This window comes from Phocoena phocoena, chromosome X, assembly GCF_963924675.1.
Source record: "Phocoena phocoena chromosome X, mPhoPho1.1, whole genome shotgun sequence".
Lineage (NCBI taxonomy): Eukaryota > Metazoa > Chordata > Mammalia > Artiodactyla > Phocoenidae > Phocoena > Phocoena phocoena.
Genome location: NC_089240.1, coordinates 41,102,659 through 41,174,747, shown reverse-complemented (window position 1 = coordinate 41,174,747; position 72,089 = coordinate 41,102,659). Strand labels below are relative to the sequence as shown.

At 38.1% G+C, this 72,089-nt stretch overlaps 1 protein-coding gene across 1 annotated transcript; it reads right to left on the bottom strand.

Annotated features, from left to right (window-relative positions):
• Positions 1-13,684: 13,684 nt before the first annotated feature.
• On the bottom strand, positions 13,685-60,033 carry RP2 (RP2 activator of ARL3 GTPase). Its single transcript, XM_065900965.1, has 5 exons — positions 59,757-60,033; positions 37,281-37,946; positions 32,438-32,552; positions 15,269-15,354; positions 13,685-13,892 (listed from the first exon to the last, which is right to left on the bottom strand). The coding sequence occupies exons 1-5, from the start codon at positions 59,856-59,858 to the stop codon at positions 13,809-13,811; spliced, it is 1,053 nt and encodes a 350-aa protein (XP_065757037.1). The 5' UTR covers positions 59,859-60,033; the 3' UTR covers positions 13,685-13,808.
• Between the last annotated feature and the right edge of the window lie 12,056 nt (positions 60,034-72,089).

Genomic DNA, 72,089 nt, shown 5'->3' with positions numbered 1-72,089 from the left:
AGAGCAGGAAGATAGAAAGAGCCTAGGACCTTAAAGACATTTCGGAGTTGTTGGGTGGCCTAGCTGCCTACCTCAAGACTTTGTTACATATGACCCATCACCTCAGCTCATATAAGTTCAATACTCATAGTTGTTCAGTCAGAGTTACTAATTAAGTGGCATTAGAGTACTAGAGCCCCCTACACATGTTTATATTTGTATTCATCCAACCAGTATTCATTTGCCTTAGGCAGTATTTGGCTGCCTGAGGCCAACAGGGGGCAGGTACAGAAGTCTTGGTGGCTGTCCACAGTGAGTTTTGTGTCATGTTAGAAAAATAAGACACAAGAAAAGTGATACTTCAGAGTTTTGTGTGATTAAGGTGAAGACCTAACACTGAGGCTAGAACTTTTACTTACTTTATTTCACTGAATACTCAAAATAACTACAAAACAGTCATACTTCTCATTTTACAGAGCACAGAAGTAAAGACATAACTTACAGAGATCTACACAGGTAGTACGTAGGAGAATGTAAGTCAAACCCAGGTCTGGGTTTTTCTCAAACCCATACTTGTTGTTCTTTGCAACTTTGACATGACTGGTTCAAATGATCAAGGGTCAGTGGCTTATTGGAGGAGATGGAAATTAGGCCAGTCCAGAAGGAAGGGCAGAATTTGAAGCTTTGGGGTAAGGGGGTGGGAAAAGTGGAAGAGTGATCAAAGGATTCCAGGCATGGAGAGGAACATAAGCAAAGACAAGTTTCCAAACGGCTAAAGTGGAGGACTGAGTTCTTCAAACAAGTAACTGTGATAGCTGCTGTGGGCTATACCAAAGTTAATTTTAGGAAAGTACATGGCATGTGTTGCCACTCAGTTTTTTTTAAAAAGTGATCACTGAAGAAATCAAAGAGGAAATAAAAAAATACCTAGAAACAAATGACAATGGAGACACGACGACCCAAAACCTATGGGATGCAGCAAAAGCAGTTCTAACAGGGAAGTTTACAGCAATAAAATCCTACCTTAAGAAACAGGAAACATCTCGACTAAACAACCTAACCTTGCACCTAAAGCAATTAGAGAAAGAAGAACAAAAGAACCCCAAAGTTAGCAGAAGGAAAGAAATCACAAAAATCAGATCAGAAATAAATGAAAAAGAAATGAAGGAAACAATAGCAAAGATCAATAAAACTAAAAGCTGGTTCTTTTAGAAGATAAACAAAATAGATAAACCATTAGCCAGACTCATCAAGAAAAAAAGGGAGAAGACTCAAATCAATAGAATTAGACATGGAAAAGGAGAAGTAACAACTGACACTGCAGAAATACAAAAGATCATGAGAGATTACTACAAGCAACTCTATGCCAATAAAATGGACAACCTGGAAGAAATGGACAAATTCGTAGAAATGCACAACCTGCCAAGACTGAATCAGGAAGAAATAGAAAATATGAACAGACCAATCACAAGTAATGAAATTGAAACTGTGATTAAAAATCTTCCAACAAACAAAAGCCCAGGACCAGATGGATTCACAGGTGAATTCTATCAAACATTTAGAGAAGAGCTAACACCTATCCTTCTCAAACTCTTCCAAAATATAGCAGAGGGAGGAACACTCCCAAACTCATTCTACGAGGCCACCATCACCTTGATACCAAAACCAGACAAGGATGTCACAAAGAAAGGAAACTACAGGCCAATATCACTGATGAACATAGATGCAAAAATCCTCAACAAAATACAAGCAAACAGAATCCAACAGCACATTAAAAGGATCATACACCATGATCGAGTTGGGTTTATTCAAGGAATGCAAGGATTCTTCAGTATATGTAAATCAATCAACGTGATAAACCATATTAACAAATTGAAGGAGAAAAACCATATGATCATCTCAATAGATGCAGAAAAAGCTTTCGACAAATTTCAACACCCATTTATGATAAAAACCCTCCAGAAGGTAGGCATAGAGGGAACTTTCCTCAACATAATAAAGGCCATATATGACAAACCCACAGCCAACATCATCCTCAATGGTGGAAAACTGAAAGCATTTCCACTAAGATCAGGAACAAGACAAGGTTGCCCACTCTCACCACTCTTATTCAACATAGTTTTGGAAGTTTTAGCCACAGCAATCAGAGAAGAAAAGGAAATAAAAGCAATCCAAATCAGAAAAGAAGAAGTAAAGCAGTCATTGTTTGCAGATGACATGATACTATACATAGAGAATCCTAAAGATGCCACCAGAAAACTACTAGAGCTAATCAATGAATTTGGTAAAGTAGCAGTATACAAAATTAATGCACAGAAATCTTTGGCATTCCTATACACTAATGATGAAAAATCTGAAAGTGAAATCAAGAAAACACTCCCATATACCATTGCAAGAAAAAGAATAAAATATCTAGGAATAAAGCTACCTAAGGAGACAAAAGACCTGTATGCAGAAAATTATAAGACACTGATGAAAGAAATTAAAGATGATACAAATAGACGGAGAGATATACCATGTTCTTGGATTGGAAAAATCAACATTGTGAAAATGCCTCTACTACCCAAAGCAATCTACAGATTCAATGCAATCCCTATCAAACTACCACTGGCATTTTTCACAGAACTAGAACAAAAAATTTCACAATTTGTATGGAAACACAAAAGACCCCGAATAGCCAAAGCAATCTTGAGCATGAAAAACGGAGCTGGAGGAATCAGGCTCCCTGACTTCAGACTATACTACAAAGCTACAGTAATCAAGAAAGTATGGTACTGGCACAAAAACAGAAATATAGATCAATGGAACAGGATAGAAAGCCCAGAGATAAACCCACACACATATGGTCCCCTTATCTTTGATAAAGGAGGCAGGAATGTACAGTGGAGAAAGGACAGCCTCTTCAATAAGTGGTGCTGGGAAAACTGGACAGGTACATGTGAAAGTATGAGATTAGATCACTCCCTAACACCATACACAAAAATAAGCTCAAAATGGATTAAAGACCTAAATGTAAGGCCAGAAACTATCAAACTCTTAGAGGAAAACATAGGCAGAACCCTCTATGACATAAATCACAGCAAGATCCTTTTTGACCCACCTCCTAGAGAAATGGAAACAAAAAGAAAAATAAACAAATGGGACCTAATGAAACTTCAAAGCTTTTGCGCAGCAAAGGAAACCATAAACAAGACCAAAAGACAACCCTCAGAATGGTAGAAAATATTTGCAAATGAAGCAACTGACAAAGGATTAATCTCCAAAATTTATAAGCAGCTCATGCAGCTCAATAACAAAAAAACAAACAACCCAATCCAAAAATGGGCAGAAGACCTAAATAGACATTTCTGCAAAGAAGATATACAAACTGCCCACAAACACATGAAAGAATGCTCAACATCATTAATCATTAGAGAAATGCAAATCTAAACTACAATGAGATATCATCTCACACCAGTCAGAATGGCCATCATCACAAAATCTAGAAACAATAAATGCTGGAGAGGGTGTGAAGAAAAGGGAACACTCTTGCACTGCTGGTGGGAATGTGAATTGGTACAGCCACTATGGAGAACAGTATGGAAGTTCCTTAAAAAACTACAAATAGAACTACCATATGACCCAGCAATCCCACTACTGGGCATATATTCTGAGAAAACCATACTTCAAAAAGAGTCATGTACCACAATGTTCATTGCAGCTCTATTTACAATAGCCAGGACATGGAAGCAACCTAAGTGTCCATCGACAGATGAATGGATAAAGAAGATGTGGCACATATACACAATGGAATATTACTCAGCCATAAAAAGAAACGAAATTGAGCTATTTGTAATGAGGTGGCTAGACCTAGAGTCTGTCATACAGAGTGAAGTAAGTCAGAAAGAGAAAGACAAATACTGTCTGCTAACACATATATATATGGAATTTAAGGAAAAAAAGTCATGAAGAACCCAGGGGTAAGACAGGAATAAAGACACAGACCTACTAGAGAATGGACTTGAGGATATGGTGAGGGGGAAGGGTAAGCTGTGACAAAGTGAGAGAGAGGCATGGACATACACTACCAAACATAAGGTAGATAGCTAGTGGGAAGCAGCCACATAGCACAAGCAGATCAGCTCGGTGCTTTGTGTCCACCTGGAGGGGTGGGATAGGGAGGGTGGGAGGGAGGGAGACACAAGAGGGAACAGATATGGGAACATATGTATATGTATAACTGATTCATTTTGTTATAAAGCAGAAACTAATGCACCATTGTAAAGCAATTATACTCCAATAAAGATGTAAAAAAATAATAAAAAAATACATACTAAGGTATTATTTTAAAAAAAAGTATAGTTGATTTATAACGTTGTGTTCATTTCTGCCATACAGCGAAGTGTTTCTTATATATATATATATTCTTTTTCATACTCCTTTCCATTATGGTTTATTACAGGATATTGAATATAGTTCATTGTGCTATGTACAGTAGGACCTTGTTGTTTATCCATTCTATATATAATAGTTTGCATCTGCTAATCCCAAACTCCCAATCCTTCCCTCCCCTACTCCCTGCCACTCAGTTTTGGACATTGCTTTTTTTTCTTTAAGAAAGTGGCTTCCCTGGTGGCACAGTGGTTAAGAATCCACCTGCCAATACAAGGGACACGGGTTCAATCCCTGATCTGGGAAGATCCCACATGCCATGGAGCAACTAGGCCCATGCGCCACAACTACTGAGCCTGCACGCTATAGCCTGTGAGCCACAACTACTGAGCCCGCGTGCTGCAACTACTGAAGCCTGTGCGCCTAGAGCCCATGCTCCGCAACAAGAGAAGCCATCGCAATGAGAAGCCCGTGCACCGCAATGAAGAGTAGCCCCTGCTCACCGCAACTAGAGAAAGCCCACGTGCAGCAACAAAGACCCAACACAGCCAAAAATAAATAAATAAAATAAATTTATTTTAAAAAATCAGATATCATTAAGAAAAAGAAAGTGGTCCCAGACTTGAGAACGAAGGTGTTCATCATTTGGATTACTCCAGAAGTTGACAATCTAGCTTGTCAACTGTGCATCACACAATATGATGCAAGATTAATGATAACAAAAACACCCCCAAAGGCTACGCTCTTAACTACTATGCAGAGCAAAACCCTGCAGTGTATGGGATGCGTGAGAGGAAGTGTGCAGAGATCTTAAGTAGGGGTCCTAGTGAGGAGGCCAATGTAGCAACCATGTGCCTACATTCGGTTGATAAGTATGGGCATGCAAGGGAAAGGATGGAGAAGAGAAACATTTCAACAACAGGGCTAGTTAAGAGCTTCCTAGCAAGGGGTGGGGTGGGTGGGGGGAAGAACATTCTAAGATCACCCCAAAATGTCAGTGGTATAACTGAGATAATTTCGTGTCATCAATGGAAGCAAGGGTGCCAGGACAGGGAGACCATCTGGGAAGGAGGAATGTGATGAGTTCAGTGTACTACATGGTGAGACCAGGAGAACAATTAAAATTTAACTACTTGGGTGAAGATATTTGGTAGAGTTGAAGATTGAGCAACAGCAGCCAGATAAATGGCTGTCCTTAGCGGTGCTGGTTGAAGCTGTGAGAAGGGTTCATGGACCTAAAGGAAAGGACACAGAGATCAAAGCAGAGGATTCATGACTGACCCTTGTACCATGATAACAGCTGAGGTGGAAGAGGGAAAAGGAAGGGCAGAGAGAAAAAAAAAAAAGAAATGAAGAGCTAAACAAAGAGACTAAGTCTCAAAGAAGTAGGAAAAACTGAGTCTAGCACAGTGCCTGGCCCAAGAAGCAGTGCTCAGTGAATTCGTGGATGGTGGATAACTGCATTCATTATCACAGGAACGAAGGTGGGAGAAATTTTAAAGAACAAGGCAATGATTATCAGTGAAAAATGCTATAGGGAACAAAGTGTGATTAAAAAACAAACAAACAGGGAATTCCCTGGTGGTCCAGTGGTTGGGATCCTGCACTTTCACTGCCAAGGGCCGCGGTCGGGGAACTAAGATCCCACAAGCCACGTGGTGTGGCCAAAAAAACAAAAAACAACAATAACAACTCCCCCCAAAAAACAAACAAAAATAACAACAACCTATGGATCTTGACGAGAAGATTTAGAGGCACTCTTCTGAAATACAAGTGGCATTGACACACACAGTATAAAGGGGGTTGTAATACACATGAATAGCAATAGGAGAAGTGCCACTGACTTGATAGTTACTCAGTTCCTATTCCTTCAACAAGTTGGATTCTTCCTCAACTCTCTTGGTCACTCAGGACACATCTTTTCTATCAGGATCCAGGTCTGGTCTAAGGTACAGGTTGTCTCTTTCCAGCCATCTCTGGGTATTAACTTTTTTTTGCTTTCCCTGAATTCCATCCCAAGTAAAAAAATCACCAACTTGTCTTTGGAAAAAGTATTCCGATGATTTTTTTCTATTCATATTCTTTTTCTCTTTTACTCTCTAAGCACCTTCTTTCTGCTTCTTTACCCCCAACTTAGATCTAAAAACAGATAATATATTTACAAAGTTCAAACATCAAAGCTGTAAAAAGGTATACATTTAGGAATCTCATTCCCACTTCTGACCCCATCCCCCTTGGTTTCTCTTGCCTCCTGTGGGCAATTTTTATTGGTTTATTTGTCCTTTCAGTGGTCCTTTATGCAAAATTAAGCATATATATACATGTACTTATTATCTCCCCTTTTCTTACACATAAGGTAGCACAGGGGGTACACTGTTGTAGACCTTGGTTTTTTAACCTACAAGTAACATTACTCCTTATCAGTACTGCCCACTGAAGAAAAGCCCACAACCTAAATGTTGTGACTTATGTTTTATTTGGGGACCTTACTGAGAGAGGACTATAGCCCAGGAGACAGCCTCTCAGATAGCTCTAAGGAACTGTCCTGAAGAGGTAAGGGAGGGGCCAGGATATATAGGAGTTTTTGCAAAAAAAAAAAAATGTAGTTGAACATCAAAAGATTTTTGCTAATCACACACAAAAAAGATATCTCCAGTGAATGATATTAGTGCTCTTCTATGTATGGGAAGATGCAAGAGTCTGGGCTCATCGAAATTATTCCTTTGATATGCATCTTAACTATCTAGGGCCAGTATCCTGTTTTTCTCCATCTGAATTCCCCTGAGGGTACACCACTGGGTGGGGGGCTGCAGTGCCTGATGGCTTAATGGCAGGCAACATTTTTTGTCCACAGTACATAGAGATCTTTGTTTTTTGCTACTCGAATGTTGTTTCTCTGCCCATCTTTGATCTTCTTCCCCCACATTTAATGTTTTGTACAGCCCCCTTGTTTAGGATTTCTAACTGCCTGAAGGGCCATATGTATTTTGAAAAATACCCACAAGTAATTTTGATATGCCCCTCTCTCTGGAATAGTGGTTAACAGACAGCCATTTAAACCCCAGGTCTACCACTTACCTGTTATGATAATGCTGGTCTTTAGGAGAAAGGAGACTAGTCTCCTCTCCCACTTCCCTGGACAATCCTGCACATGTTCTATTGATGATGATGGCCAAGCTCATCCCTAAACTCTCCAAGTGGAAAGATGTCAAGAGATAAAGAAGGAGGATAACATCTGAGAGGGACGAAATGACTAACTTTCCCCACAAGCCCAAAGCAAGTAGCTGGCTGCTGTTTTACTTTAACTCAGCCCCAGCATCAACAAAGCACCACTCTGGCTTATGCAACACATTTCCTCATTGAATAAAACAAACTTGAATAAAAAAACACAACAGAAGAAAATTTAAGTCAGAAAATGCTGTGCTCTTCTCTGTTTCCAATGCATACCACTGATGTTCTTAAAGCTCTCCAGGAGCCTCAGTGGGCAGAGACCCTGTTTACTATTTCAACACAAAACGGGGGGGCGGAGAGTAAATATTGTAGAATGTTTTTATTCCAAAGCCAATCAAGGAGAGTACATGAAGAGAGGAATTACAGAAAAGACTAAAATCTGATAGAGTAGAATGAAGCACTGGATTATGTCATTCAGTCAAAAATATTTATTAAATATAGATCACATTACTGGACCCTAAGCTACTCTCTATGAATATAAAGGTTTCTGAGCCTTGATTTTAGTGCTTGAGGAACTAACAGTCTAGGACAGAGCTTCTCCAACTTTAATGTATATATTGAATCCCCTGAACACCTTGTTAAAAGGTAGAAGCTTGCAGACAGAAAATGTTGCCTGCCATTTCAGTAAACAATGCTGTCCACCATCAAGCCAGCAACCACTGCAGCTGCCCCCTGTCCCATGGTGCCCCCTGGGGGAATTCAGGATGTAGAAAAACAGGATACAGGCCCTAGATAGTTGAGATGCATATCTAAGGAATGATTTCTATGAGCCCAGACTCTTGGATCTTCCCATACATAGAAAAGGACTAAAACCATTAACTTAGGATGTCTGCTTTTTGTGATTAGCGGTAATCTTTTGATGTTCGACTACATGTTTGTTTTCCAAGCAAAAACTCCTATATATCCTGGCTCCTCCCTTACCTCTTTGGGGCAGTTCCTCAGAGCTTTCTGAGAGGCTGTCTCCCAGGCTATAGTTCTCAGTAAGGTCCCTGAATAAAACATATATATATATATTCTTTTTTTAAATATTATTTTCCATTATGGTTTTTCATAGGATACCGAATATAGGTCTCTGTGCTATACAGTAGGACCTTGTTGTTGATCCATTCTATATATAAAAGCTTACATCTGCTAACACCAACCTCCCACTCCATCCCTCCCCCAACCCCCTCCCCTTGACAACCACAAGTCTGTTCTCTATGTCCATGAGTCTGCTCTGTTTCACAGAGAGGTTCATTTGTGTCACATTTTGGATTCCACATATAAGTGATATCATATGGTATTTGTCTTTCTCTGTCTGACTTATTTCACTTTGCATAATGCCCTCCAGGTCCACCATGTTGCTGCAACTGGCATTATTTCATTCTTTTTTATAGCTGAGTAGTATTCCATTGTATATATGTACCACATTTTCTTTATCCATCTGTCGATGGACATTTAGGTTGTTTCCACGTCTTGGCTATTGCAAATAGTGCTGCTATGAACAAAGGGGTGCATATATCTTTTTGGATTAGAGTCTGAATAAAATACGACTTGCAACTTTTAGGCTGTACATTTTTCTTCAGTTGACAGGCTTATTCAACAGATCTGGAATGGGGCCTGATACTCTAACAAACTCTAGGTGATGCTGATGCTGACGGTCTACAGGCCACACTTTGAGTAGCAAGGGAGGAATGGCTAAAGGAAATAGAATAAAGTGTTACAGGAAATCTATACAGAGGACTGTGTAAGCACCAAAGAGGGGCTGCACCTTTGTGAGAGTTAGAAAAGGCTTCGTAAAGAAGGAGCCTGATGAGCTGAGCCTTGTTCTCTGGGTGATCGCAGGGAAAAAGTCAAGAGGTCTACACCGTAGTTCAGTGATTATGGTTTGAGTTGGACAGGCCATCTAAATTTTCTGACTCTCAAATTTATCATCTGTAAAATGAGGGATTGAAAATGTCCATACACTTCACAGTCCTAAAACTAGATGACTCTAATGAGATTTTTTTTTTTGGCCACACCACACGGCATGCAGGATCTTAGTTCCTCAACCAGGGATCAAACCCGTGCCCCCTGCAGTGGAAGCAAGGAGTCTTAACCACTGGACAGCCAGGGAAGTCCTGGGATAAATTTTAAAATCACTTAATATATGCTCAGTTTAGAAGTTAGGGTGAAATAATATAAAAGGTTCTATTAATGAGCCTAACAAACTGACCTACAATTGACAAATGAAAGTACATCAATCAATAAGAGAACAGCACTTAAGTCTTAACAGCCTCTTATATGTGTTTTCTCTTATTCAGTTGCCTATTTGTAGGTGGGTGTATGGCTTCACAACTGAACTCCTTTAAAAGATCACCATACTACTTTGCTGAGCACAGTAATACTTAACATCCATAAAGCACCATTTCAAGGCACTTTACAAACATCAGTTAATTACTTGTCGCCACTTGCAAGTTACTTTTCATTAGTCCAATTACTAGTGGACAGATTAAACTGAAATGGGGAAGGCAGACCCCAGAGGGAGGATCAGAGCCGAGAGAAGGATGCTGGGGGCTCCCTGCTACCTGTGAGCCTGCTCCCTCAACATCTATTTATAGGTAAGAACCTGCCCTGACCAGGAAAGCACCAAAACACTAGAAAAGGAAAAAAAATGCTGCTTCTGAACATCTTGCTGGAGTTTGCCACTAAAAGCCAAAACGTCACAAATGTCAAAGGAGAGAGATGAAGTAGTGTAAAGGTTTACTGCCTCCCTAGCTGAGTAGGACCGATTGCCACCCTCTTCAAACACTCAACCAAAAAAGGAAACCAAGTCAACAGTGAATGACTCCATTTTCACAAAAAAAGTTTTCATTATTAAAATTCAAATGAAATGTGGCTTTTTTTAGTGTTACACTTTTAAAGGATAAAATATTTTCTAGAATGGATTTTGAAGGAGTAATCATACCTTAATTACAGTATCTTCTCTTCCTATGTAAAACAGAGTTAAATATGACCCTTTTATTATTTATTTATTTATTTATTTATTTGGCTGCACCACACGGCGTGCAGGATCTTAGTTCCCTGACCAGGGATCCAACCTGTGGCCCCTGCATTGGGAGCACGGACTCTTAACCACTGGATTACCAGGGAAGTTCCTAAATATGTCCCTTTTAAATGAGAAAAACACAGTGCTTTGTGACCACCTAGAGGGGCGGGATAGGGAGGGTGGGAGGGAGACGCAAGAGGGAGGAGATATGGGGATAGATGTATATGTATTTCTGATTCACTTTGTTATACAGCAGAAACTAACACACCATTGTAAAGCAATTATACTCCAATAAAGATGTTTTTAAAAAAGATAAAATCATAACTCACACAAATATAAAATGAAAATAAAAATGAGAAAAAATTTAAACTCAGCACAGCAAGAATTATCCAATAAGTAGGAAGTAATTTTTGCTACTATCTTGCACAGTTCTGTTTTTTCCCCCAAATGCTCTAAATATACATGTAGAAGCTTTATACGTAGAAATAATGATAATAAATGTTATTTTTAAAACTAACCAATCTGCAGTTTCTCTGATTTATGGGCTGGGAGAGGGAGAAATTGGGTACAAAGGCTGATAAATTTGGTAGCAATTCAAAAATAAGGTCCATTTGTATAAACCTGAAAGTATATCACAAACAATTCACTATTTTCTTAAATATGGAAGAAAAAGATGCCTAATCTTAGTAAGTATTCAATCATAGCAAAACATATCTTTTAACAAAGGGAGCATGATATTGGAAATTCCTTAGATTAAAACAGGTTCTCTACTTCCTTTGCATTTCTCCAGAGTGCTTTGTACACACAACATGGCATACAGTTCATTTATCATTAACATAAGACAGATTAGACAATTTGTTTTACTTTTATCATTAAAAAATTTGTGTCATGATCATATTTTGGTACACGTATGAGTAAATATGTTATAGAAGTGCTCTTCAAAAATTAGTGCTAATTCATTTTCATTTTAACAATATTTATTACAAATCACATTTTATAAACACTAGATAAATTACATACAAAAGCTAGATATAAATATACAGAAGCAAAAACAGCAGTACTATTAACACAAGAGAAATAAGCTAATATAATGTCTAAACATGTATATCTTAATAAAATTACTTAGTTTTCATTGCTAATTCTTTTTTCATGAATTCAAAAGCTATTCAGAAATGAAATGTAGAATACTCTAATTACAATCAAGGTTTAGAATGATAAAAACAACAACCGTAGCACTACTTATTTTTAAAAAATCTCTTCAAACATTCAGAAGCAAAGAACTGTCCTGAAACACAAATTAAACTTGGGTAAAAGCTCTTATCTAACTGAAGAGTATAAAATTTTAGGCTTTGGTTAATAGATACTAAATTTAGTGGAAAATTTTAAATTAACATCTCCCTTATATGTAATATTCCTGAGTTTTTGCTAAAATACCATAGGTAAAATAAAGAACTCAATTTACAGCGTTGTATAACATTGTATTATATTTTTGAAAAACAAAGTATTGTGATTTTTTAAACTGTGAATAATGGGATTTAATAATGTAATTATGATAAGAATATGTTTAATTTAGCTTACCTATGAGAAAAATTAATGTCCTCTGACTACTACTTGGCAAAGCTCATTTGTAAATTATGATAAAAATTATATTAAACCCATCACCGATTTTTATTTGTATCTTATGAATTCATTTTGATTTAAAGGATAGGTTATGTAGAATAGAATGCTCTTGTAGAAGACCCAAATGATACAATGCTAATACAAGGTGAGGCACAGGGTAGGTGGTCAATATTACTTATTAATTTAAAGTGAAAAGTCTTTTAATGTATTATTTCTGAACATCGACACACAATTCAATGCAATAGTTGTAAATGAATCTGAAAATATCCACAAAAATATTTTCAGTTTAAACACGAAAATACATTGTTAGTAACAATCATAAGAGGAATTTTTACAAGTGATTATTTTCAGCTTTAGTTTTATCAAAACATAGTTAAATTTAAGGTTCCTTTTAAAAATAGACCTATGAAAGCTAACTTCTGATTAGCTGCTCCGTGTGGTGTAGATGGCAGGTTCAGTCCCTTCTCACAAGATCAGCCTATCAAGATCTTCTGATTACCTTACGTTACAACAAACCCCTTAAAACAGAGTTTCCCCTGGGCACTGAATCGATTTGCCTAAGGATTGGTCCAAGAATGTGGATTTTTAAACAAGTAGCTCTCCCCTGCCCCATGGTAAATTATTACGGTCAGGTTGATCTGGAAAATAATGTTTTAAAGCAACCAAAATAATTTTATCATACTTGAACATTGATTGATAGAAGTGGGATATCTAATTAAAATCAAATTTATCTAGCTTTTTAATAATCTGCATAGCTTATCACTATGCTTAAGTATTTCTTACCTAAATGTTGCAAGGCTTTGTTTTAATTCTAATAGCTCATAAGAGCTGATAAAACAGTGATCACCTTTTTGAACTGCTGGTGATTGGGCTTCTATAGTTTCAGTGTTGCATACACCTTTTCTTACCAGGAAGCAGAAGAGTCATCTAGCAGTTGTATTCAGAAACTAAACAAGGTGGAATTTATTCAAATAATCATACTACTCACAAAGTAGTCTTTAAACAGCTATACCAACATCAGTTAGTAGAGTTACTTGCAAAACTGGTTATCAAATACCTATTAATTTAAAAATCTTAATTTACGAAGTATTATGTCAACTCTGTATACAAAATTTCATTTGCCATATTATGCAACTAGGAAGCAAATATTTAACTGGATGTATATACATGAAAAAAAATGCACACAGGTTCATTCTAACTGATCTGCTAGTAACGAATCCTTCTAAATTAAAAAAGAAAATAAGCAATGGAATATATTCTCAAATATCATGGAGTACTGAGGAAAGTGTAAATTAGAGATTTGAAAGAACATTTAATTAGGACTAAAATCATGAACTGTTAGCCACTTCTATTTTCTAATAACAGTATCATATGCAGAGAAACAAAACCTACAAGCTCACTGAACTGGGTTAAATGTTTTTTAAGCTGATTAAAACTACTTAATTTAAAATGAACTCTTTTTGAAACTCAAGTAAATGATGCAGTATTCAAAAATTTATTTTAAAAATGACTTTAACAATTTTAGCATCAGTAAAAAAAACCATTGCTAATACACAAATTGAAAAGGGCTTAAAATCAAGTCCTTGTTCCACATCGCACTTCATATTCCCATTTGTATATCAGCAAAGTTGTAGAAGCTGTCTACATCTCCAGATGCCGCATCCTTGTTTTCTGATACAAACATCTATGTTTAACATAAAAGAGACAAAAAATACATGCTAGTAATCCCCAAATTCCAAAGCCCACGTTCTTCACAGAATAGTCACAGGCTTGCTATTTAAAAGAAATTCAAGTACATCATTTATAATATTTGTGGATTTTCTGTAGAATTCATGCAATATAGTTTCAAAAGCTATGATGTAATTGAGCTTTTTTAAAAGCACTTAAGATATAATTAAGATCTTTGTTTTCATAATACTTAAGTTGTATTTTATTACACTTGGAATTTCAGTTTTTAAACTATGTAACAGTCAATATTATGAAAGCTACGAATAAAGAGGTTTATTTAAAGAACTCTTAATTTCTTCTATTTTCTAAATAAGAATCTCAATAGGCTGAGAAGGAAAACTTGAGATTATCTTTTTCAAAGCTGCTAAAGATATATTACTAATTTTAAATTAACTATTTTCCAAACATCAACAAAGCAGTACTCAATAGAACCCTTCAAAAACAGCTTTTATAAATGTCAGCCAGAAATTAGAGGAGACCTGGGTTCTATTTAGCTTTATCATAAACTAGTTGTATGATGCTAACAATTTAATAAACCTCTCTGGGCTCAGTTTCCACATATGTAAAATCAGAAAGTTGGATTAGATAATCTTTAACTCATTCAGGTCTAAAAACTCCAAATCATATAACCGTTTTCTCTCTGTTTCCTTTTCTATTCAATCTGATTTGCCCTCTCCCTTAGTACTGTTGTGATGATAAAATGAGACAAAAGACAAAGTACTCTGATTTATGCAAATTCAAGGGACCATAAGCCAAATCAGACTACAAAATCAAAAATTTCCTCTCAGATATTTATCAAAAAAACCCAGTTATATATACTCATTTAGTCCTCTTATAATGTTTGGTTTTTAAGCTATATTAAGTTATTTAAGTTTGAAATTTTCAGATACAGCAACCTCATCAACCATATCTAGAAAATACCTACATGTAGTGATTTCTAGATATAGCTCAAGTTCAAGTTTTGATCAAGTATTACTGAAGCAAATGAAAATGAACACTGGGCAATAGGATTGTCCATCTAAAGTATACAATCTTAGAGATATAACATTTTCAACATATCATTACTTTAAAAAAAGGAAGAACTTGGAGACATTTGGTGAGACATTTGACTTTAGAAACATGTATTATTGAAGGTTTTTAATAAGTAGATACTTACTTTGTAAAGTTTTAAGCTATTAAAATTTTAGTTTGGCAAGGAAAAACCAAAGCTTACTTCCCAATTATTTGCCATAAATTCTAAAAATCATGATGTGCTGAAAATACTATTTAATTGTAAGGAAAAAGAAAGGAAAGAAAAGGTTTGAATGAAATACAGTCAATAAAATCTTGTACCTTGGTCCCACTGAATATCTCATTGACAATAAGTTGACATCCTTCTACAGCGCCATCTCCATTGAACTCCAAGGCAATAACAGGACCTATAAGCAAACCCAAGAAGTGTTGTCTTAACACGAATATAAATCTATTCTCAAATTAATCTTTTTATTCTTCTCTGAAGAATCTTTAGCATCTTCTTTGGGGGTAAGAGAAAAGAAAGAAGGGAATAGACAGATGGGACACGTCACTTCAGCTACTTCCTACTCTAATCATAAAACAAATTAACATAGAGTCTCATCACATGACAAGTAGCTTCAGTGCCATTATAGGACTAGTGTCACATTTTTAAGTGTTGTAAATAGTCTGGCTTTTCTGGTATTCATACTTCTACGAAAACCATAGAAAGTACAAAAAAATAGTTGATAAAATGACAAATAAGGTCAGAAGCTATTCAAATCATTTTGCTAGGCAGCCAGTCTTGCTTCCAACTCTCCTACTCACCAGCCAAGTTCTGGGCCACCAATAATGAAGCTAAGCCAAGTAGGAATTGAGGCCAGGCACCAAAAGTAATGACCATCTGAAAGTATTTTTCTTGAATGTGCCATAATACTACATTCTAGAACCAACGACCAAGTTTTATTTTTTAATTCTCTGAACAGAATATTTGTGCCTCCTTTCCCATACTTAATTTGATTACTTTTAAACCACTTGTACTTTAAATCTGGTACAAAGATTCGTGATTCAGTTTGCCTTGGATTTAAATGTAGCATTGGAACTACCGGTGTCAAACTGTTGGCAAACATGGCTGTAAGTGAGCAAAACAAAACAAGCCTTTCAATTCAATTAAAAATTTTTCCACTATCACTATATTCCTAATAGATTTGCTTTTTATCTCCTTCGGTAATGGAGAAGTCCTGACCTCCAGGAAATTACAAATTTCTTAAAAAAGACATAAATCTAGAATCCTGCAGCCTGTGGAACAAAAGCCACATTCACAGAAAGATAGACAAGATGAAAATGCAGAGGGCTATGTACTAGATGAAGGAACAAGATAAAACCCCAGAAAAACAACTCAATGAACTGGAGATAGGCAACCTTCCAGAAAAAGAATTCAGAATAATGATAATGAAGATGATACAGGACCTCGGAAAAAGAATGGAGGCAAAGATTGAGAAGATGCAAGAAATGTTTAACAAAGACCTAGAAGAATTAAAGAACAAACAAACCGAGATGAACAATACAATAACTGAAAATAAAACTACACTAGAAGGAATCAATAGCAGAATAACTGAGGCAGAAGAATGGATAAGTGACCTGGAAGACAGAATGGTGGAATTCACTGCTGCAGAACATAATAAAGAAAAAAGAATGAAAAGAAATGAAAACAGCCTAAGAGACCTCTGGGACAACATTAAAAGCAACAACATTCGCATTATAGGGGTCCCAGAAGGAGAAGAGAGAGAGAAAGGACCTGAGAAAATCTTTGAAGAGATTATAGTCGAAAACTTCCCTAACATGGGAAAGGAAAAAGCCACCCAAGTCCAGGAAGCACAGAGAGTCCCAGGCAGGATAAACCCAAGGAGAAACATGCCGAGACACATAGTAATCAAATTGGCAAAAATTAAAGAAAAAGAAAAACTATTGAAAGCAGCAAGGGAAAAACGACAAATAACATATAAGGGAACTCCCATAAGGTTAACAGCTGATTTCTCAGCAGAAACTCTACAAGCCAGAAGGGAGTGGCATGATATACTTAAAGTGATGAAAGGGAAGAACCTACAACCAAGATTACTCTACCTAGCAAGGATCTCATTCAGATTCAATGGAGAAATCAAAAGCTTTACAAACAAGCAAAAGCTAAGAGAATTCAGCAATACCAAACCAGCTCTACAACAAATGCTAAAGGAACTTCTGTAAGTGGGAAACACAAGAGAAGAAAAGGACCTACAAAAACAAACCCAAAACAATTAAGAAAATGGTCATAGGAACATACATATCGATAATTACCTTAAATGTGAATGGATTAAATGCTCCAACCAAAGACACAGGCTTGCTGAATGGATACAAAAACAAGACCCATATATATGCTGTCTACAAGAGATATACTTCAGACCTAGGGACACATACAGACTGAAAGTAAGGGGATGGAAAAAGATATTCCATGCAAATGGAAACCAAAAGAAAGCTGGAGCAGCAATACTCATATCAGATAAAATAGACTTTAAAATAAAGAATGTTACAAGAGACAAGGAAGGACACTACATAATGATCAAGGGATTAATCCAAGAAGAAGATATAACAATTATAAATATATATGCACCCAACATGGGAGCACCTCAATACCTAAGGCAACTGCTAACAGCTGTAAAAGAGGAAATCAACAGGAACACAATAATAGTGGGGGACTCTAACACCTCACTTACACCAATGGACAGATCATCCAAACAGAAAATTAATAAGGAAACACAAGCTTTAAATGACACAATAGACCAGATAGATTTAATTGATATTTATAGGACATTCCATCCAAAAACAGCAGATCACACTTTCTTCTCAGGTGCGCACGGAACATTCTCCAGGATAGAACACATCTTGCATCACAAATCAAGCCTCAGTAAATTTAAGAAAAGTGAAATCATATCAAGCATCTTTTCTGACACAATGCTATGAGATTAGAAATGAATTACAGGGAAAAAAAGTAAAAAACACAAACACATGGAGGCTAAACAATACGTTACTAAATAACCAAGAGATCACTGAAGAAACAAAAGAGGAAATCAAAAAATACCTAGAGACAAATGACAATGAAAACATGATGATACAAAACCTATGGGATGCAGCAAAAGCAGTTCTAAGAGGGAAGCTTATAGCAATACAAGCCTACCTCAAGAAACAAGAAAAATCTCAAATAAACAATACAACCTTACACCTAAAGGAACTAGAGAAAGAAGAACAAACAAAACCCAAAGTTAGGAGAAGGAAAGAAATCATAAAGATCAGAGCAGAAATAAATGAAATAGAAACAAAGAAAATAATAGCAAAGATCAATAAAACTAAAAGCTGGTTCTTTGAGAAGATAAACAAAATTGATAAATCATTAGCCAGACTCATGTGAAAAAGAGGGAGAGGACTCAAATCAATAAAATTACAAATGAAAATTAGGAAGTTACAATGGACACCACAGAAATACAAAGCATCCTAAGAGAATACTACAAGCAACTCTATGCCAATAAAATGGAGAACCTGGAAGAGGTGGAAACATTCTTAGAAAGGTATAACCTTCCAAGCCTGAACCAGGAAGAAATAGAAAATATGAACAGAACAATCACAAGTAATGAAATTGAAACTGGGATTAAAAATATTCCAGGGACTTCCCTGGTGGCGCAGTGGTTGGGAGTCTGCCTGCCAATGCAGGGGACGCGTGTTCGAGCCCTGGCCCGGGAAGATCTCACATGCCGCAGAGCGGCTGAGCCCACGAGCCACGACTGCTGAAGCCTGCACGCCTAGAGCCCGTGCTCCACAACGAGAGAAGCCACCACAGTGATAAGCGCACGCACCACAATGAAGAGTAGCCCCCATTCGCCTCAAGTAGAGAAAGACCCAACGCAGCCACAAATAAATAAATAAATTTATTAAAAAAAAAAAAAATATTCCAACCAACAAAATTCCAGGACCAGACGGCTTCGCAGGTGAATTCTATCAAACATTTAGAGAAGAGCTAACACCCATCCTTCTCAAACTCTTCCAAAAAACTGAGGAGGAAGGAACACTCCTAAACTCATTCTATGAGGCCACCATCACCCTGATACTAAAACCAGACAAAGATACTACAAAAGAAGAAAATTACAGACCAATATCACTGATGAATATACATGCAAAAATTCTCAACAAAATACTAGCAAACAGAACCCAACAACACATTAAAAGGATCATACACCATGATCAAGTGGGATTTATCCCAGGGATGCAAGGATTCTTCAATATACGCAATATATGCAAATCAATGAATGTGATACACCATATTAACAAATTGAAGAATAAAAACCATATGATCATCTCAATAGATGCACAAAAAGCTTCTGACAAAATTCAACACCCATTTATGATAAAAACTCTCCAGAAACTGGGCATAGAGGGAACCTACCTCAACATAATAAAGGCCATATATGACAAACCCACAGCAAACATCACTGTCAATGGGGAAAAAATGAAAGCATTTCCTCTAAGATCAGGAACAAGACAAGGATGTCCACTCTCAGCACTATTATTCAACATAGTTTTGGAAGTCCTAGCCACGGCAATCAGAGAAGAAAAAGAAATAAAAGGAATACAAACTGGAAAAGAAGAAGTAAAACTGCCTGTTTGCAGATGACATGATACTATACATAGAGAATCCTAAAGATGCCACCAGAAAACTACTAGAGCTAATCAATGAATTTGGTAAAGTAGCAGGATACAAAATTAATGCATAGAAATCTCTTGCATTCGTATATACTAATGATGAAAAATCTGAAAGAGAAATTAAGGAAACACTCCCATTTACCATTGCAACAAAAAGAATAAAATACCCAGGAATAAAGCTACCTAGGGAGACAAAAGACCTGTATGCAGAAAACTATAAGACACTGATGAAAGAAATTAAAGATGATACCAACAGATAGAGAGATATACCATGTTCTTGGATTGGAAGAATCAATATTGTGAAAATGACTCTACTACCCAAAGCAATCTACAGATTCAAGGCAATCCGTATCAAATTACCAATGGCATTTTTTTCGGAACTAGAACAAAAAGTCTTAAAATTTGTATGGAGACACAAAAGAACCCGAATAGCCAAAGCAGTCTTGAGGGAAAAAAACGGAGCTGGAGGAATCACACTCCCTGACTTCAGACTATACTACAAAGCTACAGTAATCAACACAATATGGTACTGGCAGAAAAACAGAAACATAGATCAATGGAACAAGATAGAAGGCCCAGAGATAAACCCATGCACCTATGGTCAACTAATCTATGACAAAGGAGGCAAGGAAATATGATGGAGAAAAGACAGTCTCTTCAGTAAGTGGTGCTGGGAAAACTGGACAGCTACATGTAAAAGAATGAAATTAGAACACTCTCTAACACCATATGCAAAAATAAACTCAAAATGGATTAGGGACCTAAATGTCAGACTGGACACTATAAAACTCTTAGAGGAAAACATAGGAATAACACTCTTTGACATAAATCACAGCAAGATCTTTTTTGATCCACCTCCTAGAGTAATGGAAATAAAAACACAAATAAACAAATGGGACCTAATGAAACTTCAAAGCTTTTGCACAGCAAAGGAAACCATAAACAAGACGAAAAGACAACCCTCAGAATGGGAGAAAATATTTGCAAACGAATCAACGGACAAAGGATTAATCTCCAAAATATATAAACAGCTCATGCAGCTCAATATCAAAAAAACAAACAACCCAATCCAAAAATGGGCAGAAGACCTAAATAGACATTTCTCCAAAGAAGACATACAGATGGCCGAGAAGCACATGAAAAGCTGCTCAACATCACTAATTATTAGAGAAGTGCAAAGCAAAACTACAATGAGGTATCACCTCACACCAGGTAGAATGGGCATCATCAGAAAATCTACAAACAACAAATGCTGGAGAGGGTGTGGAGAAAAGGGAACCCTCTTGCACTGTTGGTGGGAATGTAAGTTGATACAGCCACTATGGAGAACAGTATGGAGGTTCCTTATAAAACTAAAAATAGAATTACCATATGATCCAGCAATCCCACTATTGGGCATATACCCAGAGAAAACCATAATTCAAAAAGACACATGCACCCCAATGTTCATTGCAGCACTATTTACAATAGGCAGGTCATGGAAGCAACCTAAATGCCTATCGAGAGACAAATGGATAAAGAAGATGTGGTACATATATACAATGGAATATTACTCAGCCATAAAAAGGAATGAAATTGAGTCATTTGTTGAGATGTGGATGGATCTAGAGACTGTCATACAGAGTGAAGTAAGTCAGATAGAGAAAAACAAATATCGTATATTAACGCATATATATGGAACCTAGATAAATGGTACAGATGAACCAGTTTGCAGGGCAGAAATTGAGACACAGATGTGGAGAAGAAACGTATGGACACCAAGGGGGGAAAGTGGCAGGGTGGTGGTGGTGGTGGTGTGACGAATTGGGCGATTGGGATTGACATGTATACACTGATCTGTATAAAACTGATGACTAATAAGAACCTGCTGTATAAAAAAAAAATACAATAAAATTCAAAAAAGACATAAATCTATTAAACAATATGGAACAAGAGAGAAAAATGAAGTATTAAGGAATGAAATACTAAGGTGAATGTAGTCATGTGCCACAGAACAAGGCACAAGAAGGAGAGAAAAGGCTTGTGATTTAATACAGACAACAAATATAGAAAAGGCAGGATATATACAGTCGACTGTACAATTAGATACAGAGAATGAGTTAAAGTATGAGTTTTGCAGTATCACAGTATATAGATCAAGATGGGTACTGAGTAAAGAAAAGAAGGTAACTGGGGAATATTTACTCAGAAAAATGGATGATTCTGTGTCTGGGGCAAGAAATGGGTAAGATCAACCTCGAATATCATGTTGAGCCAAAAAGCAATGAGGCTATCAAAGGCCAATAGGGTTTTATCAAAAGGATACAGGAGCCAGCTTGAAGAGGCTCCTAATGACCAGATGAGACATGGTGAGATCAGAAGGAATAATGCCTGCAAGTTATCAAAACATACTGAATATATAAAGTCATGAGCTCATAATGATATTCAGAAGAGACACAAACAAAATTCACTGGACACCACTATAGGTTGCTAGGGCACTGACTTTTTACTCTGAAAATCGATGCTTAATTATTTCTCCTTTATTTACTCTGCTTTTCTCATATGAAGCATATTTCAAGTTAGCCAAACAGCTCAGTGTACAAGAAGTTCTGTTAACATCTATTAATAAATGCAGAGGTAATGACACAATTTGAAAATGATCATTTTGAAACTCCTAATAAAATAACTGGATCAGGCAACAATCATCAATGGCTTTAGCATCCCATAGGGAAGACTGACAGGAAACTCTACAATAAAAAGACTGTCACCACCTGAGCCTAACAATATTGGCATCACTAGAAGTACAACAATCAAATATTATGTGCCTTCTCATTATAGGAAATAGTACCACCTGTGAAATATTCCCCCCAAAAGACTAAACCTGAGTGTAAACAAGGCTTTGATTTAACTTCTAATCTACAAGAACTATAGAGGAACAAATTAAACAAACCCATGCACACTACAGGACAACTGACCACATTTCTTTTACAAGAGGAAGGCACGAAACAAACAGGGGAGGGGGAACACCTGTTTCTGGTTAAGAGCGATATAAGATACAAAACAACCACATACAGTGAGTGAGTGGGCCAGTTTTAGATCTGGATCAAATTAACTGTAAAAATACATAAAGAATGTTTTTAGACAATTAGGGAAATTTGAACATGAACTAGTTAGTTGATGATATTAAGACATTGTTAATCATGTTAGATGTGATAATACACCCCACTTAAGAAAACATTTATGTAGCTGTCAAATTGTTATGGTATAATCTTATGGTATATAAAAAATACCTTAATAAAACTGTTATTAGAAAGCATTCATTTTTAATTTCACTTTGTTTAAGACACATACTGAAATATTTAGGGATGAAATGACAAGACATATCAAAATTTGATTAAAATATTTTAGCAAAAAGGAGAATATATAGATTATTTTTTAAAGTATGGCAAAAGGTTGATAAAACTGGGGGATGGGTACACATGGGGTCATTGGAAGCTACTTCTGAGTAGAAACAGTACATTTGGAAATTTGCAAAAAAGAGTTTAGAAAGCATTTCAAACCGAATAAATATTGAACTAAAAAGAAAAATTTGATAATGTAGGGTTTCCAGTTTTGCAGAGAGTAGAAAGTTTGAATTAAGGTAGAATGGAATATGCTTTTATTCAGGATCACTAAAAGAAATACAGTAGATACATCTTTTAAAGTCAGATATTTATTACTGAAAGTTCCTGTATTCTACAAAGACAATATAATCTAGAATTCAGAAATACAATTTTGGTAGAATTACCCAAGTATGTAACTTGGTTGCTATCCTTTGAATAGGATATGAAGAGCTTCCAATAAGTGACTTAATTTGCCAACAAAGAAACATCAACAAAAAAGGTGGACAAGTGCATCAGTTTTGATTAACATGTGTGGACCCTAAATTTTAAAAAAAACTACACCACCAACAATGTGCTTTTTAAGCAGTTCTATTTGTCTCTCTATCTAATGATGAGGACTACAGTTACTTCAAAGTGCTTACTTCAAGTGACTATTTCAAACTGAATTATGAGGTCAACAAGATCACTGGTCATGTTTTTACTGTTTTAATGTGACTGTCTTATCAAATAGCTTGCAGTAGCTTTAAATCTAAATATTTGAACTGTCATGAAAAAATTGTGAGACTTCGAAGTAAACAAAAAAGATTTCTGGATATCCTATCTAATGAACTCTTCTGTGTTATTTAACATGACCTTGGAACAAGTCACTGTCACGTCTCAATTAGGTTACAGCAACAGCCTCCCAGCTGGTCTCTCTGTTTCTCCCTTAGAGTAACCAGAATGATAAAAGCTACATTTTAAAGGGACCATGGCATTCATATGCTCTAAAACCTCCAGTAATATGTCTATATTTTTCTTATTTTTAATTTTTCTAAAAATAACTGACAGTTTAAAGTAATAATGTGAACAATACATTAGGTGTTTATAGCATATGTAATAGTAAAATATATAATAGTGACACAAGGATGGGAAGGAAGGTTTGAGAATATGATGTTATTAGGTCCTTATATACTACAGGTGATGTGGTATAATATTATTATAAGGTGGACTCAAATTATTTAAATATGTATACTGTAAAACCTAAGGTGACCATTAAATAAGATTTAGGAAAAGAGGTATAAATACTAAGTCACTAGGGGAGGTAAAATGGAATCATTAAAAATACCCAATTAAACAGAAAAAGAGGTAACAAAAAACAAAGAACAAATGGAACAGAAAGCAGCTAGCAAGATGGTAGATATTGATCCAACGATATCAATCCCTTTCAATATGAATGGTGCAAACACACCAGTTAAACACAGACTTCCCTGGTGGTGCAGTGGTTAAGAATCTGCCTACCAATGCAGGGGGTACAGGTTCAAGCCCTGGTCCGGGAAGATCCCACGTGCCGCGGAGCAACTAAGCCCATGCGCCACAACTACTGAGCCTGTGCTCTAGAGCCCACAAGCCACAACTACTGAGCCTGCGAGCCACAACTACTAAAGCCCGTGTGCCTAGAGCCCATGCTCAGCAACAAGAGAAGCCACTGCAATGAGAAGCCCGTGTACCGCAACGAAGAGTAACGCTTGCTCACTGCAACTAGAGAAAGCTCGGGGGCAGCAACGAAGACCCAAGGCAGCCAAAAAAAAAAAAAAAAAAAAGACAGAGACTGTCATATTGGATTGAAAAGCAAGAACCAACTATATGCTGTCTACAAAAAATTCACTTTAGATACACAGACTTTGATAAGTTCAAAGAAAAGGGATAAAGCTTTATGATGAAACACTAACAACCAAACAAAAGGTGGAGTAGCTGTATTTCAGACAAAGCAGATTTTAGAACAAGGAAGATTATCAGAGACAAAGAGGGACATTACATAATAATAAAGGATCCTTCAAGAAGACATAATCCTAGATGTGTATGCACCTAACGACAGAGTTTCAAAATTCACAAGGCAAAATCTGATAGAGTCTGAAAAAAGAAATAGACGAATCTACAATTACAGTTGAAGACTTGGACACTCCTCTAATTCATAGAGCAAGTAGGCAGAAAATCAGTAAGGATATAGATGACCTGAATAACGCTATCAACCAAACCGACTTAGTGGACATTTATAGAACATTTCAGCAAAGAAAAGCAGATTATATATTCTTCTCACCTGCACATAGATTATTCACCAAGATAGACTATATTCTGTTCCAGAAAACAAGCCTTAACTTATTAAAGAAAATAGAAATCATACAACGTGTGTTTTCAGACCATAACAGCATTAATCTAGAAATCAGTAATAGAAACACATCTGGACAATCTCCCAAATGTTTGGAAATTAAACATTATACTTCTAAATTATCCATGGATCAAGTGAAAAGTCTCAAGGGAAACTACTACATCAGGGGTCAGCACACTTTTTCTGTAAAGGGCCAGATGGGAAATATTTTAGGCTTAGTGAGCCATACAATGTCTGTCACAACTAATCATCTCTGCTGTTACAGTGCAATAGCAGCAAAACATAATAAATAAAAGAATGAGTGTGGCTATGCTCTGATAAAACTTCATTTAAAAAATGTACAGTAGGCCATACTTTGCCAAACCCTGAATTAAGTGAAAATACATCATATCAAAATTGGCAGAATGCAGCTAAAGCAGCACTTAAAGGAAAATTTCTAACACAAAATACATATACAGCCAATCCTCATTATTTGTGGATTCCTTATTTGCTAATTGCTTACTTGGTAAAATTTATTTTACCAAATAGGTAAAATATTTTACTGAAAATCAATACTTGTCTTTTCATGGTCATTCATGGACACACACAAAGTGGCAAAAAATATGAGCTGCCTGACATGCATGTTTCCAGGTAAATTTGAACAAAGTGATGCTCTGCTTTCTTGTTTCAGCATTCATTCTGTAAACAAGTGGCCTTTTCACAGTCCATCTAGTGCCACATTTTTATATTTTTTGTTGGTAATATCAGTGTTTAAAATGGCCTTCAAATGTAGTGCTCAAGTACAGTCTAATATTCCCAAGCTTAGGAAACCTGTGATGTGCCTTACAAAGAAAATGTCTGTTAGATAAGCTTCATTCAGGCACAAGTTACAGTGCTGCTGGCTGTGTGTTCAATGTTAATGAATCAAAAACATATCTAAATGAGGTGTCTTTAAACAAAAGCACACATACAACAAGGTTATACTGATTGGTTGAAAGAAATGTTGTGACCAGAGACTTGCAGGAACCTAGCCCTGCATTTCTCCTAGGAGTAGCAATTCAGTACTCACTGATTCAGTGTTCACAGCAACTTTATAGAACAGACCTACTGTGAATAACGAGTATCACTCTATTAGGAAAGAAGAAATCAGTAACCCAAACTTAAACCTTAAGAAACTAGAGAAAGAAGAGCAAATTAAACCCAAAGCAAATGAAAGGAAGGAAATAAACATTAGAGCAGAAACCAATGAAACTGAAAAGAGAAAAACAATAGAGAAAATCAATAAAACAAAAAGCTGTTTCTTTGAAATTATCAATAAAGTGATAAACCTCTATCGAGGCTAATGGGAGAGGGAGGGGCCTCAAATCACCAACAGGAGTATAAGAAGGACATCACTACTGATCCTACATACATTAATAATAAGGAAATACTATAAACTCTACACCTATAAATTTGATAACTCAGATGAAATGAAACAATTCCCTGAAAGACAAAAACTATCAAAATTTACCCAAGAAAACAAACATATCTTAAAGAGCTCTCTATGTAATAAATAAATAAAATGTATGGCTAAAAATCTTTCCCCAAGTCTTCAGGCCCAGATGGGTTTCACTGGCAAGTTCTACCAGACATTTAAGGAAGAAATGATACTAATTCTCTATAATCTCTCCAAGATCACAGAAGAAGAAGGATACTTCTCAACTCATTTTATGAGGCCAGCATTACACTAATATCAAAGCCAGAGAAAGCTACTACAAGAAAAGAAAAGCACAAACCAATATGCTTCATGGACAAAGATGTAAAAATCTACAATAAAATATTAGCAAATTGAATCCAGCAATATATTAAAGGGATAAAACATCATGATCAACGGGGTGCATCTAAGGAATACAAGGTTGGTTCAACATTCAAAATTAACAAAAGTCACTTACCAGATTAAATGACTCAATAATAAAAAAACATGACCATCTCAATAAATACAGAAAAAGCATTCAACAAAATTCAACATCATCTGTGATTAAAAATCAACAGGGACTTCCCTGATGGTCCAGTAGTTAAGAATCCACCTTTCAATGCAAGTGATGTGGGTTCAACCCCTGGTCGGGGAACTAAGGTCCCACATGATGCAGGGCAACTGAGCCTGAGCGCCACAACTACTGAGCCTGTGTGCCAAAACTAGAGAGCCTGCATGCCACAACTACTGAGCCTGCATGCTCTGGAGCCCACACACCACAACTAGAGAGAAGCCCATGTGCTGCAATGAAGAGCCCGTGCACCACAACGAAAAGATCCCACGTGCTGCAACTAAGAACTGACACAGCCAAGAAAACCCCCCAAAACAAAAAAAGCCCTCAACAAACCATGAATAGAATGAAACTCCCTCAGTCTAATAAAAGGTATGTATGAAAAATCTACAACTACCATCATTCTTAATGGTGAGACTGAACACTTTCACCCTGAGATCAGAAACAGGGCAAGGATGTCCTCTTCTCACTATTCTACATAGCATAATAGTGGAAGTCCTAGCTAACATAATAATGCAAGAAAAAGAAATAAAATGCATGTCAAAGAGACACAGGAACTAACCTAAAAGAGCTCCCAAAGGCTAAACTGGAACAATTTGATAGTATTGGACTATAACCCAAAGAATAAAATACATATCTATGAGTCCCTACTGATAGACATAAATGACTGAATAAATAAATGGGAGAGAAGGGACAAATCTTTCTTACAGAATTCCAAATAATGTATGTAGATACTCCCCTCTCTAGGAGGTGGAGCTTAATTCCCTCTCCTTGAGTGTAGACTGGTCTTAGTGACTCAACTTCCAAAGATCATAGAAAGAACTTCCAAAGAGTATAGAAAGGGGAAAAAAGGAAATTTACAGTGTTCAAGAAACCTGGCAGATACCACCTGAACCAAGTCACTAAGGTCAACATCACCAGCATTAAGTCATGTTGCTATCATGTGCCCTATGATGTGATGTGATGTGACGTGATGAGAAGGGCACTTCACCTCTTCTCCAAAACCCATAACCCCAGTCTAACCAGAGAAAACACCAGGCAAACGCAAACTGAGGGACATTCTACAAAATAACTTACCAATACTGCTCGAATATTTCAAGGTTATGAAAAACAAGGAAAGACTAAGGAACTGTCACAGATTAGAAGAGATTAAGGAGATATGATGACTAAATGCAATGTGGGATCTTGGATTGAATTCTGGAACAGAAAAAGGACATAAGTGAAAAAAACCCGGTGAAATTTGAATAAAGTTTATAGTTTGAATAAATAGTATTTTACCCATGTAAATTCCTTAGTTTCAACAAATGTATCATGCTTATGTTAACATAAGAGGAAGGTGAGTTTCAAAACTCTCTGTACTACCTTTGCAATTTTTCTGAAAATCTAAAATTATTCCAATATAAAGAGTTTATTTTAAAACAAAAATGTCTAGTAGATTCTCACCTCACTCAAACTAGAAGCCACAGTCTCTACAGTGGCCTACAAGGCCCTATATAACCTGATTCCTCCTTTACTACTTCTCAGATCTCATCTATGTTTGTTGAATAAATGAATGAATGACCCTCTAAAACAAAGGAACCCAAATCTGACTAATCATCAGAACCATCTGGGGAACTTTTAAAAATGCAGATTCTAAGGGAATATCTCAGAGATATTTGAATCAGTCTTTCTGGGGTGGGAGGTGGAAATTTAAATCTTTAACAGCACCCCAGATGGTTCTGAGAATCAGACAGATTTGGAAGATTCTCAAGATGAAAAACACAACGAATTCTCTCATTTGGCTGTCAAATAGCTTCATTAATTGAAAGGAAATAATTATGACTACTTTAACTGAAGAGGAAAACTTAGAGACTCTAAAGTATAAACTATTTGAAATAAAAGTGAATTTTCAAAAGAATAAGTCCATCCCCCTGCTAAGAACAGTGGTTTGCAACTGGGAGCAATTTTGTCCCTCACGGAGCATTTGGCAATGTCTGGAAACATTTTTGGTTGCCATAACTGTGGCAGTGTGTTATTGGTACCTAGTCAGTAGAGGCCAGAGATGCTGCTAAACATCCTATAATGTACAAGACAGCCCACCACAGCAAAGAATTATCTAAAATGTCAACAGTGCTGAAGCTGAGAAACTCTCCTCAGAATGACTGATGGCCACTTTTACATAAGGACCCAGTCCATCCAACACCTGCTGGAATATCTCCACAGACAGCCTGCTCATTATTCTACATCAATCAATGCACTATTGGGCAGCTTAAAATTTTCCCCCAACTTTTCTTTTGAAAAATTCCAAACATTGTAGAAAAGTTGAAAGAATAACAAACATCCATTTGCTCTTCACTTACACCCAGCAAATGTTAACATTTGGCCACATTTGCTTTGCCACACACTATACACATATACACACATGCACACACAGACATGCACAAACACACACTTTTGTTTTGCAGAGCCACTTGAAAATAGCAGACATCATAACGCTTCAGCATGCATCTCCTATGTAACCACAGTACCACTATCATACTTAAGGATACAACAATAATTCCAAAATATCATCCTCAAACTTCCCCAGTTGTCCCCAAAATGACTTCTACAGCTTTATAGTTCACCCCACCCTAATCCAAAATCCAATTAAGGTTCACTCCTTGCATTTAATTGTTAGGTTTCTTTTAATCCAGAACAGTCCCCCATTGTTTTTGTCTTCCAGGACATTGTCTGAAGAGTCCTAGCCAGTTATCTTGTAAAATGTCTTCTATTTTTGATTTGTTTCAGTTTCCTCATGGTGTCATTTAACATGTCTCCAGATCTCCTTTCTTTCCTATAAACCAGAAATTAAGTCTTGGCTCGATCAGATTCAGGTAAAATATTTTTGGCAGGAATACTTCATAGATGATGATGTGTATTTCTCATTGCATCACATTAGGAGAAATACAATGTCAGGCTGCCCTGCCATCAGTGATGCTAAGTTTGATCACTGGGTTAGTGTGATGATCATCAAATCTCTGCTCTAAAGGTATACTTCCCATTTGAATTAGAATGTATAAGTATCCTACTTTTTATCAACTTTTACCCCAATTGTTTTAGCACCCACTGATAACCTTTGTCTGAATTAATTATTACAACAGGGGATAGAAAATGGTGATTTCTGAAGTCTAACATTCCTTCTACGTTTATTAGCTCAGAGTATTCTATAAAGAGCAGAAGAGCTTTCCTTATTCCCTCTCCCCCCGCCCCCCCTTTTTTGGGTGCTTAATACACATTTATTAACTGAATACATTCAATACTGCTGATTTTTCAAATTAGATAAAAAGCATGGGCTGATGAGTTTTATGGAGGTATTTCTCAGATTATAAAAACAAATTTTAAACAAGATCTGTGACTACTTAGATGAGAAACTGATTATTACTGTGAGCCAATTTGGGGTCATGGAGAAAGGGTCATTTCAAGCTAATGGAAGAGTGCCTCTCTTAATAGAGGATAGGAAGCTTCTAGATCATGGGAATGTCTAGCAGTCATTCATGATATCCGTGTAGACCATATAGTTAGGTAGATTCCAAGCTGGCTGGGCATGCTGGTCCATAGTTCAGTGCCAATTTCCTCTCCCCTCTTTTTTATTATCACTATGGATGCATGGATTTCTATTGTTGTTTAATCAATTTACTTCATTATTGTTTTTGATGCTCAAATTGACCCAAATTTGGCCAGTGGACACTTCTTGAGACTCCTTCAAGCTGGCTCCTGTGACCTTTTGACATAACTTCATTAGTCTTTGACCACTTCCTATGGACATCTCTGGTTTTAAAAGCTGTTTATATGATATTTATTTGCTGAAATTCCTATAACATCTGTCCATTGGTTTTGGTTCTACTTTTTTCAGGAACAGAACATTTTATTTCTTCCATGTGGAATGTTATGTGACTTAAACACATATTATGGCTGGGTTGGAGCAATTCTGTGAAACCGCTTCACTAACATCACACAAGTATATAAATCATTAATTTAGGCCTACTCATATGCTCACTTCATCCCTAATCCTCACACTTTAGGATGTCTATTACACACACTTATTACTTAATTCAGTTTCTGAAAGCTGCTGAGAGTTTAAAGATTTGTTTCCAAGGTTTCATCAAATTTTCCCATATCAAAATGGCTGCATCAAAGGAGCCGGGTCATAATTTCCTATATATGATCTGGGATAGATTCATGCACCGGTTGGAGCCAGTCCTTGGTACTACTAGAATAACCACTAAGGTATATGAAATACTGTATTACTACTTAAGGGCCGAATCGCACCCAGCATTAGTTATTAAAGGTATCCTAACAATCCTCCAATATTTTCATACAGGTTTTTGCAGTTTATTACAACTTATTTATACATAAAGAGCATGTAAATGCAGATGTGCCTTCTTTCTAGGGTATATCCAATCAGCATTACCCATTACCATATATATTTGCTCAGGCCAGTCAAGAAAAGCCTGATGAGCCTAGAGCAAAAAATGTCCCTGCCCTAATAGATGAACGGTACTCTGTCTTCTAGAATACATAGAGGCAAATAGCAACACTTCAGGAGGGCACAGGAACTCTAGTTCCTCTGTTTGTAGACATATTTCCGGTATCTGACAACTTAATCAGATCATGTTAAATACACAGAATAGTATACAGTTTTATTTATATTTCTTATTCCTTTTCCAGTATGGTCAAAGCACACTGAAGGCAGAAAGAATCCTTATCAAGTGCTTTGTAACTCTGGGCAGGGAGAAGGAAATGGTCACTCACTATAGTACAATAATAATAATAAAATAATTTAAAATAATAAAATGTGACTTTCAAGAACGAAGGTGACAGAATAGGGAAAAAAAACCCTAATGCCTAATTTCTAGGTGATTACATATGGCTTTTCGAATGATGTGAAATTTTGACATTTCTGAATAGTAATAGGAAAAACATAAAACAAGTGACAAAGAGAAGACAATGTAAGAGAAATACTAAAGTCAAGAGTAAATCAAATCAGCAGGTCAAGGGAAAAACCACAAAAGTATACCAATCATCCAGAAGGTACCTTTGTTCAGAAGAGGAAGGAAGTCAGGTGCTTTTTCCCGAAAAACCCTTTGAGCATCTTCAGCTTTCATTGATACCTCCTTTGTCTGAACCAGGAAAAAGCCTTTACCAACCAGCTGTGGGAAATAAAATTTCATTTACATTTTAAAATGACCTGAGACTAAAACAATATTTTCCTATTCTATAATTTTTCTGTATAAAATGTAACACAGTGCTCTGATTTTTGTTTTAGTTATAACTGTAATTAATTCAGAGTGTTTGCTATAAACAAGTTTTCACATACACAAGATTCTTTCTTCCAGATGGGTGGTTCTGATTAAGAATTAGTACTGCCACTCCAATAAAGATGTTTAAAAAAAAAAGAATTAGTACTGCCTACTGTTAACAATTAAGGGTCAAATAAATGTAAATTAGCCCTCAAAATTTTAAACTTTATTTAAAAAATTTTGTTGACTGAAACTAACAGAAGCTTTAGTTTGGTGATACTGTCCAGTGAGAGGAGAATCATTAACTAAAGTATGGTACATTCACAAGATAAAATACCATAGTTTGTTAAATATAACAAATGATAAAAGGGGGAAAGCTTATATAATACTGTTAATTTTAAAAAGCATGATTCAAATTTATATAGTATAGCACAATAACGCTAGAATACATTTATGGAGTACTTACTATGTGCCAGGCAGTTTTATGTGTTCTACATGTAAAACACGTTTAACCCTCTCACAAGGCAGGTATTATTATTACTCTCATTTTACAGATGAGAAACTAAAGCACAGAGTGGTTAAGAAATCTGCCCATGGTCACACAACTATTAAGGGACAGAGCTGTGACTTGAACCCAATTAAACTGATTACAGACTAAATAAATTAAAATTATTCCTACAAAGACAATTCAAGGTACAGCACATTATGGATGATTTTTAAACTTATTTCTACTCTTCTTTATTTCTACAGTTCTCTACAATGAGTATACATTAATTTTTAAAATAATTATGAAAGTATTTTTTAAAAATGCAAATCGATTCAACCAATTAAAGCCTATTGAGTTTTTAATTATAAAAGTAACAAATAGGCTCAATACAGAACATTTATTTTTTAAAAACATTTAAAAAATAAAAAACAGAAACAAAGAAATATCAAAGTGCTACCACTCAAAGATGCCACTGCTATATAGGTATACTTCCTTTTTTTTGGCCACGCTGTGTGGCTTGTGGGATCTTAGTCTTAGTTCCCCTAACCAGGGATGGAACTCGTGGCCCCTGCAGTGGAAGCGCAGAGTCCTAACCACTGGACTACCAGGGAAGTCCTGGCATACTTCCTTTTACCCTTCCGGTTTTCATTTTCCCCCATTACAGAAATAATACATGTTTTATGTAAAATCCATAGAGCTACGAACAAGAAAAGAAAACCCTGCTCTTAATCCACTTCCTAAAAAGAACCACAACTGTCAACATTTTAGTATATATAACTCTCCAGACTTATCTACTTTAAAAAAAAATCAGATACGTAATATTCTACAAATTTTCACTTACTTGGTTGTGAACATTTTCCAACTATTCTACTATAAAATCAGTTTTAATGGTTGATAGTATTTCATTCTATGGCTACGTTATTCCATACCATTTCATCAAATTGGATTCAAACTCAAATCCTTTTCCAGAGCCCTCAATGCTGCCTCAGAAAAAGAGAAACATCCATAAAAATGTAGCAGGAAATTACATAAACATCACTGCCAGATAATGACTGCAAAGTTACTTAAATTATCAGAAACAATCCCACATCTGTTTCTAATTCTCTAGACTGCTCAATACCTCTCATTTTATAGTCAGACACATAAACTGACAAAAGTAAGATGATTAATTCAAAACACTGTTACCTAAAAACAATGAACTATGAAACGAGTGTATTTACTTTGATATTTCACTGCAGACATGTGAAGAGACTCTTTTTCATGAAAATTCTTCTACTTTTAAGCTTTTTTTTTTTTCTTTTGCGGTACGCGGGCCTCTCACTGCTGTGGCCTCTCCCGTTGCGGAGCACAGGCTCCAGACGCGCAGGCCCAGCGGCCATGGCTCACGGGCCCAGCTGCCCCACAGCATGTGAGACCTTCCTGGACCGGGGCATGAACGCGTGTCCCCTGCATCAGCAGGCGGACTCCCAACCACTGCGCCACCAGGGGAGCCCCTACTTTTAAAGACTTGAAAATAGAGGTAACTACCCAACTTTAACATACAATAAGTTATATATTAATATACATGTATATATACATATACATGTATACATGTATATGTTAATATACAATAAGTTATACAACTTTAAGTTATACAATACTTCCAAACAATTCCAAATACTTTAATTTATCCTGTGCTTATCTGTGATATAGTTAAGAGGCAGCAAGAAATCTGATCTTTAGGTAAGAAAACCGAGGCCTAGTAACTTCTCTTGACTCCTATGGAATGTACTTTCTGGTTTACCCAGTTTTTCTGGACTTCCTACTCTCTCAAGTTTTACACTTCCTACCTTAAAAAACCATTATGATATGTTTAATTTATGAAAACACTATGAAACAAAATTCTGTGCTACTCCTAGGGTTTAACAAAACCAGAGTTAGCAATCACAGTTCCAGTCTAAGCTGTTCTAAGACATTTGTGTTATGATACGAGAAAAGACTCAAGTTTCATTTTTTTCTGTCTCAGCATTAACTAGCTTCTACACATATTTTCCAGGGAACTCGAGCTTCATTTTTTAAAAAATATGTAATCGCTCTCTTGATATGTAACTTACCGGTCTTTCAGCACGCTGTGATACCCTCTTCACATGTACTTAGCATTTTCTTCTTTTTGTTCTCTTAATTCTGTGATTTCAGAATTAGTCAGGATAACTCTAGCCAAAAAGTCCCAGGGTTTTTCCTTCTAGGCTGGAGGGTAGTATCTGCCTTGCCTCCACACACTTTCAGTCACATTCCAGCTCCACCAGGCATTTATCAACTTTCCTTTACCACTGAGGCAGCATAATAGCATCATGCTTAAGGGTTAAGACTATGGCCTACAAAGCCAAACTGCCTGGATTTAAATCATGGCTCTGCTACTTACCAGCAAGTGACCTTTTGCAAGTTACTTACCTTCTCTGTGGCTCATTTTTCTTATCTGTATAAAGAGAAACAATGGCACCTATTTCATAGGTTATTCCTGAATTAAGTGAGTTAATTCACTTAAATACTGTACAACAGTCACCTGACGTATAATAAACACTATATTAACTGTTAGCTATTATTATTGTCATCATTTTTGTTACAGTTATTGTTGGATTTTTATTTAAATTATTTTGTAATCCAGAAGGACATCTAAAGAACATCACTCTTCCTGGTCATATTGCAAAAAGTGCACACAACGGTGCCATTTTGTACAACAGATTTCAAAAGTTAAAAGGTTAAGGACATCTGATGACTCATGAAGAATGACAGTGTTTGTTTTGATGGCTTTTTTCTTTAAACGTACTGTACATTCTTTATGTCCTCTCCTCATTATCTACCAAAAAGGAGTTTAACCTGAATAATTACCTCTCTTGAAAACTGTATGTAGATTTTTAAAAAAATCATCATACAGTATAATGAAAATGTTTACCTCTCAGATGTTGGATTAACATCTGATTAGATAGCTCAAAGGCCAGAGCACTTTTTCTATATCTCACCAGATCCATAGCACATTTTTATCAGATTGGCATAATCAAGAAAGAAAATATCAAAGTCTTAAGATTATACCTGGCTTCTGTTGTTTTTAAAACTGGACCTCAGATATACTTTGTGGATTTCAGACATGGGTTTTCTACATTGTAGAATGTATAAGCTACAGAGAGGTGGTCATTTTTCTAGTTTTTTTTTTTTCTAAAACCTTTCCTTTTGACAGAAGTGCTACAACTTAAAAAAAAATCTATTCAAAGAGAGTTTTCCATTCACCTCTCCATTTCTGGAAGTTTGATTTTTAAATTCAAACAGACTCTTTCTGAAGAAAGCCTGATTAATGACTAATCAATACATCCTACTGCTGCCTCCCCAATGGAGGAACTGCTGCTTCTGGAGCCCCTAACCTCCACATCCCCATTTATTTTTCAAGTGAAAGCTGCTACCCAAAGAACTCTTCTCTACTCCTGAAAGCACTAAAAGCCCCTGCTCATGAGTCCACAATCTCTGCTGTCGCAGCTGCCACCTCATTGTTTCACACCAACTTCCTCTTCATGGCAATAGGGCAAAGGAAAGTAATGTGGAGGTTGCTCTCAGTCAAAACGGGCTCCAAAAGTTGTATGCCTAAATTCCTTTCCCACACCTTAAACAGTTAAAAACTCCAAATAAATTTCCCCACTAAATAATTATAAAAGGTCATGCTTTACTTTGCAGTACTACTTTTGTGAGCTCCCGTGGAAATCAGTTATGATAAAGAATGGAAGTTCTTTGAGGGTAGAGAATTTTGTCTATTTATCTCCACTCCCAGCATATATTTCATCAGCTCTAAACTGCCATCAATTGTAAGATGCATTTCAGAGAAGCAAAACTGTGGAAAACAAAGGTGCATCCTATAATCAATGAAAGATGGTGACAGAGTAACCTGCACATAATGAGTGCTTAACAGATGCTTCCTGAATTGAATTGTTTTTAAAAAGTTTCTTTGGGAAAGTATTTGAGGCCTAAGCAACTAGCTTGCAGATAAATCTGTAGGGGGCAGAGGACTATAATTTAAGGATTGCCTGTATTTCTAATAGCCAATTTGAAAAGAATGGACGCTCTCCAGAAAGTGGTGTGTTTCTATGTAGGTGTATGTCTGTTTCTCTTCTCTCTCTTCTCCTTACCTCATCAATTAGTTTCCTGGCATTTGCAATAGTATAATCACCAGCAAATAATACCACCAAGCATGACTCATCACTGTTCTTCTGTCTCTGACCCCGGGACACTGGAACGATACTTCTACTGGCTTCTGTGGAAAGGCGGACAGCTTTGAGCTCTTCGGTAGTAGGTAGAGGAACATGGTCCTGAATGACAGCATCTTCTGGAAGAAGGCTCCAATTGAGTTCTCCTGACACAGGTGTAAAGTCATGAATGTTACTCCAGGTATTATTGAAGATACTGAGCCCTGCATCTTTGAACTGGAAAGCTAATTCAGGGTAGTACCATTGAAAACAGCCAAACTTGATATTCGTGGAAGACTCAATAATGGGCTGAGTGGCACAGCACAAAAAGACTTCCAGCTTTCTACAATCCCGCACACGAAACTGTTGGCAGGCTAATGCACACTTGCAATCTCTGCAATTGCGGAAAAACACACTGCCTTTCACCGGTCCCAGAAAAATGACACAGTTAGTACAGTCATCAATAGTAACTGTAGCAGAGTGATCAAAAATATAGATGTTACAGTTCTCACAGTCTTGAATGAGAAACTGTTGTCCTGCCACTTTCCCAGGTAAGCGACCTACTGTTTCATCCTTCAGTCCACTGAACATGTAGTCTTTTGGATCAACCTGCAGGAACAAAACACAGACCTTGAGTATTATTGACATTATTCAGCAAACATTAATTGTCTATTGGGAGTCAGGAACGATTTTTATTGCTAAAATGATATGTTCCAACTCTTACTGACTTTGCGACATAATAAGAAAATGAGCAGGACAAAAAACTTTTTAAAAATAAATACATAAAAGGCATGGGGGGAAGAAAGGGAGAGGAAACTGTTATAGATAAAGAAAGACTCAGGACATACCAACCAAATGATGTGCGGACATTGTTGGATCCTGTTTTAACATATCAACTGTAAAAGTACATTTTGGAAACAATTGGGGAAATTCTCATACATACACAGAGCACACTGGATGATATTAAGGAATATTTCAGCTTTGAGCCTTTTCTTTTTCTGATGCTTCACTTTTAAAAAAACTTCTGCGTCTTTAAAACTTCTAAACTTGGAAATACACCCAGATAGGAATATGTTTCTCTATCTTTCCATAAATTGATGCCTAGGTCTTAGTTTCTAAACCCTGACTGATTTCTGCAATATGCTACAGAAAATGGAAGCACCTGAAGGCCCAAGAATCACTATATGTCAGAATTTGCATCTACAAATTTGATTGAAACGTTTACTGAGCTACTCCTACAATGTAAAATTTTCAAATTTCACCATTTCCATCTTTAGGCATTTTAAACTAAAGCTCACAGAATCTTTTACACAGTGTGTCTGGAATCTGTTACATTATTTTTTAAATTTTAGCTGACCTCTCAAAATATAGTCATTAAAAGACCATTTTTATTTTTCTAAATTACTTTTAAATCTACTTGCACTGTCTTAACCTCTTTGTGAATATTAAATTTCATACAAAACTATTCATGTACCAGAAACAGGCTCCCATAGGTACGGTACACAAAAACTTGATTATTTACAAAGGATAATTTAATCATCTTAATCGTTAGCAAACTAGCTTAAAGTGACTTATTCAGCATTACACAACAAATGTTGTACTCATCAGTTTTACACAATGTACTAGAAGTAGTATTGGTCTGTAGCATGAGCAATAAAAGACACAGTTAGTACAGTCATCAATAGTAACTGTAGCAGAGTGATCAAAAATATAGATGTTACAGTTTTCTAGTCTCAATTTTGTCACCTATGAGCAACATGAATGAAAAAGGCACTTTAACTTTCTAGATCTTCATTCAGCCATTTGAACACCCAATAGGAGCCAGACATTGTTTTAAGCACCAAAATGAATATGACCAGCTCTTTCCATAAAAGAAGTGAACACTAACCTAAACAAATGATTTTAAAACCACCTGGCTGTGTAATGAGAGATGCTCAGAATATTCTGGAAATACAGAGGAGGGACACCAGGCACAGGGGAGGTAGGGGTGTAAGACTTCCTGTGCAAAGTGAGAATGAATAAGCTGAAGTTCACCAGGTAAAAGGGGTAGGAGTAAAGGATCCTCCCTTCCCATATCAGGCAAAAGTGAAAGAATGAAATAAAATAAAACTCTTCAGGGAGTGTGAGGAAAAGTGAACATGGTTTGGTGTTACCAGTGATACTGCAATGGGAGCAAATGAAGCTGGAGAGGTAGGCAGGGGCCATATTATGAAGCTTGGAAGTTCTCCGTGGACAAAGGGGTACCACAGAATGATTTAAATAAGCAAAATTTATATTTTAGGAGGATTGTTCTGGTAAGAATAATGACAAGTGGCGTGTGAATCGGAGAGGCGGTTGCAGTCATCCAGAAAGGGCTGGAACTAGAGTAGTGGTTAGCAGGGAAGAGGAAGATGGAATGAATTTGAGAAATACTGAGGAAGGAGAATCAGACGATTTAGTAATTCAATGGCTGTAGGAGGTAAGGCAGAAGGATGGGTCAAAAATGATTCCTAGTTATCTAGTCCAGTATTTTTCAACCTTTTTGACTACAATTCACATTAGTACATTCTCCAGCACAGCCCAGTACACGTATTTATGAGTATTTGTACATGTACACATACCAATGAAAGAAAAGTTTCACAAAATAATACTTACCCTTATTTTGTGTTAAACCCCAAATATTTTCTATTATCCCACCCACAGGTTTGAAGAAACACTGCTCTGGTTTACGTGATTGGATGTTGGTAGTGCCACACACCAAAAAAAAAAAGAAAAAGAAAATATAAGAGGCAGCACAGGTTTAATGTGGGAAGAGGTGTTCAAGCTATTCCATTCCTAGGATTTTACAGGTGACACACATATATAAAGGTATAGTGTTCCAGTTTGGGCTCTATCAAGATACTGAACTAGCATAGTGGCTGGTTCCCAATTATCCAAGATCAATCTCAAACGGACCAAGTAAGAAAACCACCAAGAAAAGGGGAAACTATGAGACACCCCTGTGGTGGGTGTGGGAACAGAAAACAGAAAAGGAAACTCAGATTTCTTCTATTGCTTCTCCCCTTCCCAAATCTTGAGACAACAATGCTTCCCGTACACCTGCTAGGACTCAGACCTCTGGTCCAGATTTCCCTGGGAGCAAATTCCGGGCAGGGCAGAAACCCTGTGCTGGCGAAGAGCTGAGAAAAATGGGTGGGGATTAATTTTGACAGTGGTTCAGGACCTCTCCAAATCCTCAGAACTGGCAAATTAAAATCTAAGGAGTTTCTTCTAATGCTGCTTCTCAAGTATTGATTGGTCAAGTGAACCAAAAAAAAAAAAAAAAAAAACGACAAGGATCTAGGCGATCCAAACCACACAATGAATAAGTTTGAGTTCTGCACACAACTAGTAGAGTATACTCACATTTTTTCTCAAGCACACGTAGAAGGATTTTTTTTAAAAATCATGTACTAGTACTAGATCATAAAGAAAGCCTCAACAACTTTTAAATAATAGATAACTTACAGATTATTATATGCGACCAAGATGCAATTAAATTAGAAGTTAATAACAAAAGATACTTTAAAAAATCCTTGCCTATTTGAAAATTTTAAAAACACAGTGCTGGACGAGGGGAAGATGGCGGAAGAGTAAGACGCAGAGATCACCTTCCTCCCCACAGATACACCAGAAATACATCTACACGTGGAACAACTCCTACAGAACACCTACTAACGCTGGCAGAAGACCTCACACTTCCCAAAAGGCAAGAAACTCCCCATGTACCTGGGAAGGGCAAAAGAAAAAAAGAAAAAACAGAGACAAAAGAATAGGGACGGCACCTGCACCAGTGGGAGGGCGCTGTAAAGGAGGAAAGGTTTCCACACACTAGGAGCCCCTTCACAGGCGGAGACTGTGGGTGGCGGAGGGGGGAAAGCTTCGGGGCCACGCAGGAGAGCACAGCAAAAGGGGTGCGGAGGGCAAAGCGGAGAGATTCCCACACAGAGGATCGGTGCCGACTGGCACTCACCAGTCCGAGAGGCTTGTCTGCTCACCCGCCGGGGCGGGCGGGGCTGGGAGCTGAGGCTCGGGCTTCGGTCGGAGCGCTGGCAGAGGACTGGGGTTGATGATGTGAACAGAGCCTGAAGGGGTTAGTGCACCACAGCTAGCCAAGAGGAAGTCCGGGAAAAGGTCTGGAGCTGCCGAAGAGGCAAGAGACTTTTTCTTCCCTCTTTGTTTCCTGGTGCGCGAGGAGAGGGGATTAAGAGCGCTGCTTAAAGGAGCTCCAGAGACGGGCACGAGCCGCGGCTAAAAGCGCGGACCCCAGAGACGGGCAGGAGACGCTAAGGCTGCTGCTGCCGCCATCAAAAAGCCTGTGTGCAAGCACAGGTCACTATCCACACCCCCCTTCCGGGGAGTCTGTGCAGCCCGCCACTGCCAGGTTCCTGGGATCCAGGAACAACTTCCCCGGGAGAACACACGGCGCGCCTCAGGCTGGTGCAACGCCATGCCAGCCTCTGCCGCCGCAGGCTCGCCCCGCACTCTGTGCCCCTCCCTCCCCCCAGCCTGAGTGAGCCAGAGCCCCCAAATCAGCGGCTCCTTTAACCACGTCCTGTCTGAATGAAGAACAGACGCCCTCTGGCGACCTATATGCAGAGGTGGGACCAAATGCAAAGCTGAGCCCCTGGGAGCGGTGAGAACAAAGAAAAGAAAGGGAAATCTCTCCCAGCAGCCTCAGAAGCAGCGGATTAAAGCTCCACAATCAACTTGATGATTGAGGAGGTGGACTTTGAGAGTAAGATTTATGATCTTTTCCCCTTTTCCTCTTTTTGTGAGTGTGTATGTGTATGCTTCTGTGTGAGATTTTGTCTGTATAGCTTTGCTTCCACCATTTGTCCTAGGGTTCTACCTGTCCGTTTTTAAAAAAAATTTTTTCATAATTAATTTTAATAACTTTATTTTATTTTATCTTCTTTCTTTCCTTCCTTCCCTCCTTTAGACAACGAATCATCCCAAATTGAGGAGGTGGACTTTGAGAGCAGGATTTATGATTTTTTCCCCTTTTCCTCTTTTTGTGAGTGTGTATGTGTATGCTTCTGTATGAGATTTTGTCTGTATAGCTTTGCTTCCACCATTTGTCCTAAGGATCTATCCGTCCATTTTTTGTTGTTTTTAATTTTTTTTAATAATTATTTATTACTTTAACAACTTTATATTTTACTTTATTTTATTTTACTTTATCTTATTTTTTCCTTCCTTCCTTCCCTCCTTCCTTCCTTCCTCCCACCGTCCCTCCCTCCCTCCTCCTCCTTTCTTTACTTCCTTCCTTCCTTCCTTCTTTCCTTCCTTTCTTCTTTCTTCCTTCCTTTCTTTCTTTCTTCCTATTTCTACTAATTCTTCCTCTCTACTTTTTCTCCCTTTTACTCTGAGCCGTGTGGATGAAAGGCTCTTGGTGCTGCAGCCAGGAATCAGGGCTGTGCCTCTGAGGTGGGAGAGGCAACTTCAGGACACTGGCCAACAAGAGACCTCCCAGCTCCACATAATATCAAATGGAGAAAATCTCCCAGAGATCTCCATCTCAATGGCAGCACCAAGCTTCACTCAAGGATCAGCAAGCTACAGTGCTGGACACCTTATGCCAAACAACTAGCAAAAGAGGAACATAACCCCACCCATTAGCAGAGAGGCTGCCTAAAATCATAATAAGGCCACAGACACCCCAAAACACACCACCAGACGTGGACCTGCCCACCAGAGAGACAAGATCCAGCCTCATCCACCAGAACACAGGCACTAGTCCCCCCCACCAGGAAGCCTACACAACCCACTGAACCAACCTTAGCCACTGGGGACAGACACCAAAAACAACGGGAACTACGAACCTGCAGCCGGCAAAAAGGAGACCCCAAACACAGTAAGATAAGCAAATGAGAAGACAGAAAAACACACCGCAGATGAAGGAGCAAGATAAAAACCCACCAGACATAAAAAATGAAGAGGAAATAGGCAGTCTACCTGAAAAAGAATTCAGAATAATGATAGTAAAGATGATCCAAAATCTTGGAAACAGAATGGAAAAAATGCAAGAAACATTTAACAAGGACCTCGAAGAACTAAAGATGAAACAAGCAACGATGAACAACACAATAAATGAATGAAAAATACTCTAGATGGGATCAATAGCAGAATAACTGTGGCAGAAGAAAGGATAAGTGACCTGGAAGATAAAATAGTGGAAATAACTACTGCAGAGCAGAATAAAGAAAAAAGAATGAAAAGAACTGAGGACAGTCTCAGAGACCTCTGGGACAACATTAAACGCACCAACATTCGAATTATAGGGGTTCCAGAAGAAGAAGAGAAAAAGAAAGGGACTGAGAAAATATTTGAAGAGATTATAATTGAAAACTTCCCTAATATGGGAAAGGAAAGAGTTAATCAAGTGCAGGAAGCACAGAGCGTCCCATACAGGATAAATCCAAGGAGAAATACGCCAAGACACATATTAATCAAACTGTCAAAAATTAAATACAAAGAAAGCATATTAAAAGCAGCAAGGGAAAAACAACAAATAACATACAAGGGAATCCCCATAAGGTTAAAAGCTGATCTTTCAGCAGAAACTCTGCAAACCAGAAGGGACTGGCAGGACATATTTAAAGTGATGAAGGAGGAAAACCTGCAACCAAGATTACACTACCCAGCAAGGATCTCATTCAGATTTGATGGAGAAATTAAAACCTTTAAGGACAAGCAAAAGCTGAGAGAGTTCAGCACCACCAGACCAGCTTTAGAACAAATGCTAAAGGAACTTCTCTAGGCAAGAAACACAAGAGAAGGAAAAGATCTACAATAACGAACCCAAAACAATTTAGAAAATGGGAATAGGAACATACATATCGATAATTACCTTAAACGTAAATGGACTAAATGCTCCCACCAAAAGACACAGATTGGCTGAATGGATACAAAAACAAGACCCATATATATGCTGTCTGCAAGAGACCCACTTCAGACGTAGAGACACATACAGACTGAAAGTAAGGGGATGGAAAAAGATATTCCATGCAAGTGAAAACCAAAAGAAATATGGAGTAGCAATTCTCATATCAGACAAAATAGACTTTAAAATAAAGACTATTAGAAGAGACAAAGAAGGACACTACATAATGATCAAGGGATCGATCCAAGAAGAAGATATAACAATTGTAACTATTTATGCACCCAACATAGGAGCACCTCAATACATAAGGCAAATACTAACAGCCATAAAACGGGAAACCGACAGTAACACATTCATAGTAGGGGACTTTAACACCCCACTATCGCCAATGGACAGATCATCCAAAATGAAACTAAGTAAGGAAACACAAGCTTTAAATGATACATTAAACAAGATGGACTTAATTGATATTTATAGGACACTCCATCCAAAAACAGAATACACATTTTTCTCAAGGGCTCATGGAACATTCTCCAGGATAGATCATATCTTGGGTCACAAATCAAGCCTTGGTAAATTTAAGCAAATTGAAATTGTATCAAGTATCTTTTCCGACCACAATGTTATGAGACTAGATATCAATTACAGGAAAAGATCTGTAAACAATACAAACACATGGAGGCTAAACAATACACTACTTAATAACGAAGTGATCACTGAAGAAATGAAAGAGGAAATCAAAAAATACCTAGAAACAAATGACAATGGAGACACGACGTCCCAAAACCTATGGGATTCAGCAAAAGCAGTCCTAAGAGGGAAGTTTATAGCAGTACAAGCCCACCTTAAGAAACAGGAAACATCTCGAATAAACAACCTAACAGGGCTGCCCTGGTGGCGCAGCGGTTGAGGGTCCGCCTGCCGATGCAGGGGACACGGGTTCGTGCCCCGGTCTGGGAGGATCCCACATGCCGCGGAGCGGCTGGGCCGTGAGCCATGGCCGCTGAGCCTGTGCATCTGGAGCCTGTGCTCCACAACGGGAGAGGCCACAACAGTGAGAGGCCCACATACCACAAAAACAAAACAAAACAAAACAAAACAACCTAACCTTGCACCTAAAGCAATTAGAGAAAGAAGAACAAAAAAAACCCAAAGTTAGCAGAAGGAAAGAAATCATAAAATCAGATCAGAAATACATGAAAAGGAAATGAAACGATAGCAAAGATCAATAAAACTAAAAGCTGGTTCTTTGAGAAGATAAACAAAATAGATAAACCATTAGCCAGACTCATCAAGAAAAACACGGAGAAGACTCAAATCAGTAGAATTAGAAATGAAATAGGAGAAGTAACAACTGACACTGCAGAAATACAAAAGATCATGAGAGATTACTACAAAAAACTCTATGCCAATTAAATGGACAACCTGGAAGAAATGGACAAATTCTTAGAAACGCACAACCTGCCAAGACTGAAACAGGAAGAAAGAGAAAATATGAACAGACCAATCACAAGCACTGAAATTGAAACTCTGATTAAAGATCTTTCAACAAACAAAAGCCCAGGACCAGATGGATTCACAGGTGAATTCTATCAAACATTTAGAGAAGAGCTAACACCTATCCTTCTCAAACTCTTCCAAAATATAGCAGAGGGAGGAACACTCTCAAACTCATTCTACAAGGCCACCATCACGCTGATACCAAAAGCAGACAAGGATGTCACAAAGAAAGAAAACTACAGGCCAATATCACTGATGAACATAGATGCAAAAATCCTCAACAAAATACTAGCAAAGAGAATCCAACAGCACATTACTGGTGAAAAACTGAAAGCATTTCCACTAAGATCAGCAACAAGACAAGGTTGCCCACTCTCACCACTCTTATTCAACATAGTTTTGGAAGTTTTAGCCCCAGCAATCAGAAAAGAAAAGGAAATAAAAGGAATCCAAATCGGAAAAGAAGAAGTAAAGCTGTCACTGTTTGCAGATGACATGATACTATACATAGAGAATCCTAAAGATGCTACCAGAAAACTATTAGAGCTAATCAATGAATTTGGTAAAGTAGCAGGATACAAAATTAATGCACAGAAATCTCTGGCATTCCTATACACTAATGATGAAAAATCTGAAAGTGAAATCAAGAAAACACTCCCATTTACCATTGCAACAAAAAGAATAAAATATCTAGGAATAAACCTACCTAAATAGACAAAAGACCTGTATGCAGAAAATTATAAGACACTGATGAAAGAAATTAAAGATGATACAAATAGATGGAGAAATATACCATGTTCTTGGATTGGAAGAATCAACATTGTGAAAATGACTCTACTACCCAAAGCAATCTACAGATTCAACGCAATCCCTATCAAACTACCACTGGCATTTTTCTCAGAACTGGAAGAAAAAATTTCACAATTTGTATGGAAACACAAAAGACCAAGAATAGCCAAAGCAATCTTGAGAACGAAAACCGGAGCTGGAGGAATCAGGCTCCCTGACTTTAGACTATACTACAAAGCTACAGTAATCAAGACAGTATGGTACTGGCACAGAAACAGAAAGACAGATCAATGGAACAGGATAGAAAGCCCAGAGATAAATCCACGCACATATGGTCACCTTATCTTTGATAAAGGAGGTAGGAATGTACAGTGGAGAAAGGACAGCCTCTTCAATAAGTGGTGCTGGGAAAACTGGACAGGTACATGTAAAAGTATGAGATTAGATCACTCCCTAACACCATACACAAATATAAGCTCAAAATGGATTAAAGACCTAAATGTAAGGCCAGAATCTATCAAACTCTTAGAGTAAAACATAGGCAGAACACTCTATGACATAAATCACTGCAAGATCCGTTTTGACCCGCCTCCTAGAGAAATGGAAATAAAAACAAAAATAAACAAATGGGACCTAATGAGACTTCTAAGGTTTTGCACAGCAAAGGAAACCATAAACAAGACCAAAAGACAACCCTCAGAATGGTAGAAAATATTTGCAAATGAAGCAACTGACAAAGGATTAATTTCCAAAATTTACAAGCAGCTCATGCAGCTCAATAACAAAAAAGCAAACCACCCAATCCAAAAATCGGCTAAGACCTAAATAGACATTTTTCCAAAGAAGATATACAGACTGCCAACAAACACATGAAAGAATGCTCAACATCATTAATCATTAGAGAAATGCAAATCTAAACTACAATGAGATATCATCTCACACCAGTCAGAATGGCCATCATCAAAAAATCTAGAAACAATAAATGCTGGAGAGGGTGTGGAGAAAAGGTAACACTCTTGCACTGCTGGTGGGAATGTGAATTGGTACAGCCACTATGGAGAACAGTATGGAGGTTCCTTAAAAAACTACAAATAGAGCTACCATATGACCCAGCAATCCCACTACTGGGCATATACCCTGAGAAAACCATAATTCAAAAAGAGTCATGAACCAAAATGTTCATTGCAGCTCTATTTACAATAGCCCGGAGATGGAAACAACCTAAGTGTCCATCAACAGATGAATGGATAAAGAAGATGTGGCACATATATACAATGGAATATTACTCAGCCATAAAAAGAAACAAAATTGAGCTATTTGTAATGAGGTGGATAGACCTAGAGTCTGTCAAACAGAGTGAAGTAGCTCAGAAAGAGAAAGACAAATTCCGTATGCTAACACATATATATGGAATTTAAGAAAAAAAATGTCATGAAGAACCTAGGGGTAAGACAGGAATAAAGACAGACCTACTAGAGAATGGAGTTGAGGATATGGGGAGGGGGAAGGGTGAGCTGTGACAAAGCGAGAGAGACGCATGGACATATATACACTACCAAACGTAAGGTAGATAGCTAGTGGGAAGCAGCCGCATAGCACCGGGAGATCAGCTCAGTGCTTTGTGACCACCTGGAGGGGTGGGATAGGGAGGGTGGGAGGGAGGGAGACGCAAGACGGAAGAGATATGGGGACATATGTATATGTATAACTGATTCACTTTGTTATAAAGCAGAAACTAACACACCATTGTAAAGCAACTGTACCCCAATAAAGATGTAAAGAAAAAAAAACCCACAGTGCTAAATAACTCAAGGTTTAAAGAAATCATAATCAAAACCTAAAAATACTTAGGAATAAATGTTAAAACACCAACTACGGAATGCAGAAAAAATGGTACTTAAATAGCTACAATAAAAACTCTCAAATTAATGAGTTAAATGTCCATCTTAAGATATTAGACAATAAATAGTAGAATCAGCCTACTTTCTGTAGTAGAAGGAAAAAAGATAAAAATAATGGAGAGATTAATGATTTAGAATTCAAATATACAATAGAAAACATCAGCAAAGCCCCAAATAGGTTTTTTTGGGGGGGAAAAATCTGAAAATTGGGAATTCCCTGGTGCTCCAGTGGTCAGGGCTCCATGCTTCCACTGCAGGTGGCATGGGTTTGATCCCTGTTCAGCGAACTAATATCCCGCTAGCTGCGCAGCATGGCCAAAACAAAAAAACAAAGAAACAAAGAAACAAACCCCAAAATGAGGCAAACTTCTGGTATGAATGATCAAGAGAATAAGAACAAAAATAGTATGAATGAAAAGGGCATATAATTATAAATAAAGTAGAAGTTTAAAAGAGAATAGGGCTTCCCTGGTGGCGCAGTGGTTGAGAGTCCGCCTGCCGATGCAGGGGACACGGGTTCGTGCCCCGGTCTGGGAAGATCCCACATGCCGCGGAGCGGCTGGGCCCATGAGCCATGGCCGCTGAACCTGCGCGTCCGGAGCCTGTGCTCCACAACGGGAGAGGCCACAACAGTGAGAGGCCCGCGTACCACAAAAAGAAAAAAAAGAGAGAGAGAGAATAACAACAACTATATACCAACAAGTTAAAAAACATTTTGTCCATGAAATGAATGCATCTCTTAAAAAATAACTTACCACAGCGAAGTTGAGAAGAAGTTAAAAGCTTAAATAAAAAGCTATTACTACTAAAGAAATAGAAGCAGTGGCTAAAGTGTTCCCACAAAGAAAACACAAGACTCTGATGGTTTTATAGCAGATTCTAGTTTTATTCATCCCAGTTTTATGCAAACCTTTAAAGACAATAGAAAAAGAAGCAACAGTCCTAATTCATGCTACTAGTCTGTCCAGCAAGAAATAAGAAAAACAAAGACATAACAAAAGAAAATTTTAGGTCCATTTCACTCATGCCTATAGATGTTTTGAAAAAATTGTCAATTAAATCAATCCTAGAAGAAGAGAAAGCACCACAACCAAGTTGGATTTGTCGCAGGTAGTGTAAAAATGGTTCATTATTAGAAAACCTTTCAATGTAAGTCACTACTATATGATATCAACTCACATTTTAGTCCTAACTCCTATCACCCTCCTATGGGAACTTTATTCTTCAGTAGATCTGACACACTTGCTGTAACTTGTCTATGCCCTCTCATTCTCCTTTACCCAGAAGGCTCTCTCCTAGTTCTTATACTTGCCCACCTGTCACACTTTTCCTGTGACGCTTTCCAGTTCCCTCAACCAGAAGCCTGCTCTCCTTTTTCTGAGTACCTACATTACATTAAATACCAATCTACATCCCCTTATGTATCTAAAACTTTGGACTTGAATCCTATAACCAATCTATTTAAAACAGAAACACCTCCTCCAATAATATTACCCCTTTACCCTTCTTTATTTTTCTCCAAAGCACTTAGCTTCTTTTTAATCACACTATATATGAACTGTATTTATTGTCAGTCTCCCCGCTGCCCTCCATTAGAACATAAACTACATGAGCGAAGGGATTATCTGTTTTGTTCACCCGTTTTCCCCAGCGCTTAGAACAGTGCCTGGCACCACAGAGGCCCTGCACACATACTTACTGAACCCATTTTAACTACTTAATCTTCATTACCTCAGAGTATAAGCAGAAGTAGGTGGTCTCCAGGTATCTCTTGAATAAACAAATATGAAGCGTAACTGAGATTGATGATTATACACTTCTCCACACCCCATCTCTCTACTTCATCCCCAAAGAAGACAGACTCTGAAATGTATTTTTAGGGACATTCACTTAGGTCACTGTTCAAGTTGGCCAACTTCTGAGTAGGAAGATAATTATACACAAAGCCAGGCAGAGGCACTCCTTTTAATGTCAGTCCTGGGTCTCTCCATTTTACATACTCTTCTGTCCCTACCTGCAGTAAAAGGAGGCTGAGGCTGCCTTCCACTTGGTAGAGCCAGTGGAAGGGGATGGGAATGTGGTCATGGAGTAGGCTAATGGGATCTTGATCGACTCAGGAACATGCAAGAGTGGTTTAAGTTGGTTCTGCTTTAGGCCTTAAGGAGGATAAAAAACGTTCTCTGGTCTTCTTCAGCTTGTCTTCTCAGCACCTGTCTACCTCCCACAGTGGGAGTGAGATGATCTAGAGTGCCACCAATAGGTTTTTTGGAAAAGGAGTCCAGGAGTTGGCCTGTCTCTACCAAGGCCTCAAACTCAATGAGCAAGGGGAATCTTCAAGCTTCAGTTTATGGTTTCTCTCACTGTACCAGAAACTCCTTAAAAATTTTACGTAAAATTTTGTGTGTATTTTCCTGGAGAATTGATTTGGGCTTCAAGATTCTGGCCAAATTATCTTTGCCTAAGACAGACAGCAAGTTCAAAAGTTTGCAAGCATATTTATCTCCGAATTAAATAGGAAACAAACCACTGTTCGGATAAAGATAAAAAATAAAAGTTAATACTTCTTACTTAAAGGAATTCAGCTAATTTTTTTGGCATGGGAAATGATATATATTATAAATGTACAGTATTAAACAGAAATTTCAACTATATTAATTATAATATATTATAATTAGTACTATATTAGTAGTTGTAGTTGAGACCTGTTGCAAATGCAGAAAGAAAATCTATTCTTAACTTTAAAATTACTGAGCTGCTGTCTTAGTCTGCTTGGGCTGTGTTATGGACTGAATGTTTGTGTCCTCTCAAAATTCATATGTTGAAGCTCTAACCCCCCAATGTGATGGCATTTGGAGGTGGGGACTTTTGGAGGTAATTAGATTTAGATGAGGTCATGAGGGAGGGGCCCTCACGATGGGATTAGTGTCCTTATAAGAAGAGATCTCTCTCTCCATGCAGGCAGGCACCAAGGAAAGGCCACGTGAGCACATGGCAAGAAGGCGGCTGACTACAAGTAGGAAGCAGGCTTTCACCAGTAAGAACTGCAGAACTCTTGGCACACTGCAAGTTCGTCCAAATCCCTGCACTAACAGACTTGACCAAACTCTAGCATGGCTTCTACTAGCACAAGGCTTTGTCCCTAGAATGACCCCAGGTTCCCATTAAAATGCCTGCCTGAGGAAGCTCAACTCTGCAGGAAATTTTACTATTTGTTCTAGCCAACATCTGATGATAGGCCACTGACCTCCCTGTCTTAAAGCATTTACTAAAAAGGGCTTACAATTGTGACTGCATCTCTTACTAATGAGAAGTGTCCTTCTCAAGGACCTGAGATCCATTCCTATGAAATGTAATTATTAGGAAGGATAGGGCCTCTGTTTACCAGTCTCTGTGGGAGGATAAGATCCTAACTTCTAAAATTGCCAGCTAGGGGCTTCCCTGGTGGCGCAGTGGTTGAGAGTCCGCCTGCCGATGCAGGGGACGCGGGTTCATGCTCCAATCCGGGAAGATCCCACATGTCACGGAGCAGCTGGGCCCGTGAGCCATGGCCGCTGAGCCTGCACGTCCGGAGCCTGTGCTCCACAATGGGAGAGGCCACAACAGTGAGAGGCCCGCATACCGCAATAAATAAATAAATAAATAAATAAATAAATAAATAAATAAATAAATAAATAAAATTGCCAGCTAACACGACTGACCTAATCTTATTTACACAGACCAACTTTGTAATTTTTCACTTCTCTGACTCTACCGAGTCCCTGCTCTCCCTGCTCCCTCATTCTTCCTTAAATGGCTTAAGTCACCTCTGCACAAATCAGAATGGAGCTCAGCTCCTTCCCCCGTCAGTAGTTACTGAACAAAAATCTGTTTTCACTGCTTTAACTAATGTCCAGCTGTATTTATCTCTGACACCAGACACTGGATCTGTTGGTACCTTGATCTTGGACTTCCCAGCCTCCAGAACTGTGAGAAATAAATTTCTGTTGTTTAAGCCACCCAGTCTACGGTATCTTGTTACAATGGGCTGAACAGACCAAGACTGGCTACCATAACAAAATAATACAGACTGGGTAGCTTAAACAACAGAAACTTATTTCTCACAGTTCTAGAGGCTGGGAAGTACAAAATCAAGGTGCCATTGTGGTTGGCTTCTGGTGATACCTCTCTTCTTGTCCTGCAGATGGTTGCCTTCTTGAATTATCCTCACACGGTCTTTCCTGAGTGGGTGCATGGCAAGCTTTCTGATGCCTCTTCATATAAGGACACTAATCCTATCAGATCAAGGCCCCATTGTCATGACCTCATTTAATCTTAATTACTTCCTTACAGGCCCCATCTCCAAACAGAACCACACTGGGAGTTAGGGTTTCAACATATGAATTTGGAGGTGGCTGCGGGGTGGGGCGTGGTGGGGAACCACAAACATTCAGTCCATAACTGCTGCCAATGCTGAGGAATTAAATGTGATTTACTGCTCTACATATTTTATCGAAACACCTCAGTTCTCGTAGTTCACTGGGTGAAATTAATCCTATAACTAAAGAGTTCTATAGTATAAAATTATTCCGATTATCGTTATGATCTACAAAGGAGAAACTTAGGATTTACATTGCTGTACTTACTTTCTCAACAATTCCTGAAAGCTCTTCAAAACAAAAAGTGACAATAAAAAACTTGAAGCTTAGTACCATAATAATTTTGCAAAAGTTACTAGTTCTCAAAGTGCCCAAAATCACAAACACGAAAGGTGAAGTTTTTAAACTACTTTTTCACAAGAATCACTTATGAAGTGAGCTTAGTTTAGGTCATATTTCTAACTACAATCCTTGAAAGGTAGTGGATATACTCTCAAAAATCAAAGAAACATTTCAGGAGTTGGAATTCACCTAATATAGCTAATAAACTTAGGTAAGTATTATTTTCCTAACAGAAAACAAAAGTGAACATCTTATTCTTTCACTGAGCAGTTATGCAAATTTTTCATTAAAATTCACCTCCACAGTTAAACTTCCATAGTGATAATCTAAGATGAAATAATGGCATTTGTTAGTTTTAATGGAAATCTGGTCTGGGTAGAAGTTCAAAATAAGGTAGAAGTTCAAAATACTCCTCAGGAGTATAAGGAGCACTATATAGGCACCAGGCACCATTCTAAGTGCTTTATAATCATTCACTCAATCCTCATAAAAACCACTATGAGGGTTGTATACTATAATTATCTCTATTTTACAGATGAGAAAATTGAGGCACCCAGAGGCTAAACAACTTACCCAAGGTCACATAGTAAATGCTTGAGCTGAGTCTCAGACCTAGGCAGTCTGGCTCCTAAGTATATTCTCTTGGCTGCTTCTTCGTATTCAACCATATGCAAACAGAAGCCAATGTTTACTAGGTGAATAAATCAATGGAACAGAATTCAAAAACAGACTTATGTATATATTGACAAAGGTGCAAAGGCAGTTCAATAGAGAAAGGATAATCTTTTCAACAAATGGTGCTGGAACAATTAGACATCTATATGTAAAAAATAAAATAAGAAATCTCCCATACTTTGTATCATATTTAACAATTAACTCAAAATGGATCATAGAACCTAAATATAAAACCAAAAAGTCTAAAACTTCTAGAAGAAAACAGAGGAGAAAACGTTTGTAATCTTGGTTAGGCAAAGATTTCCTAGATGTGAAACCAAAAACATGATCCATAGAAGAAAAAACTGAAAATTGGACTTTTATCTAAATTTTGAAAACTTTTGTTCTTCAAAAGACACTATTAAGGGACTTCCCTGGCGGTCCAGTGGTTAAGACTCCAAGTTTCCACTGCAGGGGGTGTGGGTTCGATCCCTGGTTGGGGAACTAAGATCCCACACGCTGTGTAGCAAAAAAACAATAAATAAAATGTGAATCTTTAAAAAAAAAAAAAGACACTATTAAGAGAAGACAAGTCATTATTTGGGAAAAAAATATTTGCAAGACCACATGACAAGGGACTTGTATCCAGGATATATAAAAAACTCTCAAAACTCAATAATAAGAAAACAAATAACCCAGTAAAAAAAATGGGCAAAAGGTTTTAATAAACACTTCACCAAAGAAAATATACAGATGGCAAATAAGTACATGGAAAAATGCTCCACAAATAATTAGTCATTAGGGAAATGCAAATTAAGCCACAATGAAATACCACTACACTCCTATTAGAATGGCTGAAAATTTTTTAAAAACTGACCATACCAAGTGCTGGTGAGGATGCAGAGAAACTGGATTTCTCATACATTACTGGCGGGAATGCAAAATAGCACAGCTGCTTTGGAAAAGGGTTTGGCACTTTCTTATAAAGTTTAATATACAATTTCCATATGACTCAGAAATCCTACTCCTAGGTATTCACTCAAGTGAAATGAAAGCTTACGTTTATTCAAAAACCTGTATGCAAATGTTTATGGTAGTTTTATTCATAATTACCAGAATTTGTAAACAACCTAAATGTCCTTCAACTGGTGAATGGATAAACAAATGTGGTAAATCCATAAAATGGACTACTACTCAGCAATAAAAAGGAACTCCTGATACATGCAACAACATGGATGAATCTTAAATGTGTCATGCTAAGTGAAAGAAGCCAGACTCAAAAGGTTACCTACTACATGATTCTATTTATAGGACATTCTCAAAAAGATAAAACTATAGGGATAAAAAACAGATCAGAGGCTGGAGGCAGAGTTGACTACAAAGGAGCATGAGGAAATTTGTGGGGGATGATGGTACTGTTCTATATCTTGATTATGGTGATAGTTACATGACTGTATTTGTCTGTCAAAACTTATAGAACTGTACACTTCAAACGGGTAAATTTTACATTATGTAAATTACACTTCAATTAAAATAAACAAATTATTTAAAACTTAAACATTGTTAAGTCAGTTTCAAGGCAACATAGCTATGTAGCTGAAAGGTAATTTCATGAGTGAAAATAACAAATACCAGTACCTTGATCTTATATACATTGATGACAAGAGAAGGTGAAGTATTATATTTATATAACACATCATGTTGCTAAATATATAACCACAAAATAGAATTATGAAATTTTAGGATTAGAAAAGATTTTTCATATCATCTAATTGATTTTTAATCTAATTTTACATCCTATCACATTCTCTCTGTTCATTCAGATTTGCCTGAATGCTTCTATTGATGCTTACCTCTTCTCCTAAGATGCTCAAAGAATTAAAGAACTGGAAGGGATCTTAGGAAATTGAGGGCTGGAAAAGCTAAATGACTTGACCAGTGAGATATAGTACAGGGCAGAATGCAAATTAAAACCCCAGTCCCATACACTTTCCACTCCGTGCACTTTTCCCCTTTTCCCACTTTATATGAGTGAAGAAATTGGAACCCCCATACACTGCTGGTGAAAATGTAAATGGTGCAGACACTTTGAAAAACAGTTAGGCAGATTCTCACAAAGTTAACCACAGAGTTACTATATGACCCAGGAATTCCACTCCTAAGTATATATCGAAGAGAAATTAAAACATATGTCTACACAAAAGCTTGTACACAAATATTCATAGCAGCATTATTTGTAATGGCCAAAAAGTGGAAACAAGCCAAATGTCCATCAACTAATGAATGGATAAACAAAACGGACAGTAAAATAAAATTTATTTATAAATAAAATGAAATAAAGTATCTACTCTGTTAATGTCATTCAGCAATAAAAAGGAATAAACTACTGATATATGCTATAATATGGATGAATCTCAAAAACACACTAAGTGAAAGTAAAAAAAGACCATATATTGTATGATTCCACTGATAAATGTCCTAAATAAGCAAATCTATAGAGATAGAAAGTAAAACTGTAGTTTCTAGGGGCTAGGAGGAGTGAGGAGTAACTACTTATGGATCTGGGTTTCTTTTGTGAGGGATAAAAAAGTTCTAAAATTAGATCATAGTGATAGTAACATAACCCTGTGGACTTGCTGAAACTATTGAATTGTACACTTTAAATTATTAAACTGTATGGCATATGAATTTATCTCAATATAGCTATTTTAAAATGAATAAACGAAGAGCTAGTTACTTCCTTTAAGCAGCAACAACTTTATGTAAAGGATTTAAAACACGTCGACAAGTTTGACACTTCTCCCATCAAGAGGTCCCCTCCCCTTGGACGCAGGTGGACATCTGTGATTGCCTCAACCAACAAAATATAGCAGAAGTAATGCTACATCACTTAAGAGGCTAGTTAGAAAAAGCCATGCAGCTTCTGCCAGTCTCTCTTAGGACACTTGCCCTGGGAACCCAGCCATCACGCTGTGGGGAAGCACAGGCTACAGGAAGAGGCCTCTGGCCCTTAGCCCCAGCTGAGCTTCCAGCCAAAAGCCAGCATCAACTTGCCAGCCAGCTCTGTGATTAAGTCATATTGAAAGCAGATCCTCCAACCCCCAGTCAAGCTGCTGCAGCTGATGCCAGATAAAGCAAAGAGCCAACCTAGCTAAGCCCTACACAAATTGCAGAGTTGTGAGCAAAATAAGTACTTGCCATTATTCTACGCCATTAAGTTTTGGGGTGGTTTGGTATGCAACAATGGATAACTAGAATACCTCACGTACTTAAAAGGCTAAAAACAGCATCTAGCCCCCTACTCAATGCAGACACTTCTTCCTAGTAGGTCTCCATCCAACCTCTGCCTGAATGTTTTGACCAACATGGAGATCAGTTCTTCACAAAGCCACCCTTTCCACTGAAGAACAACTCTGGGAATTATGATCTGCCTTATACTGAGACTGGTTCTGTCCTGCCCAATCTCTGGCCCAAGTTCTATCCTCAGAGGTGACCAGTACTGTCTAACCCTCTTTCTCAAGACAGGCCTTTACCTTATTAAACAGTAGAGAAATTTTTACCAGGTTTGATTTTATAACTGAGGAACCTGAATGGACACAGATGTGTTGTCCATACTCAAAATCACAATTTTCATACCTATGCCATCATTTCTATTGTCTAGAAAGAGTACTGGTATGAATAACTAGAAAATGAAAGCTACTTTTCTATACTACTCATCTTCCCGTGATACTTAAATATTTCCTGTTTTAACTCAAAAAAGCCAGTCAGCTCTTCAAGGGCAGGGATAATAATTCTTATAATTTTGAGTTTTCCTTGGTGTTTGAGAACATATATATTGAATAATTTTCTTAGTTATGGGAGGCAGCATACAGATAACAAGGATAAAAGCATTTCCTTCCAAATGATTTAAACACAGATCTTACAATCCAAAAATATTTCTCATCATGTCAATGTAGTAATTGTACAATAAGCTTTTTTTTTCCAAGTCAGCAATAGAAAATGAGCTTCTTACACTGTTGATTACAGTATACCAGTTGTCATGACAACACTGAGTCCCCAAACATTCTTTCTAATTGAGACAATTTCTTCTAGCTTCAGTCCCCTAAGGCTGACCCAATTACACAAGTCAAAACCCAAAACCCAGAGGGTGCCTCTCAATAAAGATACTCTGATTACACAACCTAAGGAAAAATCTAAACACCACTTTTCCAAGTTGCAAGGAAACTTTTCAGGCAATGCACTTTTCTTTTTTTTTTTGTACTTTCTTTTTTACAGCTAAGTCTTACAAGTTGAATGGTAATTGTCTGATATAACTTTAAAATTGTTTATGTTATAGTCCATGATCACATTAGAGACCTAAACTTTTAATACAAACCATTCTGTTAATATACATCCAACGTATCTCATTTATGTTCTCTGGGCTGCATTTGCATCCCATTCTTTTTAAGGTACAATTAAAATCTTCTAGGAGCAAGCAAGACCATGCTAAACTCAGTAAAAGTATCACTGGACTAATACAGAACATTTGCGCACTACCCATACTGACCTCATGAGAGGTAAGGAGCCAGAAAAAAATCTTTAAAATCACATAAAATTTAGCAGGCTATCATAAATTAGAGGTACCCTAGAGTGAATTCTTAGTAATTCCAGAAGAAAAAGAAAAAATTCCTAAAAGAAAAAGCAATGTTGGGAAATGTGGTATCTCCACTGTCTCAAAATGTAAGCTAGTAATTCTTTCTCTAATAGTCCAGGAGAATTTTTAAAGGGTTTGTTTTCAGACAGAAAATATAGTATTTTCCACTGTTACATTATAAAATGCTTCTATCAAGTATGGATAAAAGAGAATTAATAAACAGACCATGCAACCCTGTGAAACAGGGGCAGAAAGATGGGGCTGAGAAGTCTGTAAAAAGCGTCCAATTTTTAAAATCTGACACTTGGAGAACTGAGTTTATGTGAATACATTCTGCTGGGGACTGGAAATCATGTGGGATGGTCTATGAAATCAAAACATTAGTAAGACATTTACTATAAAGTAGTCATGGATACAGATATGTTTATTAAGCAAGGAGTTAACTGTTCATAAAACTCATTTAAAAGTCTTTATTTTCGTTTGGATGAGAAAAATAATTGATGGATCAAAGTATTTTACTAAACACAAATGGAGAACTATGTAGAAAGAGGAAGCATTATGAAATTTATGACTAAGTGCGCTTTGTGTAAGACTAGTGGACGTGTTCAAAGTTTTTTCGTTTCTGGCTACATAGAAAAGTAAAAATAAGGGCGTTTTCATTCATGAAAGCAACAATAAAATATTGCCTGGCTTATGCTGGTTATTTTCATCTTACGGTCTTAACACACATTCCAAGGCTGATTCCATTTTCATTATTCCTTTCGGGTAAGTGGAAGAGGAGGTCATACAAAGCTGTAGGTCAAACGGTCCACTTCGTCATTGAGAAAATTCATCAGTGGAATATATCAGGAGGCACCAAAGAGATTTACTGGCTAGGGCAGACAAAAGAGAAAACAACCACAGAAAGAACACAAGCCGCGAAAGAGATGAGATCAGTTCCATGTGTAACTCGAGGACTGGACAAAACCCCGCTCGGAGCTGCGAGTGAAACGAGATGTGAGATTTGGGGCATTCCGGGTTCTCCTTCCTTCCCTGGAGTCCATCCTTGGACCGGAGGGCAGGGTGCACAGAGAAGGGAAAGCCCGAAGTGTCCATCTGCCTGGACAATGAGCTCTAGGGCCCCTTCCAGCGCTGCACCGCCCTCCGTGGAGCCCTCTCTGACGCTGAATTTCACTGCTCCCCCAAAAGTCATTCACTCCGACTTCAACTACTCGCGGGAGAGAGCGAGCGCGCAAGAGCGGCAGCTGCTGGGTCCGCCCCCTCAGCGCTGCCCGGCCGCTGGGGACCCTTGCCGAGCGGGCTCGGGAAGGCTGAGACCAGCCACTACGTGACGTTGGTTACCTTCTCGCGCTGGTCCCAGCTGTACTGCTTCGGCCGCTCCTCCTCGCCCTCCGGCTGCGACTCCTTCTCAGCCTTCCGCCTCTTGGAGAAGAAGCAGCCCATGGTCCCGGCCCGCGGGGTCCCACTAGCCACTACTCCTCGCCGGCGCGCTGGCTTAGGCACCTCCTGGAGTTGTGGCGTGAACCCCGGGGGCCCGGGTCCCGCAGCAGTCCGGACACCACCCCGCGGAACCGCCAAGCCGCCCGCAGCCTCGGTTCGCCGGCCAGGCCCAAAACCCCTTCTCTTTTTCCTCTCAGTCGCCTTGACGACCCACCGCAGCCAATGACCGCTCAGCGCCCTGGGAGCCAATCCAAGTCCCGCGAGCAGCCCTGCGCGGCCTATGAAGAGAGGCCGACTTACGCACACAGCCAATCCACGCCCGGCTCCTGCGCCAGCCCCCAGGGGCGGGCCCGGTCGGCCCATACGCACTCACCGCCACCACCACCCCCAGCCCTGCCCCGCCCCTCTTAGGACTCAGCGGGGCTGTCCTGCTGCAGGGAGTGCAACCTCGGCAGACAGGTCGTTTTGCCCTAGGTTCTCAGTTTCCAAGCTCCGTAGTTGAACATTAGACTTAAGTTTTGTGGTGCAATTGGGAGGGAACAGGAATTCCTGCTGACGCAGGAAGGGCCATGAAATTCGCATGCCTCACTCTTCGTCACCCATTCCACGACCCCACGTCTGGCCAGTGTTACCTCCTTGGGAAATTTCCCCAAAGACCTTCCCGACCCTCCTTGCCCTCTCTTATGTGCTTTCTTAGAATTTCCACGAATGACTCTAAAATTGAACAAGAACTTAGAAAAATAATTGTTTTTGTATCGTCTCCTTATTGGAACTGTGAATTTCTTGAGACCCAAAGCCCTGTCTTTTTCTTTTATTTAATCCCCCAAGCCTTGCTCAACTCCACACTAGTTGCGCAATAAAACGTTTGTCGAATGAATGCTTGCACACTAGTGAAGGAAACATTTACAACCTTTCCCTATTCTTTCCCAAAGAAAGTGACTAAAGTGGGGCGGAGGTGGTGGGGTGGGGGGAAGAGTAATGGTAAAGGGGTTCTCCTCATGGAGTTTATAGCCTGGTGGAGGACACAAGCGTTGCCATATAAACTATCAGATCTGTTCTCAGCAAATGGTATAGGGTTTGTCTGAAGATATTTTTTTAAAATATATACTAAATATTAGCATTTGCTATACTTGGGTTGAATGTTACTACAATACACATGTATTGCTTGTGTAATAGAAAAGGTAAGTTGTTGGTTTAATTCTCTGAGCACAGTATTTTGGCATTTGGTCAGACATCAAATGCAGATTACTTTAGGCTCAAATTTGGTTATCTTTCTGCTTTCCCACACTTATTCACATCTAGTATATGTCCTAAATGAGCCTCTGAGTTAACTTGAGCATTAAGAATGTTCCCTTTTTCACTTCCTGCCTTTTATTGCACAATCAGGAAGAAAAGTGCATGTGCTCAAGTATTAGAAATTACTGTAAATTTAAGTTCCAGATCTTAGGCAACAGAGTCTTCACCCTGTGCACACTTTTTCTTCCTCAGAGTGAGATGAAAAGTCTATGTGAGCCTATGGAGAACAGTATGGAGGTTCCTTAAAAAACTACAAATAGAACTACCATATGACCCAGCAATCCCACTACTGGGCATATACCCTGAGAAAACCATAATTCAAAAAGAGTCATATACCAAAATGTTCACTGCAGCTCTATTTACAATAGCCCGGAGATGGAAACAACCTAAGTGTCCATCATCGGATGAATGGATAAAGAAGATGTGGCACACATATACAATGGAATACTACTCAGCCATAAAAAGAGACGAAATTGAGCTATTTGTAATGAGGTGGATGGACCTAGAGTCTGTCATAGAGTGAAGTAGCTCAGAAAGAGAAAGACAAATACCGTATGCTAACACATATATATGGAATCTAAGGAAAAAAATGTCATGAAGAACCTAGGAGTAAGACAGGAATAAAGACACAGACCCACTAGAGAATGGACTTGAGGATATGGGGAGGGGGAAGGGTAAGTTGTGACAAAGCGAGAGAGACACATGGACATATATACACTACCAAACATAAGGTAGATAGCTAGTGGGAAGCAGCCGCATAGCACCGGGAGATCAGCTCAGTGCTTTGTGACCGCCTGGAGAGGGGGGGTTAGGGAGGGTGGGAGGGAGGGAGATGCAAGAGGGAAGAGATATGGGAACATATGTATATGTATAACTGATTCACTTTGTTATAAAGCAGAAAGTAACACACCATTGTAAAGCAATTATACTCCAATAAAGATGTAAAAAAAAAAGTCTATGTGAGGATGTTTTGGATGAGACCCTTAGATGTTTTATATTCATAGAAGGTTAAAATTGTGATCCATTGCTGTGTAGTACAGTGGGGGAAACAGAGGTCCACAGCGGTGAAGGGACTAACCTGTGGTCACAATGAGAGTGGTTAGACAGGTTCTATAAAAATCCAGAGCCTGTGCTGTCCAGTGCTCCCTCCTCCTAAATTTGTTCCTTTCTGATTCATCTGAAAGAAAGAAGTAAAGAAGTACCTGCTTAGGCCTTCTGATGCCTATGGAGCTCTGTCCCACAGTGATGTTGTTCCTCTTAATGAACAAACAACAAAACTAATTTTAGAGAAACAATCCCTAAAACTCTCATAGTTTTGAAGTATTCATTAATGAGAGACTTAAACCTAAAACAAAATCTATATCCAACAGTGATCTTTTCAGGGACCCTTAAACAAAAGTGACAATAAAATCCCCTTTCTGTTAAATCCCATCTCACCATCACCCCTGACAAAAAGCATATGCATAGCTGAGAACAGTCATCCCACCCTGATTCCTCATGGCCTTTCTGTCCAAGTGCATACTACAATTTCTTTATATCTTAGTTCAGATTCTCAAGGGAGATAACCAGATAAACTGCTGGCCAATCAATAGAATGGTTACCCACCGGTCAACTGTGCACCCCTGGTCTAATTGCTGCAGCCACAAGGATGAGTTCTATATTGCAAACACAAGTGGGAAGCAGGTCCTGGAAAGGGCACATATGCCAGCAGCCCTAACTCTGCAGAGTCCAGACAGAAATTGGTCGCTCCTTCTGCTTATATTCCTCTTCCTACTTATACGCTTGTGACTTCTTTTCTATAGAAAGCTGCCCTTCATGATCAGCCAAACAGATAGATGTTAATCTGTATTAAAAAGTTGGGTTGTGGGTTTGCACCTGGCCACAGGCTCCAGACATGGTCTGGGTCCCCTGTTTTTCTTGACCACAGAAGTGACATTGTTACCTCTCAGAAGACAGTCCTGACAACATATATCTTCACAGCATGAATAAGCCAAGTACCCCAGCAACAGCGGCTGGAAAAGTCCCTTTTCTTGAGTTGACCTGACACAGGCTTGCTCACTCTGCACTCACCTAAGGAAACACTTTGCAAGTGAAGGAGAAGGGAGGAGAGGAGTGTTATTGCTGTGTAACAAACTTAATGGCTTAAAACAACGATTATTTATTTTCCTCATGAATCTGCAGTTTAAGCAGGGCTCAGTGGGCACAGCTCAACTCTGGTTTCATGCGGCATCCAAAGCCTCAGCCAGGATGACTCAAATGGCTGAATCATTCTACATGAAATCTCAGAGCCTCTCCATGTGATCTCTAGCAAGGTAGCCTTAAGTTAGTCATATTTCATACACCATACTGAAGGCTCCAAGAATAAATGTTCCATGAGACCAAGGCAGAAGCTGCAAGGCCTCTTATGATGTAACTTCAGAAATCACACATCACTTCCACTGGATTCTGTTGATCACACAGGGCTGGCCCTGACTCCCTCAGGAAGGGAACTAAACAAATGCATGAATACTGGAAGGCATAGATCTTTGGGGTGTCAGCTCAAAGGCTGGCTACCATAGCGGGAGTCGGTTCTGTCAATAGTATTACATATGTACCGAAGAAGAGAATTGGGAGGTTGAAAAAAATTGTACAAGCAGATAAATTTTTTCTTTTAATAGATTTTTGAACCAACATCTCTTCTCATACTTTAACTTTTAGGTAGCTCTTACTGATTTTCTTTCACCCTCTGATCAACCAGTTCTAATGATTTTTTAAAAGCATAAAAATTGTGTGTAATCAGGTTATAAAGACTGTATATTTTTCCGACTGCTCTTAGCATAGGGTATCTTGTTCACTGTTGTTGGTAAAATTCTTAATGTAAGCCAAGCAAAAAATATTTGGAATTTAGTACAGAAAAGGAACAACAGAGGAAACAGACTTTTAACTCAAATAGGGATGGGGAGGGTGGAAAAGTCAAGAACGGAGTCTCAGAAGTGAATGGTTTTAGCAGCATAAAATAAAAATCATTCCAGTAACTTTTACAGCAAAGCAGTTCCAATGGAAACTACTTTAAAAAATAGTTTCCGGACTAAAAAAATCTTTTTCTAGTGGAATTTCCATTTTCCAAACACTCATTTCAATACTTTTCAGGGAAGGGACAAACTGTGATAAAACTAAAACCTCAGAGTTAATCAGAGTGTGCTAGTTCATAAAATTTGTTTTTACCTTTGGGATTTTATTAATAAAAGAGCTACTTCCCATTTCACCCAAGCTAGGTTAGAGATTTTATTTCCTAGTTTCCTCTATGCATGTAGATTAAAAAAAATAAGCTCTCAATCTGACATCGAGAAGATTCCAAATCACAAAATTGCTACTCATCAACAGTTGTATAGTATACAATTCCAAAATAGTCAATAAGAAAGATTTGGGCAAGAAAACTGATGCCACAGACAGAAGTTTTAATAAAAGGATATTTAATAACATTTCCTATATCTTACATGAGTAAGTGGTTAATATCATATAGATGGCCAACACCTAAGCAGACCTGAAAGTCCCTGAGACCTTTATGAGTAGGATTTCTTTCCTACTCACCCTTCCCCCTCTCCCCCAGTTCCTGACAAAAGTAAGAAAAGTCAGGGCTCATGCTAGATAAAATCTTCCGTGAGAGCTTCTTTGCTGGGTTTTGTACAATTCCCACCACCTCACCTCCCCACCACAAACACCCAGCTGCACAAATTAGGGAGGAAAACATCTCTTTAGCACTTCTTTCATTCATTCACTAATTCTTGTGGTGCTAAGAATAGCATCTAATCAGCAACAGTTCACTCTAAGAGAGAAATCCAGGATTTGTAGGGTTTGCAGTTTATACAATTTAGGTTGGGTCCTTTCTAAGAAAAATAATACAAATTATGAATACAAAATTGCAAGGGCCCCTCCTGGGGTACGTACAGGACCCATGCAAATGGAGGGCCCAAAAGTTTCCATTCCATTTGCTGTACTATAAGCCATTTGTCCAAAAGTATTAGGGATATTACTTCTTGGGGAGTCAGGATCTAAATTCACACATACTACATATTTTTCATGTACTAATTGGCTTCAGAATGTATACATGACGGCACATGATACAGACAAAGGACTAGGAAGACCATATTTTCCTGGCAATGTTGCATAATGAAAAACCTCAACGGGAATGGAGAAACCCATAGGTGCAGGCTGATGAAAACCAATGAAAAATGAGCTACTGGAGACAGATATGCAAAGAACAAAATTTCTAATGCAGATTTACTGACTGGTTAACAATCCACAGAGACAACTAGGTAATCAGACATTCAGATGACCAGAAGTGCAAATTTGGTCAAACTCTTTTGTAAAACTTTCCTATGAGAAAGATAAGTTAGAACCTTGAAATATATACGTTGGCCTGTACTTTAATTTTAAATTAGTATGATTGAGAATTTTTCTTTTTCTCAAACTGTTTAGAAAACTGATACTTACACTTCCTGTTGAGACAGTGTAACTTCTTATCAAACCTGTCGTATCATGCTTCCCTGCTGGAAGAAATAAACTCAGTTCCTACATCTCTTGTCCAACTTTTAATTTTAACAATGACAACATTCTATTTTGTAGTTACTTACCCTACTGCCTCCTAGTTGATAACCTTTGCTTGAAAAGGGTACTACCAAGGTATAATGTTCAAAATATTAAACACATAATTCCTAGACAAACTGACAATGAGCCAGTATCAAATTATTGATTTAACTCATTAGTGAGGAAGCCAAAATGTCAACAAGTTGATTCAAAGAGGATATGAGAAGTGTGGCTTCATATAGTTAGAAGAAAAAGGAATGTTGAAATAAGATTGCTACCGTGGATACAAAACTGGTTAATGTCCTAAGGGGCAATAAAACCATAAGCTTTGAGACCTTTTCTAATGAGCAGAAAAGAAAATCATCACACTGGACCAGTTTTCTACAAGTTAATCTCTAACTTCACAGACTTATAAAATATCTGAGTACTAATCAATAATAAATTGTATGTCAAGCAAGTAACATTCCCTTAGAGTCAGCTGAACCTTAGTCAGGCTTGTTAGACAGTGTTACAGAACAGCATTAAAAGGCCATACAGGGGCTTCCCTGGTGGCGCAGTGGTTAAGAATCCGCCTGCCAATACATAGAGAATCCCAAAGATGCTATCAGAAAACTACTAGAGCTAATCAATGAATTTGGTAACGTAGTGGGATACAAAATTAATGCACAGAAATCTTTGGCATTCCTATACACTAATGATGAAAAGTCTGAAAGTGAAATGAAGAAAACACTCCTATTTATCATTGCAACAAAAAGAATAAAATACCTAGGAATAAACCTACCTAAGGAGACAAAAGACTTGTATGCATAAAATTATAAGACACTGATGAAAGAAATTAAAGATGATACAAATAGATGGAGAGATATACCATGTTCTTGGATTGGAAGAATCAACATTGTGAAAATAACTCTACTACCCAAAGCAATCTACAGATTCAATGCAATCCCTATCAAACTACCACTGGCATTTTTCACTGAACTAGAACAAAAAATTTCACAATTTGTATGGAAACACAAAAGACCCCAAATAGCCAAGGCAATCTTGAGAACAAAAAATGGAGCTGGAGGAATCAGGCTCTCTGACTTCAGACTATACTACAGAGCTACAGTAATCAAGAAAGTATGGTACTGGCACAAAAACAGAAATATAGATCAATGGAACAGGATAGAAAGCCCAGAGATAAACCCAGGCACATATGGTCACCTAATCTTTGATAAAGGAGGCAAGAATATACAGTGGAGAAAAGACAGCCTCTTCAATAAGTGGTGCTGGGAAAACTGGACAGGTACATGTAAAAGTATGAGATTAGATCACTCCCTAACACCATACACAAAAATAAGCTCAAAATGGACTAAAGACCTAAATGTAAGGCAAGAAACTATCAAACTCTTAGAGGAAAACATAGGCAGAACACTCTATGACATAAATCACAGCAAGATCCATTTTGACCCACCTCCTAGAAAAATGGAAATAAAAACAAAAATAAGCAAATGGGACCTAATGAAACTTCAAAGGTTTTGCACAGCAAAGGAAACCATAAACAAGACCAAAAGACAACCCTCAGAATGGTAGAAAATATTTGCAAATGAAGCAACTGACAAAGGATTAATCTCCAAAATTTACAAGCAGCTCATGCAGCTCAATAACAAAAAAACAAACAGCCCAATCCAAAAATGGGTAGAAGACCTAACTAGACATTTCTCCAAAGAAGATATACAGATTGCCAACAAACACATGAAAGTATGCCCAACATCATTAATCATTAGAGAAATGCAAATCAAAACTACAATGAGATATCACACCGGTCAGAATGGCCGTCATCAAAAAAATCTAGAAACAATAAATGCTGGAGAGGGTGTGGAGAAAAGGGAACATGCTTGTACTGCTGGTGGGAATGTAAATAGATACAGCCACTATGGATAACAGTATGGAGGCTCCTTAAAAAACTGCAAATAGAACTACCATACGACCCAGCAATCCCACTACTGGGCATATACTCTGAGCAAACCATAATTCAAAAAGAGTCATGTACCAAAATGTTCATTGCAGCTCTATTTGCAATAGCCAGGAGATGGAATCCACCTAAATGTCCATCATTGGATGAATGGATAAAGAAGATGTGGCACATATATACAATGGAATATTACACAGCCATAAAAAGAAAAAAAACTGAGTTATTTGTAATGAGGTGGATGGACCTAGAGTCTGTCATACAGAGTGAAGTAAGTCAGAAAGAGAAAGACAAATACCGTATGCTAACACATATATATGGAATCTAAGAAAGAGAAAAAGGAACGTCATGAAGAACCTAGGGGTAAGACGGGAATAAAGACAGAGACATACCAGAGAATGGACTTGAGAATATGGGGAGGGGGAAGGGTAAGCTGTGTCAAAGTGAGAGAGTGGCATGGACATATATACACTACTAAACGTAAAATAGATAGCTAGTGGGAAGCAGCCGCATAGCACAGGGAGATCAGCTCAGTGCTTTGTGACCACCTATAGGGGTGGGATAGGGAGGGTGGGAGGGAGGGAGATGCAAGAGGGAAGAGATATGAGAACATACGTATAACTGATTCACTTTGTTATAAAGCAGAAACTAACACACCATTGTAAAGCAATTATACTCCAATAAAGATGTTTAAAAAAAATGGATCCGCCTCCCAATGCAGGGGACAGGGGTTCGAGCCCTGGTCCGGGAAGATCCCACATGCCACGGAGCAACTGTGCACCACAACTACTGAGCCTGCGTTCTAGAGCCCGTGTGCCACAGCTATTGAGCCCACGTGCCACAACTACTGAAGCCCGCGGGCCTAGAGCCAGTGCTCCGCAACAACAGAAGCCACCGCAGTGAGAAACCTGTGCACCGCAACGAAGAGTAGTCCCCGCTCACTGCAACTAGAGAAAGCCTGCACGCAGCAACAAAGACCCAACGCAGCCAAAAATAAAACAAATTTATATTTTAAATAAGGCCATACAATTATGTTGCTTGTTTCCACGTTCTGTTTAATTTTTCTTACACTACTTCTAGGCAATATGATTGCCACTATTTTCCAGTAATCTACAGCTAAATCATAAGATTTGCACTTTGGCATTAACATTCCCCTCAAGAATTTTGGTCTGGAGTTTGAAGGCTTGTTGGTTCCCTTCTTTGGGTTTCAGAGTTGTAAAAAATGTTACTTCATGATTCGTTCTTCTAATCTTAGTCTAAGAGTGTACTGCCAAATTAGCCAAACTGAGCAATGGCTCTGAGCGTCAGAACAAGCAGGAAAATCTTAGGCTATGTTATGTGTTGAACTGTATTCCCTCAAAACTCGTATGTTGAAGTGCTAACCCTCAATACCTCAGAATGTGACCTTATTTGAAGATAGGGTCTTTATAGAGGTAATCCAGTTAAAGTGAGGTCATTAGGGTGGGCCCTAATCCAATATGACTTGTGTCCTAATAAGAAGGGGAAATTTGGACATAGACATGCACAGAGGGATGACCACGTGAAGAAACACAGGGAGAAGACAGCCACCTACAAGCCAAGAAGAGAAGCCTCAGAGATCCTTCCCTTACAAGGAACCAACCCTACAGACACCTTGATCTGAGACTTCCAGCCTCTAGAACTGTGAGACAATAAATTTCTGTTGTTTAAGCCCCCCGTTTGTGGTATTTTGTTACAGCAGCCCTAGCAAAGTAATACAGGCTGTATGTGTGGGTTTCCTTTCTGCAATCACGTGGAATGATGATTTGGTTTTGTTTAGGCTTGTGATCAGAATGCAATATCTTCCTGTGTGAGAAGTTTGGAACACAGTTATCAACAGAGGAGTCACGGGATCTTTTAGACTGGCCTGCTGGGTTTAAAGAGTGTCCCAAAGGACAAGAAACATATTTTAACACTGGCTTTTAGTTCAGAAGAAACAGGGCTGCAAACAAAACAAAACAGAAAAACAAAAAAAACCAAACACACAAACAAAAACACTGAATAAGGATTTTATTTCAACTTCTGAAGTCCTGTTTCACTCCATTTGTAATGTAAATGTTTCATTTAGCACATTAGCCATGCTACTTTATATGTGCCATCCCTCTTCAAGATAAGTCCTAAATCCTCAGTGCACACTAAGACCCAGGAATGTTACTGAGAATATCAGAGGCCTTTGTGAGACCAACGAATATGATGCAGTAATCTTGGTGTGGCTCCATGCACCTGATTTCTGGGTCAATTATGGCTCAAAGACACAGAAGCAGGCATAGAAAACAATCTTATGGTTACCAAAGGAGATAGTGAGTGTGGGGCGAGAGATAAATTAGGAGTTTGGGAGTAACAGACACACACTACTATATATAAAACAGATAAACAACAAGGACCTACTGTATAGCAGACGGAACTATATTCAATATCTTGTAATAACATATAAGGGAAAAGAATCTGAAATGGAATATCACTCAGACATAAAAAAGAATGAAATAATGCTATTTGCAGTAACACGGATGGACCTAGAGATTATCATACTAAGTGAAGTAAGCCAGGCAAAGACAAATATCATATATCGCTTATATGTTGAACCTAAAAAAGTGATACAAAATGAACTTATTTACAAAACAGACTCACAGATATAGAATACAAACTTATGGCTACCAAAGTGGAGGGAAGGATAAATTAGGAGATTGGGATTAACATATCCACACTACTATATATAAAATAGATAACCAACAAGGACCTACTGTATAGCACAGGGAACTCTACTCAATATCTTATAATAACCTATAATGGAAGAGAATGTAAAAAAAGATTATATATGTTTATATATATGTATAATGAATCACTTTGCTGTACATCTGAAACTAACACAACACTGTAAATCAACTATACTACAATAAAAAAAATTTTTTTAAGACACAGAAAGATCTGAGGAGGGTATAGCTTTAAGCAGTTTCAGCAGCTGCTGATCCACAACATTTAGGATCTCCCTGGCAATAAAGTAATCACTATAGGTGCAAGTTTTTCATTGATCTTCTTGTATGTATTGAAGACAGTGGCCTGTCTGAAACTAATGAACTTTTCTCAAAACTCTGTTAAGTTGAAAAAAGGTCTAGACAGAATTCCAAGACTCCTCACCTGCACACTGTAAAGGAGTGGCTCCGCCATGGTGTCCTGGTAACTTGTGTGTATCCACATAGGCTAGGGAGTCAAAGCTTGCACCACAGCTGGATCTAAGTCTTGACAGAATGCCTCTGATCCTTCTGGAACATGGAAGAGCATGGGAGGCTTGTGAAGTGCTGCTTTGAAGCCATTTTCCCACTCACCTCCCTGTCTTCCCTGGGAGATATCAGCCTAGGAAGCTGTCATACAATAGTTTCCTTCTTTTTTTATGGAAATATATTTGACATATAATATTCTGTAAATTTATCAAGTCAATATGCTAATTTGATACACATGCATTATAATATGCTTCCCATTGTAGTGATAATTAGCATTTCTATCACATTACTTATTTCATTTTAGTGGTTGGAATAATTAAGTTCTAGTCTCTTAGCAAGTATGATGATTATGATACAATATTGTTGTGTATGTTCACTATACTGTGCATTGGATCTCTAGGACTTAGTTACTACTCATTGCAAGTTTGTACCCTTAAACAACATGTCTTCTATCTCCCACCCTCACCCCCTGGTAACTACCATTTTACTCTCTGTTTTTATGAGTTCAGCTTTTTTAGATTCCACATATAGGTGATACCATACAATATTTGTCTTTCTCATCTCACTTAGCATCATGGCCTCAAGGTCCAACCAAGTTGTGGAAACAACCTAAGTGCCCATCAATGATTGAATGCATAAAGAAGATGTGGTGTGTATATATATAGACTATCACTCAGCCATGAGAAAGAAGGACATCCTTCCATTTGGGATAACATAGTTTCTTACCCTCTCCTGGGTTCTGATGGGTAAGAGGCTTTCTGCCTTGCTCCCTTAGGGCACAGATGCAAGCGATGAAAACAATCGATGGCAGTCTAGAACGGGCTGCTCAGCAATAGGGTGTCCTATTATCTGTGTTGCAATGATTTGGCCCTTTTTGTTTTAGTGCTGCCCTGCTCCAGGGCCATGGGAGCCCGTACCTTTGACTGCCCTTCCTCCTTTCGCTGTCTTTGTGATTAGTAAACTGTCTGAATCTAAAAGGGTTTGTTATTATATCTTTACCAATAGAATCTGTCAGGTCTGGCTTTGCCTCATGCTTGACACAAATTTCACTTGCTAACCAGCCAGATACAAAGTCCAAGGTGTTGGCGGAAGAGAGAATGTGGAAAGAGTTTACCTGGGACAAATCAGAGTGTGTCTTCCAACTCCCAGGATCACAGCACCCTCATTTTCTTTCCCAAATTCCCA

What these genes read in the sequence shown, in the direction of transcription:
- RP2 (XM_065900965.1), bottom strand. Translation starts at nt 59,858, where the DNA reads ATGGGCTGCTTCTTCTCCAAGAGGCGGAAGGCTGAGAAGGAGTCGCAG. An exon ending in CCTTCCTCTTCTGAACAAAG is followed by an intron (nt 15,355 to 32,437) that starts GTACCTTCTGGA and finishes GTTTGCTTATAG; the next exon opens with GTCCTGTTATTGCCTTGGAG. An exon ending in AGATATTCAGTGGGACCAAG is followed by an intron (nt 13,893 to 15,268) that starts GTACAAGATTTT and finishes TGTTAAACATAG; the next exon opens with ATGTTTGTATCAGAAAACAA.